General features: G+C 34.7%; 1 protein-coding gene across 6 annotated transcripts; it reads right to left on the bottom strand.

Moving 5' to 3' along the window:
- Nucleotides 1-206: 206 nt before the first annotated feature.
- On the bottom strand, nucleotides 207-52856 carry HLTF (helicase like transcription factor). Of its 6 annotated transcripts, none has more exons than XM_059163820.1 (26): nucleotides 52628-52856; nucleotides 51283-51490; nucleotides 41813-41979; nucleotides 40204-40337; nucleotides 39324-39421; nucleotides 37599-37673; nucleotides 36833-37024; nucleotides 34309-34404; nucleotides 30598-30673; nucleotides 29479-29569; nucleotides 27851-27930; nucleotides 27723-27764; nucleotides 26800-26889; nucleotides 24502-24599; nucleotides 19897-20040; nucleotides 19392-19530; nucleotides 18585-18720; nucleotides 16928-17107; nucleotides 11834-11958; nucleotides 11189-11379; nucleotides 9318-9443; nucleotides 8471-8583; nucleotides 7966-8146; nucleotides 4717-4797; nucleotides 2218-2389; nucleotides 207-1386 (listed from the first exon to the last, which is right to left on the bottom strand). In XM_059163820.1, the coding sequence occupies exons 1-25, from the start codon at nucleotides 52645-52647 to the stop codon at nucleotides 2237-2239; spliced, it is 3036 nt and encodes a 1011-aa protein (XP_059019803.1). In that variant the 5' UTR covers nucleotides 52648-52856; the 3' UTR covers nucleotides 207-1386; nucleotides 2218-2236. The 6 variants fall into 6 exon arrangements, with proteins under 6 accessions (XP_059019803.1, XP_059019804.1, XP_059019802.1 ...); XM_059163821.1 differs by having other exon boundaries at nucleotides 2223-2389; XM_059163819.1 differs by having other exon boundaries at nucleotides 207-2389.
- Between the last annotated feature and the right edge of the window lie 885 nt (nucleotides 52857-53741).

Genomic DNA, 53741 nt, shown 5'->3' with positions numbered 1-53741 from the left:
AAGGCACTTAACTTCAAAATATACACACTCTGTTTTCTAAGCAAATTCAAATTGAGCAAAATAAAGGGCTAAGAATAAACTTGTTACAGTACTTTTTAGGTACTATCAGTAAAAAACAATTGTGTAAAGTAGGTATCTTCACAGAAGTATGAGATTTATAAAAATTTTCTTCAAGGAAAAAGGCACAAAAATTACGGCATAGAAGCTGATTTTTAAAACTTTATTGATTTTAAAACAAAATCCAGTTTGAACCACAAAATTCAGTTTGAACCACAAGTGGGAATACAATATCTTCAAGATAACTTCTAAAACTATTACTCTACATAATGATGAAACAGAATTAACAGTAGAGCAGAATACGAACTTTTCATTTTGGTGGTTTATATATATTCTTAGGATGAATTTTAACACCATTTAAGAGGACTGTACAAAAACAGGTATTTTTTTAAATGACTTGCCAAATTTATCATTATGAATGCTTAAAAATGCAAGTCTGTAAATGGGTAAAGAAGCAAGCAAACTTACAGTGAGTTTGCAAGGCTTTGCTTTTGTAAGCAAGAGAAGTGTGTATATTTTTGCTGAAAATTCTTTTTGTACTTAATCTCATGGGAGTATTGGTATATAGAAATCCACATACTGTATTTCATGAGATTTTCATCAACCTGATTTTTTTTGTGTGTAAAATGCTAGTTCTACAAGGTAAAGAAATACCCTATTGCTCCTAATGCTAATGGACCAACCCCAATTTCTGTTCCACTCTTACCCATACAGAAAGGTCTGTTGATCTTTTAACCAGCCCTCTGCCTTACCTGCTACCAAAGAGAAAAAGGGCTGGAAAGATTCTTGCTGTCTAATCCACTGTTCCCTTGGGAGCACAAGACCAAGCACAGGGAGGGGAGAATTTAGCTGTTAACAGATTTAGCACATATCTAGATGTATGCTCTAGAACACAACACTGCCTCCAAGCTCACCTTTAAGTCCTTTCTTAACACTATAAGTAAAATGAAAAGTGTTCTTAAGTCTCCATGGTCAAACAGGAAGCTTCTCCTATACAGTAATCTTTCTTTGGATTAAAAAATTCCCCTTAAGGAAAAACATCACTAACGTGATTGCCAATGTAGAGCTTGTTTAAATGTGACTCAAAGGGTCATCTAGAATGCCATAACAACTACTGTGTCTGATTATTAACAAGAAAAAGAGGACTAATTTTATAGATAAATATAGGGTGAAATTACTGAAGTTCCAAAATCAATGTCTGATTCTAAACACCGTAACAAAGAAATTTTTCCATTCAGGATTAAGATGTCTTTAAGAGTTGAAACGATTTTGGAGGTCATCCAGCCCAACTTCCATCCAGATATCACGCCTCTCACATATAGTAGTCTTCTGAATTATAAAAATTTATAAAGTTATTTTTTTAAAAAAAGCTACATAAATAAAAATTATCTCTATATATAGAAATATCTATTCAGCACTTCCATAATTTAAATATTCAAATTAAACTGGGTAGAATTGGTTCCTTCTCACCCCTACAGACTGTATTTACACACTAACACATTGAATTACATTTAAACAATAATAGTACTACTTCACTAAAAATGGAGAAAAATAGTATTCTAACACAGTCCCTAATATTTTCATAAACATAAAAACTGCAAATTACATATGTGAATTAGATCTCAAACTGTTAAAAAAAATATATAATTTGCTAACCTGGACTTCAGTCTCATTTAAGGTTTGATTCTGGAATGCAAATATGGTTTTTTAAAGTAATAAAATCTCTTGCATATAGTCTACGTATTAACCATTTACAAGGACTGTGAATCCATCACATCACAAATGGAAGGCTCTAGTGATTAATCAGATGTGTCCAACACAGAAAATAACTCTTTATTTGGTCAAAATTATAAAAGGTTTGACCTTATTTGAAATATGAAAAGGCTGAGTACTTGAAAGATATGAAAATACTCAGCAAAGACACTATGAAAAGCTGAATAACAAAGTAACTTTCTCAAAAAATTATTTTAGGCCACAGTATATAACAGAACTTATTGCTATTTGAAATATTAAAAATAGGTTCATATATAGAAGAGATTATCAGTAATACTTTACTAATATAAAATGATATACTTCTTTTAGAAGACATACTCTAGATCTCATTTCTAAAACACTATTTTCTCATTTCCAAAATTTCAGTATATATCTAATCAAACTGACCTTACCAAAATCCCACAAATTATAAATCAATTAAAGTTCTGATTTCATTAATTTTAGCTTGTTTCATTTCATTAGCATTTGTTTTCTTAGTTCCAAAGGCTCCCGCAGCAAGTTCTCTCTTTGTGTTTTGTATTTTCAGCATATTTTCTTCAACAGAATCCTTCACAATGAACTTAAAAAAAAAAAAACAAAAAACTTTTTAGGTCACAGTATTTAAAATCTTCAATAGGAAAAAATGAAAACTTAAGACAGGTTGAAATGTTAGTCCACTATAAAAAAAACTTGCTTTCTTACAGTATATTACATAGATTAACCAATTTTGAAAGCTATTAAGTTTTATAATACACATAATCTAATATCTAATAATTTTTTCTCAATATGCAGTAAGCATATTTAGAATACAGTAGAATAACCAGAGCTGAGCACTGCTTTCCCTCATCACTCATATGGTTTTCTTATATAAAGAATATGGCTGTAAGGCCTTAAGTTACATCTTAAGAACAGCACCAAACCAGCAAACTTTATAGGCAACTCTGTAACTGGAATACTTGCAAGATAAATTTATCATTATATTTAAATAGCCAAATGAGATTCTCCCAGAAATGCAAGAATGTGCCTTTATCTGGTTTAATTTAAAACATGGAGTAAAGAAAAAAAGACATCTTCTCAACTGATGCTTAAGAAGCATTTCTGATAAAAACCTTGATTAAAAAAAATCTTCATTAGCCTATAAATAAATGTCCCTTAATCTTAAGTGTATCCACTGGAAACTTACCAAGAACAATGGAGTCACAATGTAAAACAATAAAAGGAACAGTGCAAGAATTACTACTATGACTACTATTAGTCAACACTGCATAGAGGTCTAGTTACTGTAATAACAATACAACATTACTGAAATACATAAAAGACCAAAAAAAAAAATGACTAAATTCTTGTATGGGAACACTCCTTACTCATAAGGAGTATTTATATATATTTATAAAAATCATTCTCGAATTAATCATAACTTCAATAAATCCAAAATAAGATTTCTTAAATGAGATCTGGTAATCTAAATCCAAAGCTCAATTTAAGAGTAAGTAATTGTATTAACAAATTTCCAAAAAGAAGGGTAATGAGAGCGCACTGCTCTGCTAGATACAAAAGCATACTTTAGAAAACCATAGTAATTTTAATAGTAATGTCCCAGGAATAGGAAAAGAAATCAAAGAAATAGAAACACAAAGTCTGGAAAGAGATTCACATTAATATATACAAATTAGTTTATGATAAAAGTGACATTTCAAATAAGTAGAAAAAAAAGATATACTTAAAATTTTTGAAGCTTTTTCATGAAAAAACACATTCAGTTCAAAGAGTTTGAAATAAACCATTTCTAATGTAACAAATTTAAAATCAGTGTATAAAGGAGTCTTTTACATTATAAAACTGTATTTGTACTTTATGAAAACTGGGCAAAAAAACAATTTACTGAAAAAAATATTAACTGACAATAGATTAGTGAAAAATAAATATGCTCAAGGTCTTAGATGTACAGAAATTAAAGGAGCACTTTTCTGACTATTACATAAGCAAAAATTTACATCATTCTCATACATCTTTAAGTCTGTTTAGAAAGCAAAGTTTAAAGAATCCTAAATCCAGAATTTAGTTTTCTTTTTTTTAAAAAGATTTGAGAGAAAGCCCAAAAGGGGTAAGGGTTAGTTGGGCAGAGGGAGAAGTGGACTCCCCACTGAGCAGAGACCCAACACACGGCTGGATTCCAGGACCCGGAGATCATGAGCTGAGCCAAAGGCAGCCGTTTAACTGATTGAGCTACCCAGGTACCCCCAGAATTCTAGTTTTCTTAATCCTGAAGAAGTACTTGCATATAATATAATTCTCATTATGGAACTGTTTTTATTAGCAAAATATTAGACTGGCTAAATTATGATATATCTATATATGATATTAAAAAGAATGGGTTTGTAGAATCATTAAATTCACAAAGTATAAGGGTAGTTGCTGAGGGCTGAGTTTCAAATTGAGATGAAAAAGTTCTAGGGACAGATGATGTTGAAAAATTACACAACGGTGTGAAAGTATGTAATGCCTCTTAAGTGTACACTTTGGATAAAATGGTAAATATTCTGTATGTTTTACTATGTTTATATGTACTTTTATGGTAGTGTACTTACATGGGTGGTTCCCAATATAGACTGTTAAGGGAGCAAAGTATGCTGCAGAATAATAAAGGGCAATCTTACTTACCTTAAGAGATATTTTTAAAGGAGAGACATACACACAAATGAATCTATGTAAACACTGAGAAGGAGACTTTGAATAACATGTAAAATTACTGATAGTAGTTTCCCCTAGAGGAGATTAAAGGAGACCTTCATACTTTGTTCTGCCTAATTCTACTGCAGTCTTTCATAATAATACATTCATGCATTATTTGTATAATCTTAAAAACCTCATCAACCTAATTTTAAAACAGATGGCTTAAAAACTCACTTTTGTGATGATAACTTCTTGCTTCTGTCCAAGTCTATGGCATCTGTCAAAGCACTGATCTTCAGCAGCTGGATTCCAGGCCTAACAAGAATATGATTGCTTTATTACCACCCTGATCTGTGAGTGTTCTGCCCAATTCCTTTCATTTCAGTATTACTCATTCACCTTTTACTGACTCAAGATTTTTCTGATGGAATTCAGAAACTGACCTAAATGCTCTGGGGGGAAAAAATATACCCCACCCCCAACTATGACAGGCAGGTATTCCTCATTTCACTGCACTGCTTCTAGTATCTAATACAGTGCCTGATACATAGAAAGCAATCACCCAATACACAGCAATCACCCAATGCTTAAGTAATCAAATAGTACCTTTTCCACTTTAAAATTGATCTATGTCTGTTTAACAAAGAAAAAAAAAAGTTACACATCCTTAAATGACTTAATTTATGTCAGAAAAGATGTAATTTATTCCATTTATGAAAAAGTGTTCTCCCCTTTTGCTGATCTTTTTATTCTTTCACTTTCTTCCATTTGTTAAATAAAAGCACAAAAAAAGCTTTCAGGAGTAATCAAAAGTATTAAAAATTAAAGGCTTTGTTGATGTAATTTTCTGTATCTATATTTGAATCTGACTTTAAAATTGAACTAAAATAACATTAACTCATTAAATACAAGTATTATCATGGGGACTGTCTTAAAGTGAAGAATGAAACAAGCAAAGAAAAAAGCAAAACGATATAGAGTTCTTCTGTCTAGAAAGACAGGAGTCAAGTGGTTTGGAAATAACTATAATGAACTACCAAGGTTAGCGATCATTAAAATTTTAAACTATGGGATGATTCTTAAAGGATGTTTAGGACAAAGGAAACTTTATACAGCAAAATACCACCTGAAAATGTAACAAAATCGCAAATGCCTATGTTGATGACAAGTTTATAGTGTGATTCATACTTAGGCTGTTATTTTCTTCTGTTTAAAATTCCACTGATGGATACCTGGGTGGCTCAGTTGGATAGGCATCTGTTGATTTTGACTTGGGTCATATACTGGGGGTTGTGAGACTGGGCCCCACATCTGGCTCTGTGCTGAGTGTAGAGTCTCCCTCCCATCCCTAGCTCTTAAAAAATAAAGTTCCCATGAGCTCTAGAGAAAAGGAGATTTTACTATTATTGTAATTTAAGTATTGGGTGATTTTTCATATTTCATAGTCAGATTTTAAGAATATACTTAGCTTACGATTTTCTAAAAGTATCATATTTTATGTATATTCTGTATTTCATGATTTAATACATATTGAAATTGTTATTACCAAGAGCCCAGGTACACGTTCCTTTCTGTTGTCTTCTATTTTATCAAGGAACGTTCTAGTGAGCGGCAATATATATCTAGTATGACTACCAAGAGTCAAAATTTTTTTTTAAGTAGGCTCATGCCCAGCATGGACCCCAATACAGGGCTTGAACTCAAAACCCTGAGATCAAGAGTAAAATGCTTAGCCAACTGAGCTACCTAGGTACCCCTACCAGGGATCAAATTTATCTCATGATAATATAAAACTGATAGCTTCCATTTTCAGCAGTACTGATGAAGGAAGGTAATTAACTTTATCAAAAGACCAAAACTAAATATTTAAAATACATCTTAACTCTAATGCAACATCCCATGAAAAGGTAAAATATTTTCATGAATAAAGTTTTTTTGATTTAATCTTATTTTCCTGGGACCTGGCTTTCATTTTAAAGGTAGAAACATTTGAAGTGTTCAATGAAAATTTACTATGAACTGCTAAAACATTCTAGCAGTTTTTTTAAACTACTAAAGAGTACAGTCTGTGATTGGCTTTATAATACTATATTTGGTATTGACAACCTTTTCTGTATCAGATACTAAGATTATAACAAAAGAAGCAAGTAATTTGGGAATTTGTCCAAAAATCATATAAGATTATCATCAGGTTAGTTAATATAACTTAATATGTAATTACAATGACTTTTTTTTTATAATAACCATAAAATATTAAAACTCTAGCAAAGATTTAAAACTTCATCCACAGAACTAAGGCAAGAAAATACAATAGATCACTGCCATCCATAACATCAGTATGAAATCTGTGAATGTTAAAATGTGGTTCTGTTCGGTATTTCACTTGGGGAGGTTAACCCAGCTGAGCAAAAAGGCCTTGGTAATGGGTGCATGCATGAACTAGCTAGACTAATCAGAATAACTCAAATTTGTATCTCAGTGAACTATGTTAACGAAATTTTCTGAATTTCAGGTAACAAGCTAAAACTACAAATCTTAAATCTGTGAATCACGGAAATAGCAAATAGGGTTGCCTCTGGCCCTGACACAGTAACCCAGTGCGAATTAGAAACTGAATTGAATTATTCCAGAGTGCCTACAGCACTATGTGCTGTTAGAAGAAGGTGCTGCTCTTTATATGCTTCTCTTAGGTCAGTTCGGTGAATAAAGTTCAGAATGAATTTTAGCTCCCACTCTACAGCTAGATCTGTATTGTACAACTACAAGTGATCTGTATTAGATGCTAAAATTTATCCAAAATGTTCATTAATGGCATTAGTTTCTAAAACTGTGATGCTGGACCAACTCCACCTGAATCACCTATGATCTTTATAAAAATGCAGCTTCCTGGGTCTCATGCAAGAACTCCTTAATCTCTGAGCACAGAGGTGAGAAATTGTATTTTACCTAATTTTTTGCACATTAAAACAGACCATTAAAATCACGACAGTAACTACGTCTACCTTGTTTATAGCCAGATTCCTGGTGCCTGTAAGACTCCCTGACACAATGCAGGATTCACATTATTTGTTGGCCAAATGAATGAAACCACTACACTTTCTATTAGTTAATAGAAACTAATTTTATATATGGAAGCAGAAAACCATAGAAATTAAGAACATGGAATCCTGGTTTGCATATTACTGCATGAGGTTGGGCAAGTTATTTTATTTCTCTCTGCTTCAGAGAAGTAAAAATAAGGACAATAATAAAATAAGGACAATAATAAAATCTCATAAGGATCCATTCTAGAAATATCCTAGGGATATTGTGCGAATTTCAGTTGGTGTACGTAAAGCACTTAAAGCCCTCATTACACATTTACTAAGTTACTGTTTTTACCAAGAATTTTCACAATCAGTTACAACTATGATGGTATTTACCAAATAGTTTATTTTTTTTTAAAGTTTAATAACATACCAAAAAGTCTACAGAATTACTTACTGGATCCATTAAAAACACTCGAGAAGCTGCAGAAAGATTCAGACCAACTCCACCTGCTTTTAAGGATAGAAGCATTATGGTTGGAGATCCTGCTTCAGTGTTTTGAAAACACTGAATTGATTCAACTCTTTTCTTCTGTGCCATGGAACCATCCAAACGAGTAAACACAAATCCAGAGGCTCTGTGGAGGGACAAAAAAGACAAGTAACACTTTCCATTTGATTAAAAAAAATGTAAGTAATTACAAATCTGTTCATTCAACCAATTCTTCTACTCATTTGACAAATATATACTAACCCATCTACTAACATGTCATGCTCTGCTCTTTTTTCTGATAAAGTCAGGACTAAATCTTTAAAATCCTATGCTCCCAGGCAATATTCTTTATTGTGATTCTGTCATTTTCGATAGATGAAATGAATATAACTGGTAAAACAATTTTTGCTAACCAAATCAAAACACACAAAATCCTTTCACTCAAAGTGAGAATCAATATTGAATTTACCTGAGTGGTGTTTCAATTAAAGACAGGAATGTTGTAAACTGAGAAACAACTAAACTTTTTATGTTGGGATTCTTCTTTCTTAAGTCAATCAGTGCATGCATTAGAGCATTAATCTGAAAAAAAAAAAAAAAATGAGGACATCCATTAGATTCTATTTTGAATAGGCAAAATACATACAACTTTTTTTAAATTAGGAAAAGAACGTTCCTGCCCCATTATTTCTCTAAAATGCCAAAGTCAAAGAAAACTAATGTTTTTAAAATCTAAGATTGAAAGAATGCACTCAAACTGAAGCTCCTTTCCTCTCAAACTCACCACTAGATATAAAAATGTTAACACCCACATAGTATATTCTTTTTTTTTTTTTAAATATTTTATTTATTTGACAGACATAGATCACAAGCAGGCAGAGAGGCAGGCAGAGAGAGAGGAGAAAGCAGGCTCCCTGCTGAGCAGAAAGCCCGATATGGGGCTCGATCCCAGGACCCTGGGATCATGACCTGAGCCGAAGGCAGAAGCTTTAACCCACTGAGCCACCCAGGCGCCCCCAGAGTATAATATTCTAATGATAGGGTTAAAAGCAGAATTATTTTAAGATATGGTACCCTTTTAAAAAGAAAAAAAAAGATTATATTAATTAGAGGGGGAGAAAGAGCACAGTGAAGACAGGCAGAAGGAGAGAGAGAAGGAGCCTCCCCACTGAGCAGGGAGCCTGACATAGGGCTCGATCCCAGGACCTGAGCTGAAGGCAGAGGCCCAACTGACGGAGCTACCCAGGTGCCCAAGACATGGTATCCTTTTATAAGTGTAAAACAAATACTCAAATATATGCCCATGTGCATTTTACCTTTGAACTAGATGTCCATTCCATATTAGACTTTTTCTCAGTGTCACATGCCAATTCTTCTGGAGGGCATTCTAATAAATTGTCTCCATGTATATCATTTCTGCACAAAGGACATTTAGCATGTGGCTGTATAAAAGTGAGATATAAGTAAAGTTTATCAGAGGAAGAAATATAAATTTCCCTAAAATTTTCAAAAAGATGATAAATTCTATATCCTTAATAGCTAACACTTTCTTAGACTTTTTATTAGATTCATCCATTTAAGATAAATTTGTACATGCTGAACTCCAGGCAGATTCCTATGTGTTAAGTGGGACTGGGTAAAATAGGGAGCTAAAGTATGGTATGTGATCTTGACTAACAGCAGGAACTTCAAACAAGTATTATAATACAATTTGCTCTGGAAATGGTCTGAACTCCAGAGGTCCACTTATAGTGGGATTTTTTTCAATAAATATAGCATAGTACTTATATATGATAATATATATTATGTATAGTATATACATATATATATAGTACAATATAAATGGATATTCTCTTATCATTTTAGTATTTTCTCTAGCTTACTTTAAGAATACCACATATAGGGGCATCAAGCTGGCTTAGTTGGGAGAAGCATGCAATTCTTGATCTTGGGGTCATGAGTGTTAGCCTTACATTGGCTGTAGAGATTACTTAAATAAAAACTTCAAAAAGTAAATAAAATATGTGTTAACTGTTATTGGTAAAGCTTCTAGTCAACAGTAGACAGAAGTTTTATAGGAGTCAAAAGTGATATGCAGATTTTCAACTGCACAGGGGGTTGGCACCCCTAACTCCTACATTGTTCATGGTGAACTGTACTATTTGCAGACAAATAAAGAAATCATGAGTAACAGTATCTTGAACCTAACTACAATACAGCACACTATTTGGAATGGTTTTTTCGAAGAAAAAAATATCCTTCTTAATGGCTTATAAAGCTGGTGTAGACCTGTTAAATCCTATCAGACTCATTCAAAGCAGTATTTGTTGTGTCCATTTGTACCAAGACATGCTAATATGTCCTACATTACTATATACCAAATACCTTTACCAAAAAAAAAAAAATCTGAAACTGAAACAATGTTAAAAGATTAGTGCCGTTACCTTTAGGGAGCAGGGAGAAGGTAACTGATTAGAAGGGGACACAAGGAGACCAGGATAGTAGTCACATGGATGTATCTACTTCATGATTCACTCAACTGTACAATCATGACTTGTGCATTTTTTTCTATACGTATGCCAATGAAAATATTTAAAAACAAACAAATACACCTCTACCTCTGCTGAAGAACTGCTTAAAGAATTATTCCACTTCAAAAAATTATACCATACATAAGAATCCAGGCCTACCTTATCCAATAAACAAATGAGACAATTAAGCCCTTGAATATGGTGAAGCCAAACTGAGATATTTTCTATGTGTACGATATCACCAGACTTTGAACACTTAAGTTAAAAAACCATGCATATTATCTCAGTAATTTTTATGTTTTAGATAAATTAGATAAAAATGTCATTAACTTCATCTCTTTCTACTAGAAAATTTAAAATTACCTTTGTGTCTCACATTATTGATCTATTTATTAGACAGCAATGATCTTACCAACAGAACTAGGATACTAACTGATCATGCCTCTAAAAGTGTACTGTCTTTTCATGTTTAAAAGAGCTTAATTATAAGAAATATATCAATATGAAATACTGACATACATAATTAACCATAAAACATGCACTGGTAAATCCAAGTGCAAAACTCTTTAGTTGTTGGACTTAGGTTTCATTACACTCAAGAATAACTAGTGTACCACTCTGTCAAACACTGAATATGTACCTAGTACAAAACTAACCTGCTCATTCTGAATGACTTGGCAAATACAGGGTTTACAAAAGACATGCGCACAATGTGTTATGACAGGAACTGTTAAAGAATCCAAGCAAATTGCACATTCTTCATCAGAACCTGAGCTCAGAATTAACTTCATCTTCCTTATTAACTTTTTCCGTAGTTCCTCAGGTGTATCATTTCCTAGAGAAAAGGCTGAAAAATTAATATCACAGCAAGATTTGTAATATGATTAGACAAGTTCATTTTATATAGAGAAAAGTTTTACTTGGGTAGTCTTTATTTAGGCTTCCTTTATCACAGGAGACAAACATGATTTAAATTTAAAGAAAATTCAGAAGCTGAAATAGAGCTAACCCACGTAATGCATCTTACACAAAAGCATCATTACAATCTGCACATACTACCACAGAAAAAAAGGCAGATCCAATTTGAAACAATCACCTAAGAGTATAACTGGAAGACACCTGGAAGACATCACTATTATTTCATTTCATTGGTAAGAATTTGTGAGTATATTCCACTTATGTCCTATCCTAAAAACAATGTCCATTTGACAAATAAGACACAATAGGCCATACAAAAAATTTCATTCTGATTTAAATATTCTTGACAAATATAATAGTGTAAACAAATCACATCTACTTACCTGAGGGACCACTGGAAGACACTGCATTTGTAAGAAGGTGAGTATGACAACAAATCTGCCGCAATCTAAGCAAAAGACCCAGGACATCTGCATAGTGCGCAAGGACAGTGCCTTCATTAAAATACCTAGGGGTAAAAAATGTTAAATATTATGAAGGCCTCTAAATATCATTCCCTAATCTAAAACGGTAGAATAAAAATGGCATTGTTCTTTTCTCTGGAAATCACGTCAAAACTATCTTTAATGAAACCACAAGAGACTGTAACCATAAAGCAATATATATCAGAAATGGCTGCCAATTGCAAAAGAAGTTGGATAGGAAGATGCTGAGAGACAGGACTCCAGATCTCAAACAGCTGCCAGAGAACAATTCTTCAAAATAGATGGCAAGCCCTGAAGGTAAAATCAATATCCTTCATGTGCAAAAACAAAACCAGGGTGCATGGCTGTGGTCTGAACTTTCATGGACAAGTTTTACATCAAGGCGAGAAGGCAAGCTAAATAAGGAAACATAGCAAACCTACTGTGTTTTCAGAAAAGATTATAGGCACTAGAGTCCACATTAAAAAGAACCCTACAGCTTCTGATCTTTGTTGTGTAAGCACGAATAAAACCTGAAACAACTCAGCTATAACCCTGAGACATAATTAACAAGGATACTTCCTATTAGTCTGGGACACGCTATGCCTTCTCACCCCATTCATATTAACCTCTTGCAAATAACTAAGCCAGAACTCAAGATACTCAAATATAAGTAATAATCAGCAAAGAGCAATGGAGAACAAATGGCAGTGAAAGAATATTCATCAAAAAATGCTGCCATAAAGCAAATAAAAATTATGAGCAAGGATACTGCCATGATTTACCATCACAGCGAAATAACAGAGATGAAAAATGAGGTGGTACAGCTCAGTAGTGTAAAAGAGAAAAATGAACCATCAGAAAAATGAAAGCCACACTGAAACCAGCATAAAAGAGACAAACCACTGTGAAAAAAAAAAAAAACGTGGGAAACATAAGAGATAAAAAGAAAAACAAAAACATAAGAATAAAATTTTACCTATGGAACAAAGAACATCCTACACACATGAAGATAAAATAATGGAAAAGAAAACATTTAAAGAAAACCTGATAGGAAAGGGAGTGGGGTGGGGCGGGGGAATCCAGATTTAAATGGTATATGTTTCCAGAAAAATAAAATCAAATCAGGGTTTTCTTGGGGCGCCTGGGTGGCTCAGTGGGTTAAAGCCTCTGCCTTCGGCTCAGGTCATGGTCCCAGGGTCCTGAGATCAAGCCCCGCATCAAGCTCTCTGCTTGGCAGGGAGCCTGCTTCCCCACTCTCTCTCTCTCTGCCTACTTATGATCTGTTAAATAAATAAATTTTTAAAAAATAAATAAATAAAAATCAGGTTTTTCAATAGAAGTAAACCAGAACAATGACAGTACAGGCTTCTGAAGGAAGAATGGATGATTCAAATACTATATACTAAGTCTATCACATACTTAAATATATTAAAGCAATTGAAAAAGTACAGCTTAATGATTAGGAGCACAGACTCTAGAGCTAGGCTAAGTTCAAAACCTGGCTTTGCCAATTTAACTGTGAAGCTTTGGGTAGGTTTCTTAACCTTTCTTAACTTCAGCTGCTTCATCTTTAATGGTGGCATGGTAATAATACATACCTCACAGGACTGTTGTATTAAAAGAAGCTAATACATGGAAAATACTTAGAATAGTGTCTGGATTATGGTAAGTAATATATCTGTATGTGTGTGTGTGTGTGTATATATATGTATATACACATACTAGTAATATTAGTATATTATTAGAATATGTATCCTATACATATTAGTAATACTATGTCAACAATTCCAAATATTCAACAGTATAAAGGGGCAATATAATATAAAGGTTGAACTTATAAGCTCTAGAACCAAACTGCCTGAATTTAAATACCAGCTGTCATTCACCAGCTGTGCAACACAGTACAAGTTTCTTAACTACTCTGTGCTTCAGATTCATCTTTAAAATGTGGGTAATCCTTGTGCTGACTTTTTAAGATTACTGTTAACTAATACGTATAAAAGCACTTACGGGGCTCGTGGATGGCTCAGTCTGTTAAGTGTCCAACTCTTGGCTTAAGCTCAGGTCTAGGCTCAGGTCATGATCTCAGGGTCCTGAGATCCACCCTGTGTTGGGTTCTGTTCCCAGAGGATTACTTGAGATTCTTTCTCCCTTGTCCTCTGCCCACCCCCCAACTAGCACTTGCATTAAATTAAAAAAAAAATTTTTTTTTAAGATTTTATTCATTTATTTGAGAGAGAGCACAAGCAGGAGTGGCAGGGAGAGGGAGAGGGAAAAGCAGGCTCCCGGATGAGCAAGGAGCCCAACGCAGGGCTCAATTCCAGGACCCCAGGGATCACTACCACAGCTGAAGGCAGACACCTAACTGAGCCGCCACCCAGGTGCCCCTAAATAAATAAAATCTTTAAAAAACACATATAAAGCACTTAAATAAATGCATTAACACCTACAAAGTGCTCAGTAAATGTTACTAAATGTACTACATATTTAAAAGAATAAAAATAACCTATTTTCTAAGGTTTCAATAAAGTTATTCTTCTCAAACTTTTCAAACAGAATAACCTTTACAGTCTATTCCCTGGCATGGTCACTTATTACACTAATAGTCAGCACTTCAGTTTAACAAATCCCTTTTGAGTACCAGATTAGAGCAGAAGCCTCCTCCAACCTCACTAGCCATTCCTGTCTTCTTTGTTAGACCTGTTCTCCAACTTCACTCATTCTTGGTGATCTCATCCAGTTTCATGCTTTAACTAACCATCAGGTGACTAACCACAGGTGACTTTCAAATTTACATCAAGAACATTCCATGAATCTAACCTTGTATCTAACTCCACTCAGATTTCTAAGACATCTCCACTTAGAAATCTCAGAGGACATCATGCAATCAATGGGTCCAAAACTGAACTGATCTTCCCTGAAAAAAACCTCTGTTCCTCCCATAGACCTAGTTCTACAAATGGTAATTCCAACCTTCCAGTCACACTTATGTGAAAAATCATGCTGTTACCTTTGACTCCTCTCTCTCACTCCCCCATACCACATCAGTCAGGAAGTTCTGCTGGCTTTATAACAGAACCCAACTGTTTTTCACCCCCTTCATCACTACTACTACTGTAGTGAACACGTGATCTCTTTCTTTATTGCCATTCATCCCTATTTATGCCCTTACTGCTAGAATATCAATCTTAACACAGCAGCCAGTGATCCTTTTAAAATATAAATAAGATTATGTCACTCTCCTGGGTTAAAACCCTTCAAAGTTTTCTAATCTAATAAAAAGTAAAATCCAAAGTCCTTGAAATATGTGCAATGCCTTATGAAACTGTCATGTACTCCCACTCCAATCTCTGACATCATGAGATCCTGCTCATTATTACCCAGCAATACTTCCCTCTTTGCTGTTCTTCAAGCTCACTGAATATTCTTTCAACTCAGAGGCTTTACACTTGTGGCTCCCTCTGCCTGAAATGTCTCCTAACTCCACTCTCTTTTTAGATCTTTTCCCACATAGACTCTTCTCAGTAAGGTCTTCACCATTTTCCATTCCTTTTCTCTGCTTTAATTTTTTTCCATCAAATTTTATTTTTTAAAATTGTCTGTTCCCCTCCGTTAAAATATAAACTCCTTGAGGGCAGAGATTCTTGTCTGTTTTTTTAATGCTATATCCCAGTATGTGTTACACAGGCACATATTACATTTTGGTTGACAGAATGAATATGAAAATTTCAAACACCACTGAGATTTTGAACTCTGAAATCACTTGCTTAGTTAGAACAATCTTTTTCAATCTAATTCCTGTTAAACCTGCTTTGTATTCTAGTGAAGTTTTTAAATTTGAAGATTCCCCTATTTTCTCTGCCCTCTTCTGCTTTCACTTCTACTCATTCTGGTGCATGGGCACTCACATCGAACATGTTCTTGCCTCAACTAGAATTTCTTACCTTCTACCAATCCCCAATCCCTTTATTATCTACTTCATAATTCCTATTCCCAAGATTTCATGTGCTGTTTGGAAAGTCGTATTGACTTCTACATATATCCAATACTACAGAAAGCCTATTAAGCCCACATTAAGAACCTTACAACTTTTTAGAATGGCTGTAATCCTGTGATCTTCCTCAACTTCCCATCACCTTTCCCTGTAGATACCCTTGTCTTATATTTCACTGACTGTACTCTTTACAACCCACTAGGCTTCATTTTTCTCCACCAATTTGCTTTATTCTCTTCTCTATCTATAGTCTCTTCCATGGTCTCTCCTCAAAGCAGTTTACCCAAATAAAATGCAAAAAAATTGATAGAGCAACCAACTATCAGTCCTATGTACCAGTCTTACTTTCTTCTTCCTTCTGCAAACGTCATGAAAAATGGTCTCACCCTACCTACTGCTGCTACTTCTTTGTGATCCACACCTCAGTATTCTGGTGAAACTATGCTAAGAGTTTATACCGGTAACTTCTGAATCACCAAATTAAACAGCTTTTCTAAGTCTCTAATAGTATCATGTGATACTATTAACCATTCCCTCTTTCTTGACTATGCTTTCATGGGATTCTCCCAACAGTTGACTTTTCTTACTAATTCTGTTCTTCACAGAATCTTCTACGGTAATTTCTCTTTGTTTTCCTATTTCTTAAATATGGGCATTCCCCAAGGTTTTGTTCCTTAAATAGGTTTATTATCTCTCGCTCTATGTACTTTTCTCAATGTTTTTATCTACTCCCCTGATAGCCAGGAATAGAAGCAAGCAAGGTCTTCTCACTAGCCATTCAGAACTTGCCACTTCATGTAAACTTTTAATTTTTTCCTAACTTAAGGAATTACTCACCTGTAAATTAGAATACTATTTCATTTACTTCAACTAATTTGTAAAAAGAAATTTAAATCAAGAGGCAAGTTATCTTTCTGTATACTTCAGACTTTCCTAACATTTCTAAGAAATACTATTCAGTTAAATTGGAAAGAAAATAAAAATTATTTTCTAAAATAGCTTTCTTTTTTCCATACCTTCCAATAGTAGCTCTGCCCTCATTTTTCACAGACTGATAAATTTTTCTTTCTTCATCTGAAAGTGTAATGTGCTGAATAAATACTTTACGTTCTGGTAACTCCAAAACAGGTTTTCCTTTGATTTTGCTTGTCTTTGTTCTTCTTAGGGTAATATTTTTAATTAGGGATTGTAAGCGCCTAAGTCAAAATAAAATAAATAATTACATAGCCTTTTATTTCTATATAAATTGATTCAACAAGAACAAGAAAGAATAATATATCACTATTTAAGAAGCAAAGTCAAGTTTTTTTTTAAAAAGATCCTTTTGTTTTGAGTCTTATCCAATCTGATAATCAGATAAATATTCTACCAATAGAAAAATATAACAATAATGCATTCATTGCCTGTCACAATTCAGTACCTGTCACAATTTAATCTTCTTTTATCCTGTCTTTATTTTTCTTAGCTTCTCCTTCTTTTTGTTCTATTCATGAACATATTTCTCACTTCTGTCAACTATATCACCTAATATTCAACATTCACATTCTTAAGTACCTACACAAAGTACAAGGCATTATACTAAATATCATAAAACAAATATGTGGAAAGATAAGAATCTTCAAAAAAAATTTTCAGTAATATAAAAACCAAAGTACAAAAATAATTTTTACAAAGATGCCAAAAAAAATTCAAACATGATGTGACAGTTCAGAAGAGGGAGAAATGCCTTCTGGGTTCTACAATCTTTACACTGCCTTCTCAACATCAGAAAAAAAGGAGGCACATCAATTCTTTACAGAAAGAAAGGTTTTTAAGGAAAGGTTTCTCCTAACACTGAAATATAAATACAATTTCCTAAATTAGAATTTACACAGTTGATTCTGAGAATCAAGCAGACAGTTCTGTAAACTAGGTTGGTGGCTGTTGAACCTTTTTCGCTATAACCACAAAAAGAAACACATTTTATTCCATCCAGCAAGTATATATATATAAACACATACACATGTAACAGAAACCTTTCACAAAATAATGTGTGACGATTTAAATTTCTTTAAATCTTCTACTATTTCATTTTCTTTTATAATGTTTGATGCCATCTTTATAATGATTTTACGACCTTCTAATGGATCCCAAACTCTAAAAATCACTGCTCTAGGCAAAAACCTTAAGCCACATATTAGCCAGTACCCTGTGAAATAGCTACCATACCAAGCTAAATTTCATTTATCTGTCTCCATGAGAAACAACTTTCTTTCTTAAACTCTTATGGATGCCAGTGTATGTCATACCATTCAATTACCACTATATAAAAGCTACATAAGTTGTGAAAATTTAATGCACATTAGATCCTCAGAGCATACAGTTTTTCCTGTCATTGTTTAATTAATTAATGGTGATTTCAAGGGCAACAGCAACACACAAAGACTACAAAGCTCTGCCTTTCCTTTCTGTTTGGCTAAAATCAAAGAAAGGGAAGGCTTATGTTTTAGTGGTAGTTAGAAATCCTTGTATCCCCAAACAAGAATCACTAGGCTCTGAGAGCCAAAGACATTAAGCTATAAATGCTCTTGGAAGAAAGCCAGCAGTGGAGTTAAAATAATAAAGTGACAATTGGTTCAAGCTGCTTACAGTTATTTGTTGCCAATATTAATCAGTTTACATGAGATTACTTACCTAAGTCCTCCTTCATCTCCCATTGTGACAGGACGTTGTATTGTTCTATGCCACCATTCTCTATCAAGAAACGGTTTAAGTTTTAAAAAGGAAAGAAGAGACCACAAGTCCTTTAAAGAATTTTGAATCGGAGTACCTAAAAATAACAGAAAACTGTTGTAACTCTATAGTGTATCCATTCAGAATATTCATCTCACCCAATCAGAGGAAACAAGAGTTGAAAATGGGCATTCTGCACCAGGAACACCCACTAACTATCAATATAACTATAATCCATTGTTAAACATATATGTAATCTCAAAATGAAGTTTTGCTATAATTTTTGCTCTCACCTGCCATACTAACAAAGAAAAAGACCATAGGTCCAGTAAATTCAACTTTCTCCTTATCCAAGAACATTTGTTTATTTGATTTTAAATCAGCAGTACTAGCAAGAAGGAAAAATGAATCTGAGTTTACACTGTCTTTCCCATGTCCTAGTAGAGGTGCACAAGTAGCAAACAGGCCCGGCTTCAAGATAAGAAACAGAGAAATCAAAATTCTGATTGGAGAATTTAAGTGTTTAATTAATTTCCAAAGTTCAAAAAAAAAGTCTAGTGATTTGTTCCATAAACTGACTATAATTCAAATGTTGCCACAGCATAGGCAACTGTGAAAAACAAGTCAAAATACTTTATTAAAAGACTTTCATGATTAATTTTGGACAAACTTTATATACATGTGAAGTTTACAAAGTTACCTCACTAAAACTTACTTAATGATACATATTTGAGAATTAATTTTTTTAAAAAAACATAACATTTTTACCTGTTAATACCCATCTTCTTTCTGCTTCTAAATCAAGTACAGCTTTTGTCTGCTGAGCATTCGGATTTCGGATGGCATGTCCTTCATCCAGGATCACTCTTAGCCACCTTATGCTATGTAATGGACTATCACCTTTAGTCTGAAATAAATGTTTCATGTGAATTAAAAAACACAGGAAAGTAAAATGGTACACTTCATGTAATTTGGTAAACACAAATTATTATTCTTTAATATCAACACCCACTAGGTGGGAGATAGTGCTTTGAGCACTATATACATACATCATTAAATGCCCAAAAGCTTATGAAGTATTATTTACTCCTATTTTACAGATGAGAAAACTGAAGCACCAAGGCTGGGAAGTATGTTGCTCAAAGGACCACAGCTAGGAAACAGCAGGGCTACCATTTAAACCTAGAATTTAAAGTCTGAATTTTAGAACACTTTTGAAACCTGAAGCTTACTTCTTATATTCAACTTCTGAAATGAGTCTCGGTATACTTACTCCATAGTCATGAGTTAAAATGTTGTATGTAGTCAAAACAATATCCTGTTTTGAAAGCAAGGCTGGGTCTCTTATACGATCAGGACCATAATAAACATAAAAATTCAAGTGCACATCTGCTTTTATATGTTGTCCAAACTGGTCCTAGAAGAAAATTAGAAATATTTAGAATAAACAGATAAATAAAAAATAATTTAAAAAGTTTGATAAACTACTGTCCTGTACACAAATCACTACTAAAATTACATAAAATCAAGTTTCCTACAATCTCAGCTAAAATAACAATAGTAACAATACTAATTATTATCTTGTCAGGAAAATGGATATATATGCAGAAATAATGCATTACATACATTTTGCTTAACCCTACCAATGAGCAGCCACTTCACTTTTAGGAGGAAAAATAACCAAATTTCTTTAAAACTGTAATTATTTTTTTTAATTTAGTATTTTAACAGATCGGATCTTTAATGCTTCACGTTAGTAGGTTTGTAAAATCAAAATTAAACTGTAAAAGAACAAGCAATATTTTCAAGAATGTAGGCAGAGATTCAAGATAGTATCCACTTTCATTCATTTATCACAGACTTACTATTTACCAGGTTATCAACAGAAAGGTAGTAAAGCTAAAAAGAAAAATAAGACCTGGGGGCGCCTGGGTGGCTCAGTGGTTTAAAGCCTCTGCCTTTGGCTCAGGTCACGATCCCAGAGTCCTGGGATCGAGACCCGCATCGTGCTCTCTGCTCAGCAGGGAGCCTGCTTCCCTTCCTCTCTCTGCCTGCCTCTCTGCCTACTTGTGATCTATCTGTCAAATAAATAAATAAATAAATCTTAAAAAAAAAAAAAAAAAAAGACCTGGTCCCAGCCCTCTCTGAGGACATGATCTGTTTAAAACACTTGCCTTTTTCTCTCATATCTGAGAGATTCTGGGCGGGGGGGGGGGGGGGGGGAGAATCATGGTTAGATTGGAAAAAAATAAAAAGGATACCAGAGAGGGGCGCCTAGGTGGCTCAGTCAGTTATGTGTCTGCTGTCAGCCTAAGTCATGATCCTGGAGTCCTGGGATTGAACCCTGCATCAGGCTCCCTGCTCAGCGAGGAATCTGCTTCTCCCTCTGCCCCTCCCCTCCCACTGCTTCTGTGCTTGTTCTCTCTCTCAAATAAATAAAATCTTTACTTAAAAAAAAAAAAATATCAGAAAAATAAAACAGAGAACCCATCATATGAAAGATGATAAATAAAGCCCTAATGTACCAGAAGTAAGAAAAGAATGGGTAAAAGATAACCAAGAAAAAGGGACTAATGGGACTTGAGGACTAATTAAATATGGGATATTAAAAAAAGGGGGGGGGGAGACAAAGAAGACTCTCATACTTTAAGTGAGTGCCTAGAAGCTATATGATAAAGATATAAAGAAGTTTAAAAAAAGAAGGGGAAAGTGGGTATAAAAATGAGAAAGAAATGGGGCACCTGGGTGGCTCGGTCAGTTAAATGTTTGACTTTGGTTGGCTTAGGTCATGATCTTGGGGCCTAGAACCAAGCCCCATGTTGGGGGTTTGTGCTCAACAGGGAATCTGCTTGAGATTCTCTCTCTCCCTCTCCATCTGCCCCTCCCCTAGCTCATGCTTTCATGTTCTCAAATAAAATCTTAAAATGAGAAAGAAATAGTATTATTATTTTAGACATTTAAAATTTTTGAATACTATACAATGACTGGATATGTAAATTAGAAATATTTATTTATTTACTTATAAAGATGTATTTATTTGAGAGAGAGAGAATGTGCAAGTGGGAGGATAGGCAGAGCGGGAGAGAGGGAGGGGGAAAGAGGAAAAGAGAAAATAAATCCCAAGGAGGCTCTCTGCCAAGTGCGGAGCTGATATGGCTCAATCCCAGGACCCCCAAAGATCATGACCTGATCAAAATCAAGAACTGGACAAAACAGACTAGGTCACCCAGGTGCCCCTACTAGGAAAAGTAAAATACTGGTCTGTAATACAATGGAGAGATGGACTTAACAAAGTTATCAGCAGATAGTACATGAAGCTACAGGAATGAGTAAGATTTTCTAAGAACATACATAATGAGAAAAGGAAGTTAGGGCAGAACCTACCGGAGCAGTATTTAAACTGTGGGCCTGTTTTTATTGGGGTAATTTAAAATATTGCAGCAAATAAAAAAATAAAAATAAAGCAAATGTGGCAGACTTTTGAAATTTTTGAATCTTGTTAAGTAAAATTTTCCTGTTTCAAAAACCATACCACGCTTTAAGGTGGGGGTGGGCAGAAGAAGGCAGACTAAATAGAAACCATGGAAGAAAAAGAGTGGTCAGAAAATTGGGGAAGCAACAAAATTGGGTAGGGGAGGGGGAAAATAGCAAAGCTTCAGGATGGAATACGGTGTTGATTTTTTAACTTGTAATTTATGTTCATTCCCTTCTTTACACAAAGGTTTAAAGATGGCTTATAAAAATAAGACATAACAAAATGCTACAAAAAGAAAAATAAAAGAGCCCAGGAAAAGAAAAAGGGAGCTCACTAGACATGGTAACAATGAGGTCCCTGAAGGCCTTCACAGTTTCTACCGAGGGTGGGAGCAAAAACTCAGACTATTAGGGTGGGCTGAAGAGAGAATAATAACTGAAACAGTAAAGGCAAAAATACTAAGAAAGAGGATAAAAGATGAAAGAGTAAAGGTGAAAACTTACAGAATTTTATTAAGAAATCTGGTGAAAAAGAGAAATAATTCAATATGAGAAAACTGAGTCAATGGGCTGCCTTGAAATGAAATAGAACAAATCTGTAGCAGGATTAGACCTAAAATAGAAAAAAATTAACTTTCTAGAGAAAAAGAACGATAGTATTGAGTTTCTAGTCACTGTGCTTCAGTTTGTGTGTGTGTGTGTATGTGAATAAAATATGTGTTATTTCATTTTCTCTTGGGAAGATAAAATGTCCAAATATCTAGAACAAGTATGTGCTAGAAGTGGGATTGGTATCTTACACCTTTAAATGGACTCTCCCCTATCTAAGGACAAAAAAAAAAAATGAAGTACTACCAGCTCACTAGGGTGCTATGACATTTATTTGGGGGCTAGAAAGAGAGTAGCTTATTGAAAGATTGCAAAATTCTAATTTTTTAAAAAGATTTTATTTATTTACTTACAAATAAATAAAAGAAAGAGACAGTGTATGTATGCGCACATGAGCAGGGGGAGGGACAGAAGGAGAAGCAGACTCCCTGGCTTAGCAGGGAGCCTGACTCAGGGCCTGGTTTGGGACTCCAGGATCATGACCTGAGCCCAAGGCAGACGCTCAACCAACTGAGCCACCCAGGCACGCCACAAAATTCTAATTCTTGACCAGGAATCCAAACAAGCCCAACCATTCCTCATCCTTAAAAATCAGTTTTTTCTATAATCTCATTTAGGCAAGACTTTGCCAAGGAGTTTCCTTTTGAAGCTTCTATTATCTAAAATTTTGTTTTCCACATACAAAATTATAATGAAATACTGATGACCCATTTTTTTTTAAAGATTATATTTATTTATTTGAGAGAGAGACAGTGAGAGAGAACATGAGTGAGGAGAAGGTCAGAGAGAGAAGCAGACTCCCCGTGGAGCTGGGAGCCCAATGCGGGACTTGATCACGGGATTCGATCCCGGGACTCCGGGATCATGACCTGAGCCGAAGGCAGTCGTCCAACCAACTGAGCCACCCAGGCGTCCCCTGATGACCCATTCTTAAAATACATATCCCCAAACCAAGCTCACAGTTCTACTGTTTATATCTCCATTAATACTTGCAAACCTCACCTTCAAACTGTCATTCTAGTACCTAAGTATTGGCCTTCCCAAAATGCAATACATTTCTTAAGAGAATACTTCTGTTGGAATTAAAAAAAAAAGACCAAAAAGACCAAGAAAGAACTAAACCTCACTCTTGTCCTAAGAGGAAAAATGACACACTAATTAGAGGTTAATTAAAAAAAAAAATACACCAAAAACTTAAAAAGAACAAGACAAGAGTATCTAAGAGTCAAGAAGAAAGAAGCATAGAATCTGACAATTAGACAATAACTACTAATCTTTTCCAAAGCAATTTAGAGAAAAAGTGGCAGAAGCCAGATTACAAGTTAAATAGTAAATAAAAGCACAAAGTGGAAATTAAACCCCAAAAGATAGGACAGCAAAGGAAAGGATAAGAGCAGCAACTTAAAAGTGAGATATAATCAAGAGGAAGTATTCAAAATTAAAAAAGATTCTAGAGCGCCTGGGTGGCTCAGTCGTTAAGCATCTGCTTCTGGTTCTGGTCTGCTTCCTCCCCTTTCTCTCTGCCTGCCTCTCTGCCTACCTGTGATCTCTGCCTGTCAAATAAATAAATAAAATCTTTAAAAAAAAAAAAAAAAGATGTTTCCTTCTCTACTATAAATCTTCAAATAATTACTTTTATTCAGCAAATAAAACCCTAATTCACTTAACAATTATTTTAACTTAACGTGCTGACCAAGCTTATCTTTCCCAATGAATGACTCTAACAGAACACTTTTTACTATACATGACTAAAATATAAATTATGTCATATTTTTAAAAGGCTGTCAAGACTTACAATCCAGTTGCTTAACACCGAAAGTGGGCAGATGATCAGTGTTGTTCTTGATCTCTCTTCAACATCAGTTTTCTTTGAACCCTCCACTGCAGATGCTCCTGAAAAGAATGAATCAGTTGAAACAGTCTTTAGTTTTATTCTCATATATATGAAGTCAATAAAGAGATGACAATATATGCCTTCATGAAAAGAGAAAATAGGAAGAATTAAAATGAAGTAGATAGACTACTGTTTCCAGCCATGATGACATAATAGGAACTAGATTTTACCTTGTCAATTTATTATTTTTTACCTTGTCCCTTTAAACAACTAAAATCCAGACAGTGCTTACTTATAAGGAGAGGTAGAGAATTATGATTGAGAGTAAATACAAGGAAAAAGTTTGGAGTATCTCCTGATATGTATTTAAGTTATTCATTAAGATAGCATTTGTTTAATGCAGTTTTTGGAATCTGTACAGTCACAACCTCATGTAATTTCCTCCCACACTCTACTAGTGACAAACAGGATACAGCAAAAGTGGTGGTATACCACTTCTGAGATTAAGTTATAAAGGATGCAGTTTCTGTCTTGGGTGCTCTCTTCCTCTCTCTCTCTGCCCACTCCCTTTGGAGGAAACCAGTTGCCATGTTGCAAGAATACTCAGGCAGCCTATGAAAGAACACACTATAATTTTATTTTCCATTCCCCTACTGGACAGTATTACATTACTTCCAATATTTTTCTAAAGTAACACAGCAGTGAAAACTGCTTTTTCATGTGTCCTTCTACATATCTAGATGATATATCTATCTTCATTATATCTTGCCTAACTGCTCTCCATAGTAATTTACTCCCATCCACAGTGCATAAGAGTTCCTGTTGCTGTCCAATCTTGCCTATACACGGCACTGTGAGGTTTTTAAATGTTTGTAAATATAACGGGTGAAATGGTATCTCTGTTCCTTTAGTTTGATTTTTACAGTGACTGACTCTATCTGCACAGCTTTCCCTACGTTTACTGGTTCTTTACATTTACTTTCCTTAGAATGTGCATTTTTATTCTTAGTGGCTATTCCCCTACTGGACTGTCTTTTTCCAACTGATTTGCAGAGGTTTCTTTTACACATTCTAGATACGAATCCTCTGTTTAAGTTACACTTAACCAGAAATATCTTCTTCAGTCTTATCATTTTTTCACCTTGTTTATGTTACACTTTGATGCATGATAATTTAAAATGTAGGAGAATTTTATCAATTTTTTATGACTTTTTGTGTCTTATTTAAGAAAGCACAATCATTTCTGTCTCCACTCACTGATTTTTGTTTCTATTCTGTTTTTCTTTCAGAAATGTGGTTACTTTTTTTTTTTTCACAGCTATGACTTTAAAGTTTTTCTCTTCTATTATAGTAGAAGTTATGTTATGAGCCTGCAAGAAAGAACTTTTTGATTATATCTGAATTCTAATTTTACCTCAAAAAAAGAATTCCATGTTTCTTAAAATTTCTAAAATTAGGGTTAAGAGTATTCTATCTGAAATGCCTATATTTTCAATTCAATTAATTAATTCTCAGACCAAAAGTTAGCTCTTTTTTCATCATTCTGTGTTGGGCCAAATATCATCTCCTTAAACAGGACCCTTTCATCAATCATTATTTCACTATCCCCCTTTATTTTATTCACAATTCCCATTATTTAAAATTGTATGTTCCCTTGTTTATGTTTTCCCATCATTAGTCATAAACTTCATGAAAATAGACTTCTGCATGGTATATCCCCAACATGTAAGACATAGGAGACTAAGTTACAGAGATAAAATAACTAGACCCAGATTTCCTTAACCTTAGGGTTCAAACTCTTTCCTTCTCAAATATTTAGATTCTTATGCAATGTTTTCCTCTGAACTACAAAATATAAAATTATAATAAAGATGACTAACATTCATAAATGAAAAACAAATTCTACTCACACCAAGAACTGAGTCTTTATTATAATTTAAATAAATTCAAATAATTTAGCTTTTAAAGAGCCATCAATTGCTCTGGGCCTTCAGTAGAAGAAAACATTTCTGTTACTCAGATGATTTAAGGACCTCTTTTCCATCTATTTTTTACCTAACTAAAATAAGTAGAATTAGAAAAGGTACTAGGAGAACATATAAACATGCACTTCCAGGAAAAATGGAATTATCTTTTTTTTTTCTCTACTTTCTAAACTTGTACATGTTCTCTTAACTGCTGTCATTAAAACATTTTAAAATTGAAAAACAAAGTTTTAAGTTGAAAAACAGAAGCTAAAAAACCATGAAATTTACTGACCCTTTTTCAACATTCTCCTTTTTGTTGTAGGGGTAGATGAAGTAAGTGCACATACAAACTCTGTATCTTCTTTAACCTTAGAAGATCCTGCTGAAATAAAACCACAGAATCATTAAGATATTTGGAAACTTATTCTCTCCTATGCTGAGGCACAGGTACCTCCTGAGGATAGAAAATAAAAATAACACTTTCATACTCCAAATCTTAAGAGTGTATATTATCCAAAAAAACCCAAAATATCTGGTGACCAAAATTGTTGACATAGCATATCATTCCTGCTCAACAAAGAAATGTAGTCACTTGTCATAAAGTGTTACTTCTCTTGAGGAAGAGATGTGAAAGCAGGAGCAACCATATACAAAGTGATTCAGCTTCCAGGTGGAAGAATATTTTCAAGGAAATGGATGTTTGACTTCTAATGATGAGGCTGCCAAATTTTCATATTATCAGCTGGTGGTAATGAGTAATTTTCCAAATATAATATAATTTCTCAACTAATTAGTAATACAGTATGATCTAGTTTACAAGAAAAGAAAGAGTTATGTTTAAAAGGCATAGGAAAAAGTAATGATAATCACTGGTTATTTTTACATCTATATGACAAAGTGAACAGTATTAACACTAAGAAGGAGCTCCCACCCAACTTTTATAATTAAAATTTATTCACATAAGGTTTTAGAGGAGTCATTTAATAAGTAGTAAAAATTACTTTGTTTAAAGTTAGTTTAAATATTTCTGCTAGATTTTAATTTGAAATTAATATTTCAATTTGCCTCATTTACCACCCTTGGTAAATGTAAATGGCAATCAAGTGTAAGACCTATTACCAAAGAATCCAAGATAGATAAATATAAACCTATGGAGTTTTACTTTAAGTAATCCTTAAGTGTAGATTATGGATACTGAGATTTATATATATATACCTTTTACTCTTTTAGTCTCAGACTGTGGATTTTTCAGTTTCCCTACAACAAAATAAAACACAAAAAGAGTCACACTAGGAAATTAGAATGTAAGACACATTATCAAAATCAAATCCATTTCATACTACCTTTCATCTTCTGTGGCAATTCACTTATTTCATTTTCCTCTGAATCACTGCTTTCAGTGTGCTGGATAGCAGTTTTTCTTCTAAAATAGAAGTATACACAAATATTTTCAAACCAAAACAAAATGGGATATGAAAACATCGATTGAATACATGCAGTATAAATGCTTCTGTGTTGCCTGTTTATCTTCTGAAAAAATTTCAAGGAAAATTTGACAAGTGTATGCAAAATCTGCTAAAAGCATTTTGCTTTTATATGCAGATGCATTTACTACACAAAATACAGTACCACTATTATTAAATTTGAAAAAGTCAACCATCCTAAAAATAATACTCATTTTTAATACTGAGCTTAATATTTGGCAATTCAAACAAAACAAAATATCTATATAAAAGTAGAACTAAAAAGTAACTCTTGTCAAAGGAAATACTTCTAATATAATGAGCAGCTAAGATGCAAAAATGCAATTCTCTTACAATGAAAAATTTTATGTATTTTGTGTAGAAACACTACATTACAGTGATTAAGTACCTAAAAATAATGGACTTTGGAGTCAGACTGTCTAGATACAAATTTCTATTCCCCTACTTATTTGCTATGTGACTTTAGGGAAGTCACTTAATATTCTTCTATGCCTGTTTCCTCATTTGCAAAACAGAAATAAAAATACAATTCACTTCATAGATGTGTTAGTATATGCAATGTCCCTAAAACAATGCCTGTTGCACAGTAAATGTACATGTATTAACTATCCTATGTGTGTTAGTTATTACTTTTTCCTCCACGGCCTCATTACTATTTCCATGTCCTTTATATCTTATTTGGTGAATCTAACAGTGCTGTTCTCATGATAGTGGTCAGTTCAGAGTTGTAAGATTTTAGATCTATATGAGAAACTGAGGAGTCCTGGATTTGTGCTCAGTTTAGACAGGTATTAATGACAGAAAACAATTAACAAAGCCCCAGTTTTGAGATCCTTACTGGACTAGCTAATACAGACTCAGTTTTGTGGTCCCACCTACAGATATTATGGCAGACAATATATAAAAAGCCAAGTATGTAGACCTACTTCTGAGGGTAAATGAAATTTATAAAGTTAACAGATTCAAGTTAAGATCAGAGGAGCATTATGTATTTTATTCAAATTCTCCCTCTAGTTTACATTAATATAATACTCTCCATAAAAAACCTCATCACGTCTTATTTCTAAAGGTGAAATGACAACTGCGATGAGCAAAGAGCACTTCTATCAAATCATCTAATAGCAGTCTGTTTTCATCCCCTCAAAATATAAAGAAAACTCTTCTAAAATCAACAACAACAACAACAAAAAAGCCTTAGGAGCTAGATCTTAGTTCCTATGTGAAAGAAATAGAAAAAAGGTAGTAGAAAGATAAGTAATTATTAACTACCAATTCACTTATTTCATAGATTAGTATTACTTTTCTTCACCTATAAAATGAGAACACCTACCTGCCTAAGTTAGTGATTTTGGAAGTTTCAAGTAACAGAATGAATTTGAAAGAACTATATAACTGAGATAAATGGTTATATTTCTCTCCTATATCTAAGAAAATGGAGAAAGAGTTTAAACAAACATTACATACAATCAAACCATAGCAAAGTTTACCTTTTAGGGCGGGAGCTAGACAATTCTGACTTGGGATATTTATTCTTTCCCTTGACATCTGAAATACTGGGTTCTCCACTACATCTAGATCCTTTCATTTCAAAGAAAAGGACAAATATACAGAGTATTAGTAAATTGTCTTGACCACTAGCAGTATCCTTAAAACCTTGGTTTTCCAAATCAGTAGTTCAACTTTTTAAACATCTTCACTCTTGTTCTTTCAATCAGCCAGCTCCTCTCTCCACCCACTCACCACAAAGGTCTACACCATACTGGAACCTGTGCTTAGACTCTTAACTCCTCTGACTCCCAGATGCTGATCTACTTCACTTTACAAAGAAAATTGAATGCTATCTTCTATAAACTGCTAATTTTCTTACATTTTATTCCCTCAATTATCTGTATTTTCCATCAACCTTACTTCCTCCTTTCCTTCTAACGTTAACTCACCTATCTATTCTCTTGATCCCTCTGCCCCCACAGAGGCCTACAAATTCTCTACATAGTACCCAAAACCTCTTCCTATCCATGGATTTCTTTCAACTGTGCCTTCATCTCCAACTATTTCTCCATTTCTATTTCAAACTTAGCAAAATACATAATAAATAACAACTGTTATTTCCAAGTCTTCACCTACTGATCTTAAAATGTTTTTGGTTTTGCTCCACTCTAACCAATCTTCAAAGATTAATTTTGTGAATTTATTGCTAAATCAGCTATGTAACTGCTAAATCCAGAGATCTCTTTTCAGTTCTCCTCTACTTCACAATTTGGCTCTTACCTATCTTTCTACCCTTATCTGCTATTGTCCGTGTACATTACAATTACCATAAATTTCTCTGAGGTCTCAGAACAAAATATGCCTTATGTTCCTATTGTTTTGTTTTTACTGTCCTTTCATGTAATTTCTTCTCAACCAAAATGTTCTCCTCAGCTTCTCTAACTGGTGTACAACCACCCAATTGCATTGTGACCTCCTTGATGAAATTTTTCCTACCAGTTCCCATGAGATTTTTAGAAGAGATCTTAAAATTTTTACATATTACAAAGCCAGAGCGCAATTACATCATCAGACTGGAAAAATGTAAATACAGGATCATGTTCAAAAGTAAACTTTACCTTTGATTAGTCCATCTGCCTTTTCACTGGTATTGCTTCCTCCAAGTTTCATAGATTGATCGTTAACATTACACTCCTGGATGAAAAGGCATATTTCTTACATAGCACTGCTGTCAGTTTTAAATAAACTTAAAATGCATCCTTTATATTGCTTTACTTTACATATTAAAGATTACTTAGATTGGTACTCCATTCTGGAGCAATGCGGGGAGGTGCATTAAGCGAAGAGGAAAAAATAAACAAATAGATTAAAAATGTTTTCACAGGTATCTCAAAAGAGAACTAGTTGGTCTTTACCTGTTCAAAAGGAATACAAATAGCAAAACTCAATTACAAATTCATGTATATGCCTTTGTTTCAAAATCTATCAGTGTACATATAGAATACATGAATACCAAAACTTCTGTAGAAGTAAAAATTTACAGTTCTTTGTAAAAATATTTTTACATGAGTCTGAAAGGGTAGAGTTCCTCTAATCTTTCTTTCATTCTATAGGTACAAATGACAAAGGCCAATTGGGGTGAATTTAATTCTTCCCATTAAAAAAAAAAGGCAGGTGATTAAGTCATATCAAGTAGAGACTAGGACTGGGGGGCAGCAGGAGTACAAAGTAATTTTTGCTGAGATTGGGATAAGAAAGGATAATTTTAGTATTAAAAAAATATAATTTGAAACATCTTCTAAAATCCTACAAGTTTTACTAAAAATGTAGATGAAAAGATCCATCCCCTTCTAATGGTATGAGTCTAAATAAGCTGAAAATTTTAAATATAACATATCTAGAAATCATGTTAAATAGTTATTTTAAGTAATTTTTATTTGTATTTTTTCAGAGCTGAGGATATTTTATTTTAATCAATGTCAAATATTTACATTAAGACTGCATAGGCATTATAAAATTAACACACTGCAGTCCAAAATTGCCATTTTTATCATAACAGTATTACACCTTTCTTTACTTTTTTTCACAAGCTCGATAAATGATCTGATTTTTTTCTCCAAGTTTTCATTTAAATTCCAGTTAGCTAACAGTATATTAGTTTCAGGTATAGAACTGAAGTGATTCGTCACTTAATATACAATACCCAATATAAGAAACTGATACTAAAATTACTTTTCATCAAATGTTCTATGTACTCCTCTTTAATAATTAGTTCAACCATTTATTAAACAAATGCAAAAAAGAACCTAACAGTTTATCCAGAAATAAAGGATGCTCATTACTCTTTTTTTTTTTTTTTTTAAAGATTGTATTTATTTAGGGGCGCCTGGGTGGCTCAGTCATTAAGTTGTCTGCCTTCGGCCCAGGTCATGATCCCAGGGTCTTGTAATCGAGCCCCACAGCAGGCTCCCCGCTCAGCTGGAAGCCTGATTCTCCCTCTGCTTGTGTTCCCTCTTTCGCTGCATCTCTCTCTGTCAAATAAATAAATCAAATCTTCAAAAAAAAAAAAAAGATTTGATTTATTTATTTGAGAGAGAGAGCAATAGATCACAAGTAGGCAGAGAGGCAGGCAGAAAGAGGGGGGAAGCAGGCTCCCTGCTCAGCAGAGAGCCTGACAAGAGGCTCGATCCCAGGACCCTGAGATCTTGACCTGGGTTGAAGGCAGAAGCTAAACCCACTGAGCCACCCAGGAGCCCCTCATTATTCTTTTATATGAAATGATTTTGCTCAGCAAGTTTTTTCTACACGGAGTTCAAAATTAAGCCTTCTACAACATCCAAATCTATCAAGTCATATTACACTCCAAATTAATGGAACTTAAATCAATGACATTTCACTCTATAAGCTTGGACTAGCTAAATCTATTTAAAACTGTAATATTTTTGTTGCAATAAATTCTTAGTTGGAAATCACACTTTCAGCCTCAATTTCAATAAATTTGACAAAGCAGAAACACTAACACCTTCCTGCTACATAACACCTTAAATGCATGGCTGATTTTCGGGGTTGGGCGGGGGAGGCCTTATTGGTAATAGGTAATTTTTTAAGCTAATAATTGCTACTGAAGCTGAAAGTTGTCTTGCTTGGTAGTGTTCTGTTTTAATAACAAAATGTAAGAAAAACAGGATATAAAGTATCAAAACTACTCATGGTAAGGAACTGAATCCCAGATATTTGACAATAGAGTTAAACTCCAACAAAAGTACAAAGTAGGAAATGCAACCAAGGTGCAGAAATTAATAATACAGACTCTGAGTAAACAGTGGCAGGAAACTGATACACAGCCTCTTTGAAAACTAAAAAATTATGGGACGCCTGGGTGGCTCAGTTGGTTAAGCAGCTGCCTTCGGCTCAGGTCATGATCCCAGCATCCTGGGATCGAGTCCCACATCGGGCTCCTTGCTCCGCAGGGAGCCTGCTTCTCCCTCTGACTCTGCCTTCCACTCTGCCTGCCTGTGCTTGCTCTCGCTCGCGCTCTCTCTCTGACAAATAAATAAATAAAATCTTTAAAAAAAAAAAAAAAAAAAAAAAAGAAAACTAAAAAATTAGAAGAGCAGTAGTTTAAAAAAAAAGTCAAAAATTAAGTCAAAACACGTAAAAAAAATTTTAAAAAGAGGTATTTTATATATGCTTTTTGCTGTTATTCCCTACTTTAAGTTCTTTGAATTTTAAGCTGAAAATGGAAAATAACTGTTTCATTCTAATAAAATTAATTTTTTCCATAAAACTAATTCATTTTTATTCTTAGAAACTAAGTGAAGTATGTTTATATGCGATATGTAAAAAAATATATAAAAATTAAGTATCAAGAAAGTCACCCATGTTATCATCACTAGGACATGATTGTCACTATGTATGACTACATTCAGACTCAATACATACATAAATACACCTTTCTAAAATGAGACCTAGGGGACCTGGGGAGGTCAGTCAGTTAAGTGTCCGCCTTTGGCTCAGATCATGACCCCAGAATCCTGGGACTGAGTCCTGCATCGGGTTCCCTGCTCAGCCAAGAGTCTGCTCCTGCCTCTCCCTCTGCTCCTTCCCTAATTCGTGCATGCTGTCTCGCTCTCTCTCGAATAAATAAATGAAATATTAAAAATAAATAAAAATAAATAAATGAGACTCAACTCTATTCACAAATTTGTCCCTGGCCTCTTTTTTTCTTTTAACTAAGAAATATAAAAATAAGTGCTTTTCAAAAATAGGATTTTATAGTTACAAAATATTAAATTTTAAGGCTATATAATAATAGAACTTATTGGGAGGAGTTCCTTTTCTGCCTTAAATAATGCATAGAGGAAAAAGTCTGTACTTTTATCTCTGGAAAAAAATTGATTTCTGATGATTTACTTACTTCTTTATTTTTTAAACAAATTTACTTTTTTAAGTAGGCTCCATGCCCAGTGTGGAGCCCAACACAGGGCTTGTACTCACAACCCTGATGTCAAGATGTGGGCTAAAATCAAGAGTCAGATGCTTAACTGACAAAGCCACCCAAGCACCCCTCTGATAACTCCTTTACATAATTTCTCTGAAATGGCACTACTGAGTCACAGATTATAAACGCTTTCAAGATTCTTGATATATATTACCCAATTACCCCCAAGAACACAGTACCCAACTTTCATTCTTACAGCAACACATAAGAGAGGCCATTCATCATTTCTCTAAAAACACTGGATATTATCAATTTTTTGGCAAATTATTTTTTAATGACAAAATTAAAATGAACCAGGGACTTCGGGAGAAAACACACTCAACTTTACCTTCTTCAGCTGACTTTTTTTAATTCTTTCAATAGGAAGAGGTTTGCCATCATGGAAGTTGGTAAGAATAACTGCAATGGCTGTCAGGGTTTTGCCCTTTAAAAATGTTTTTAAAAGACAAATGGTCAGATTCTGAAACCTAGTTAACCAGAGAACATTCCAAAACCAATTTTAAAATCAAATGGGCAAAATCATATAGCATTCAAGGTCACAGAAGCATACTATTGTATTAAATAATCTACGTATTAATAAAAAGTACTTTATTGATTAAGAAATGCTTTCCCACACTGTATTACTAAGAATTATTAAATGGTTTAGTCTATAAAATACTATAAGCATCCCTGAGAAATGTCATTCTACTGAAAGACTGCTATTATAAGATGTTTAACCCTGAACTAATAACTTTATCATGAAACTAAAACTTTGCTTGCCAGGTAGTTCAGAGCTAATTAAATGATTATTAATTCCAGTATGCACATAAGATAATTTTATTAAGTTTCATTTAAAGATCACTGTTAAGACTCAAAAGCTTTAACTTATCAACAAAGCATAAACGACATATTTCTTGTGCATTTTTCTTAAATAGAAGCATGTAACTTTTCATTACTTTCCATAGCTCAGTTTATAATTAGCAATACAGAAATAACTCTTTGGCAATTTGAAAATAGTTAAAGCAACAGTTTTCTAAAGTGTAGCCCACAGGTCCTAGAGTTTCCCAGGACCCTCTCGGCAGCATGTACAAATCTGTTTTCAAAATACTGCTAAGACCTTATTTGTGTTTTTATCTATAGTAATACCACAAAAAGGAATTATGGACAAAACCACCGGTGCCTTAGCATGAAAACAAAGCAGCTGGCACTACATCATACTAGTGGTCATTGTATTCTTGGCTGCCACATACTCACATATCACACAAAAAAAATCTACTTATAAGAATATTCTCTGAGAATATTCTTGATGAAGCAGTACACATGACTTTTATTAAATTTTACCTTAAGTATATATGTAAATATTCTTAAATATAACAAGATGGGAAGAGCACATCAAAATACTCTTGTTCCACACCAAAATATGAGGGCTATCTAGAGAAAAATGACTTGTGAGACTGAGGTTATAAGCTCAACTAGCACCATGCATCACTATTTTTACTTAAAAGAATGACCAACAGTTATTCATGACTGAGTGGGAGACGTTTTTAAAAAATTAACAAAGTACAGCTATTTCAAGGGAAAATAATTGACAGATTTGTTGTAAGTGATAAAATCTGAACCTTCAAGCAAAAATTAAAATGTTGGAAAACTTGTATCTGGGGGTGCCTGGGTGGCTCAGTGGGTTAAAACTTGTATGTGACACCATGAGCACAGCAGCTTCCCAAAATGTAAATGCCTTTCTAATAAGATTAGCAGTACTATCAAAGAATATAAACTTTTGATACTACATAATGAAATATTATCAACATCTGGCAGATCTGTGTAACTCAATGAACCAGTATTTTCCAAATAAGCAATGACTTATGTTATAAAATTATGCATAAGCGCAATATTCATTCAATGTGCAAGCTACACCAATGGATTTTAATGCAAGAGAGTACGAAAAGCTCACTCATACCATTTTTAAGTTCCATGTTGTAACTGTTATCCTTTAATAAACTAATCCTTGCTTAATTCTGTTGTACCAAAGAATTACACACAGTTATCTAAAAAGACTATTAAGATATTCCTTAGGTTTCCCAACTACATATCTGTGTGAGAACTAATCCTTATGTACCTATATCAAAGCACCTTATCAACAGAATGAATGAAAAAGCAGTTATGAGGACTCAGAATTCATCTCTTGGGCCAAACATTAAAGAAATTTGCAAAAATGTAAAACAATGCCAGTCTTATCTAAATTATTTTTGTTTTGGAATAGTCCCTTTTCATTTAAAAATATGCTATGTATGTTAATAAGTAATGAGTTTATTGTTTTTAAATTACTAACTTCAAAATTTTTACTTTAATAATTAATACTATTAATATTGATATAACCCGCAAATATAAAAAGCCCTTTGGGACTGTCAAAAATTTTTTTAAGAAGGTAATGGTTATTGAGACCAAAAAGTATTAAAACTGCTCGTGTAAGGAATCACAAATATATATTTAATACTCTATATATCATAATACTGTGACAGAATACAAACAATTCCATATAACATTGTTGTCTTTCCCTCCCTTTTGTAAAGATCCATGAAAGATAAGCTACCTCGAATTTCCAAAGAAAACTGAAAGTACATTCATACATTATTGTATGAATATTGTATTGTAATACAATATTATATTAATTGTACCTTAACAAAATAAACCAAAACAAACAAATATGTATAACCTCATTTTAAGTTAAAGACATAGAGAAAATTATTCTATACTGAAAGTGAAATCTAGTCCCATACTGGCACCAACATATTCCTAACTACTTCAAAATTACCTTCTATAAAATCTTAATTACAAAATAAAATTTTATGAACTTAAGAAAAAAAAATAATTACCAAACCCATATCATCAGCTAAAATTCCTCCATGAACATTTTCTGGTCGGTCCTTCTCAGAAAAATTTGTTATTGTGTTATAGTATAAGTCATTTCGTTGTTCCCAAAATGGCGGAAGGTCTTTACTGTTTTCCCGTGAAACCATCCAAGCTAGAGCTTGTTTTTGATGTGGAAGCAATGGTGTTTCAACAGCCTATAAATAAAAGGAAGGTCTTAAATAGAAATAAAACCAGTCTTTTTCTCCATGCAGATTCTGGAAAACACTTGATCTTGTACTAAAAACTACACAGATTAAGATAGTATTTTAAAATTCCAAATAGTTCTAAATAAAAAATATTGGGGGGTGCCTGAGTGGCCCAGAAGAAATCAGGCCAAATCAAAAAAGAGAGGTAACCTGGGGTCTACACACCATACAAAGGCTCAAGCCCTACGAGCAGGTAAAATATGGTAACTACAATTACAAGACAAAAAGGTTAACAGAGATAGGTAGAGACAAAAAAAAAAACAAAACCCTGATGTATTTGTAGACTGATTTGAAAGGGTTAAGTGTCTGACTCTTGATTTCGACTCAGGTCAGGATCTTGGTGTCATGGGATTGAATCCCACTTCAGGCTCCACACTCAAGAGTCTTCTTGAGATTCTCTGTCTCCCTCTGCCTCTTCTATCTCACATAAGCATGCTCTCTCCCTTTCTAAATAAAGTATTTTTAGAAGTTAAATAAATACATACATATATACATAAATAAGTAGAAAATATTGGTTCAGTACCTCAGCTGGTTCCATTTCATGAGTTTTATCATCTTCTTTTAAATCTTCAAACAATTTGTCAAATTCTGTTTTAAGCTACAACAAATAGGAACAAGAAACATCATGAAACAAACCAATTAAAATAATTTCACTTAATTCAGGGCTTTCAAATCATTTAATTAACTAAAAGATTTGAATAACAAAAGGTACCTAACACATTTTTTGAGTTGCTACATTGCTCACTGAAGGCAGAATGAATAGATGCTTTAGGTTTATGAGGAACTGTGTTACAATCAAAAGAATATACATGAGAGGCACCTGGGTGACTCAGTGGGTTAAGCCTCCACCTTCAGCTCAGGTCATGATCTCAGGGTGTTGGGATCGAGTCCCGCATCCGGCTCTCTGCTCAGCGGGGAGCCTGTTTCTCCCTCCCTCTCTCTGACTGCCTCTGCCTACTTGTGATTTCTATCTGTCAAATAAGTAAATAAAATCTTTAAAAAAAAAAAAAATACGAATGAGATAAATCTAAGGTTTGTCACAGCTCTGTCACAAATCTGTACATAACACTGGGCAAGAGATTTAACCCTTATTGCCTATATCTCACTCTTATAAAATGAAAGGGATAATGTAGATTTAGAGTGTCTCTAAGGTTCCTTCTGCCATTGCAATTCTGTGATTCTATTAATTGTATTCAAAACATTCTGTCGGATCCTACCAGGTACATTTATTTGACTTTTTTCCTAAGTTAATGTCACTTCATTTACTATTACTACAAACAACTTGCTATGTGCTGCAAAATATTAATAGATGATTTTTATCTTATGCTAATTTAGTTGGTTCTTTAAACTGATCTAATCTAATTCTGTAACAACATGTGTTATAATTACTTTTATAAATAAGCACATGACTACAAAGCAGTAGCCCAGAAGAAATCAGGCCAAGTCAAAAAAGTTAGAGGTAACCTGGGGTTTACCCACCAGACACAGGCTCAAGCCCTACCAACAACAAGCAGGTAAACTATGATAACTACAATTACAAGACAAAAAGGCTAACAGAGATAGGTAGAGACAAAACAAAACAAAACAAAAACTGATGTATTTATAGACTGATCTCCATTAATTTATTATATATTCTTTTTTCCCAAATTAACTTAACCTAATAGTATCTTACAAATTAGACAAAGTAAGTACTACACTAATGTCTACGATTTAGAATTTTTTTTGCATCCCATTTGCAAACTTACTGAAACAAGTTTCAAGCTTAAAATTTTTAAAATATTTGAACATTTAAAAAAATCCAAATAATATAAAAACATCAAAACATACTAAAACATCCCATGCATATACAACAATGCATGTGTTTTAATATATGTACGAATGTGTATGCATTCCTTATCACTGCTTTCTTTTCACATAAAAGTTTTTAACATAGGCAGGCCTGGGTGGCTTAGTTGGTTAAGCATCTGCCTTTAGCTCAGGTCATTATCTCAGGGTCCTGGGATCCTGCTCAACAGGGAGTCTGCTTCTCTCTCCCTTCTGCCCTTCCCACCTGCTTATGCTTGCCCTCACTTGCTCTCTCAAATAAAGTCTTAAAATAGTTTTTAATATATATTCTATAACATGTTTCATAACTTAACATACCCGAAGATCACATATACTAGCACATACATATTTATCTTATTTTTTAAAACACTATCTTCAACATTTAAAATTCACTTTTAGATTATAAAATAAAAAAGCAGCATACCTGCTCAGTTGTCATCTGTACTGCAGCATGAACTGGCATACTATAGCTTGGTCCAGCTCTTCCAGAGCCCCAACTACTTTCTAAACTGAATCCTAAAGCTGTAATTTACAAAATGAAAAGAATAAAATCATCAAATGAATTATCTTTTAGTGACTTTTAGAACTTATGTTTGAAATATATTTAAAAGATTTTTTAAAAAACTAAAAGTCGGGGCGCCTGGGTAGCTCAGTGGGTTAAAGCCTCTGCCTTCCACTCAGGTCGTGATCCCGGGGTCCTGAGACCAAGCCCCGTGTTGGGCTCTCTGTTTGGCGGGGAGCCTGCTTCCCTTCCTTTCTCTGCCTGCCTCTCTGCCTACTTGTGATCTCTCTCTCTGTCAAATAAATGAATAAAATCTTAAAAAAAAAAAAAAAAAAAACCTAAAAGTTATTAAAAAATACATTGTTAAAATAATTTCACATTTTTGAACAAACTCTTGCCAAATAAATATTAGTTCTTCATTTCCTATTGGGAGATTCTTTTTGTCTTTTTCAAAGATGAAGTTTAAAATCAGTGATTTCCAGATGTTATCATTGAGGAAACCTAGGGAAAGGAATACAGAACCTCTTTGTACATAGTCTGTGTTGTGTGTGCATGTTCACACACACACACACACATGCGCGCGCGTGCGCCCCTTCCTATGAAGCTATAATAATTTCAAAATAAAGAGGAAAAAAAATCAGGTATTTCCTTAAAACAATTTCTGAGTTACAACTCAGAGCCTTCAACACACAAATCAGTTTAGCCAAACAAACTCAAATTATTTCTCAAGAGAAGAAATGTTTTACAATTCCTACATCTTACAATAGCAAAAAAAAATAGGAGCTTAAACTCTAAAACCTACTTTTTGGTGCAGGACCCAATTTAAATCCATGCTTCTTCAACTGATCTAAAACCGCTTTTCTATGTTCTTCTTTTCCCCAAAAAGTCATATGGAGAGGCATGGTAAAGGCATTGTTTGCACCAAAAGGAACGACCCTATTATATTTAAGAGAAAAAAAAAAAAGAAGAGAGAAAATTAGAAATGTTTTATTTTTTACTTCCATTAAGAATGTGACTATTAAATACTGTAAGCACCTCATTCAAATTTTGCAAGGAAGTGAAATAAGAAGGAACTATATGGGCAAACTAGAAAGACAGAAGTAGTACAGGGACAGTATCAACAACCATCACTTTCTGTTCCTCTGTTTTTGAAACAGAAAGAAGAAACTGAAAGAATAAAGCAGGGTAACCTATAATTGAGATTGTAAGATAGGTACAATAGTAAGTTTAATTGGGGTAGAGCTTTCACTAACAGAACCACTGATGGTAGCAACCAATTCTGGGAGAATGGGAAATAATTTGCAAGAACTACATCTGACCCTTAACAACATGGGGACACTGATCCCCTATGCAGTCAAAAATCCACATATAACGTTTGACACCCTAAAATCTTAACTACTAATAGCCTATTGTAAGCCTTACCAATACCATAGTTAACATATATTTTGTAGGTTATATGCATGAGAGACTGTTTTCTTAAAGTAAGCTAAAGAAAACATTCACAAAATCATAAAGAAGACAGAATACGTTCACAGTATTATACTGCATTTATTTTTTAAAAATCTGCATTTAAGTGGACCCATACGGGTCAAACCCATGTTGTACAAGGGTCAACTGCATTTTTGACCCAGAATTCACTAAAAATTTATTCTCAATATCCAAAAAATTTAATGAACTGAGAATGGAGAAAACAAGTGAGAAGACATTACTCAGTATTTATCATCCAACATCACCTTTTCATATTCTAAACATTCCATACTTAAAGTTGAGCTCACAGACTAAATGCCTAGAAGAGAAAAAAAGGTAACCAAGGACACTGGGAGTTTTAAAAAAGGAAGGGGTGGTAGAACTGGGAGCGTATAGGCCTTGCCTAAAGTAGCAGCTGCTACCCTGTTCCAGTCAACTGATATCCTGTGAAAATGAAGGTCAGATCTTCCATTTGTCAAGATAAATCTATATAAATAATTTTTACATTAGGTAAAAAATAAACTTGTATAAAATGCAGAATATCCAGATATTTGAATATTAGAAATGAATGAAAAATTATAAAACACTATGTAGGCAAAATGAAACTCACTTACATATGATCACAGGCTACTAGTTTACAACCTCTGATTTAAACACTTTTAAACTCCCAAATCGATGCACTAAAAAGTTTGGACACATGGTGTGGACCTCCTAATATTTGAGCCAAAGTCTACTATTCTCCGTGGTAATAATTTAGTAGAAAAGTAAGGGAATAGTTGTTTCATGGATGGGGTAGTAGAGGCAGATGGGAAAAGAATTAACACATTTATTAACACACAATAAAGGCATAGTGATAAAAGTTGTAAGGGCAACTATACAGCCTCTTAACAAATTCAAATATCACAACTTCTAATTATTAAAACTAAACTCTGAAAATACATTACCCTTCAATCTGTGCCAATTTGTTGTCCATGATATAGGCCAATGCAGCTGCAAGATCTTTCTTTAAATGGCCAACCTGATTTCCATTTACATTGTTTACTTTAATTGCATTCTTATCATAGGGATTATTGGGCTCTCGTTGTAATGCAACCATTTCATTATTATTAACCTAATAATAAACAGATAATATTATAAATAATAAACGCAATAGGAACTTTCTTCAATAAACTTTTCTGGGCTTCCCATTTACTTTTTAATACTTAATAATAGCATATAAAAATGTATATTTTATTAGGCTTATATTGTATATTAACATAAAAATATATTTTATAATATTTTTATAGTATTTTTTAAACTTACATTCACTGGAAAGTTAAAAGATCCTTGATATCTGCATGATACATTCAAAACTAAATAAAAGAGTCACACTAACATTTTTCAACATCATAACTTCCGAAAACAGGTGATCTTTATTGAATGCTTATCATATGCTATTGTTCTAAGAATATTACATAGAATTAGAATTTACATCCAAGCAAGCTGGTTCCTAAGTGTGATTTCTCCAGACTCTAAAAAGGGAAAAAGTTATTAATTCTAAGCCAGAATGGAACAAAATTAAGAAAATATATCCAACCTTCAACTCATGCCATTCTGATTCTACCAGATTAGAAATTGCCTGAAGGTGACATCACTGAAAACAGAAGAGTTAAGGACTTTTGAAAATTCTCTCTTCCATAATGGCAATGAAAAAAATGACAGAAATTTTCAGAATCAACTTTTCCAGATATCTAGAAAACCAACCAAAGGACTGCAGAAACCTGAAGGGTGTTAATTGGAGAAAAACAGCTAAACATCAGTGCTCTAGTCCCTCTCCATCTCTCAGCTGCATGATAGCCTTTAAAAATAACTTGCTAAAAGTCTTAGTGCAGTCTAGCAGTCACCAAAGGGAGTGCAATGGAACAGAATCTTTCACAGATTCATTCCCAAAGAATTGTTATTATTTGACCTGTATGATGGTTCTCCAGAAGATCTCCACGTGCAAAGTGATCTCTATTTGATCTCTGAGCGCATCCAATACAAAAAAACCTTCTTCCTTGGGGGGGGTATTTATCAGAAACAATTTTAAAGGCAGTGGGTAATAGATGGGGCAAACAATACAATAACCGAGAAGATTAAAAGGAAAGCTGGGGACTAAGATGTCCATCTTTGAATGGCTTTGAAAAGCTCCAATGGCTTTGAAAAGCTCCAATACATTTCTGGGAATGTACAAGGCCATATTCAAGCAGAGGGCTGTATGCAAGCCTGAGGCTGTGCATATGATCAGGGATAGACTTCAGAAGACCCTAAGCTCACACCTCTGACTACACTTGCGGCTCTGAACAAGCAGGACATGAATGTTAAGGAAGCAATGTCAACTGAAGAGTGCCCCAAATGCATATAGATCCCCTCATTTAGTAAAGACTGAAAGACTGGTATAATTATAAGCTGACTACTAAGTTAACCAAATGCAGACATCGGTACATTTTACAGGGTTAATTCAGGAAAATCATTAAACAAGCAACAATTAGCAAAATCAGCAACAACAAACAACCCTGGAGACAGAGAAGAATATCTAATTTTTACTGTTGCCACATTATTTAAAATGTCTCCTTTTCAACAACAACAACAACAAAAGACATGCAAAGAAATGAGAAGGTATAGTTCACTCATAAGAAAAAAGCTATCAGGGGCGCCTGGGTGGCTCAGTGGGTTAAAGCCTCTGCCTTTGGCTCAAGTCATGACCCCAGGGTCCTGGGATCGAGCCTCATGTCGGGCTCTCTGCTCTGCAGGGAGCCTGCTTCCTCCTCCTCTCTCTCTCTCTCTGCCTGCCTCTCTGCCTACTTGTGATCTCTGTCAAATAAATAAATAAAATCTTAAAAAAAAAAAAAAAAAAAAAAAGCTATCAACTGCCCGTGAGGAAGCAAAGATGTTTGACCTACTAGGAAAAAAATTTAAAGTTATGTTCAAAAACCTAAAGCAAACCATGTCTAAAAATACTAAAGGAACGCACAAAAACTATGTCTCACCAAATACAAAGTCTATTGTCAAAAAGTGAAGTAAAAAAAAAAAAAATTTTCACTAGAAAGGCTCAATAGCGGATATGCGGAGGCAGAAATATTAATGAAGTTGAAGACAGGTCAATTAGATTAGTCTAAGAATGGTTAAAGAGTCTGAGAAATAGAAAGACAAAAGATGGAGAAACATGAACAGGCCTTAGAGATCTGTGGGACAATAGCAACCATATCTAAGATACACACCAGTCTCAGAAGGAGAGGAGAAAAGGGGTAGAGAGGATATTTGAAGAAATAATACCTGAAAACTCCCCAAATTTGATGAAAAACGTTAATCTACATATCTTAGAAAGTCAACAAACTCCAAATAAACTAAAAGAGATCTAAACCCAGACACAGCATAATTAAGCTGTGGTAAAAAATGCTGAAAGCAACAAGAGGAGAAACGCCTTAGTTATAGGGGGATCCTCAATAAGGTTAAATATCTGATTTCTCATTAGAAAGCATAGAGGCCAGAAGACAGTGCAATAACTTTTCAAAGTGCTTCCAAAAAAACTAAAGCCAAGAACTGTATATCCAGTAAAACCACCCTTCAAAAGTATAGGAGAAATTAAAGACATACCAGTTAAACAAAAACTGAGAAATCACCACCAGCAGACCTGTCCTATAAGAAATATTAGAGACCTACATCTGAAATCAAAGGACTAGACAATAACTTGAATCTACACAAAGAAGTAAGGACTAAAGATAAGGGTAATTAGGTAAATATAAACAGTATAATTTCTTTTGGTTATTAACTTTTTTCTCCTACCTGATTTAAAAGTACATAAAACAATCATAAATACATGTTGATGAGCATTCACTGTATATAATCTGTATGTTAACAGCACAAAGGAATGGGGGATGAGGGAAATGGAGCTATCTATAAGCAAAATTTTTGTATGCTATTAAAATTAAATTGGCACTAATCCAAACTAAATTTTTTATGAATTAAGATATTAACTGTAATTTCCCAGAGCAACAAATAAGGAAACAACTCAAAATATATAGCCAAAGAAACAAGGAACTTAAAATGGCACACAGAGAATGTTAACACAAAAGATGGCAGTAATGCAGGCCAGACAGAAAGGTCACATATTGTATGGCTCAATTTATATGCATTGCATACAGTAGGCACATCCATATAAGTAGAAAATAAATTAGTAGATACCAGAGACTGAGGAGAGAGAATAATGGCGAGTGATTTCTAATGCATACAGGGTTCTTTCTGGAGTGATGAAACATTCTGGAACCAGACAGCGGGGACAGTTACATAACCTTGTGTATAAAAACCACTCAAATCTATGTACACTTAAAAAATGGTGAATATTGGTAGGGGTGCCTGGGTAGCTCAGTGGGTTAAGCCTCTGCCTTCAGCATAGGTCATGATCTCAGGGTCCTAGGATTGAGCCCCGCATCGGGTTCTCCGCTCAGCGGGGAGCCTGCTTCCCCCTCTCCCTCTTCCTGCCTCTCTGCCTACTTGTAATCTCTCTGTCTCTGTCAAATAAATAAATAATTTTTTTTTTAAAAATGGTGAATATTGAGACACCTGGATCACTCAGTTGGTTAAGCGTCTGCCCTCAGGTCAGGTCACTATCCCAGCATCCTGGGATCAAATCCTGCATCATGCTCCTTGCTGAACAAGGAGCCTGCTTCTCCCTCTGACTGCCCTTCTCTCTGACAAATAAATCTTTAAAAAAATAAAAATGGTGAATTTTATGGTAGTGTTTATCACTTTTTTAATTGTCTGAAAAAGACAAGGGAATGCTGCTTCAAACCACCACCAAGATCTGTCTACTGATTTTTCACTATAGCCTGACCAATCAGATTATCAGATACTCCTTCTCTAGTCCTTTGGAGATATTCATAAGGCATAGCTCTATCCTCTCCCAGTCCCATCCTCTCTGCCAATGCCTGCAAGCCTGATATTTTTTTACACAAAATTATGCAAATCCCAGGAAATATACAACCTCAAAAAGGCAAAAAGAAAACAACCAATATATTTTAGATTTTATCTCAAACAAGAAAATTAGGTAAGTTTCTTTTATTGTAATAAATTATCACTTATTAAAATTAGGTAACTGTCACTTACTACAGACGTAAGTAATTACTGATAGTAGACAGTAGATAGATAGTAGAAAGTAATTAATGATAGTAGAATTTAATATAGAATACATATAGGCCAAAATGCTAGAGACAACAAAAACAAAGAAAACAAGACCTGAGCACCAAGACAAAAAAGGACATATTAAAAAAAAAGATTAAAAACAATAAAAAGAGAATTATGACTACTTATAACAATATTTTTAGAATAGGAAAAAAATAATCTATTTTATTATAAAATACTTTGATGTGTCAAGAAATAAATTTAACCATAAACTTTAAAAAGCACGTTAAAAAAAAAAATTAGCAATTCCTGGGGCACCTGGATTGCTGAGTCAGTTAAGCCTCAGACACTGACTCTTCAGCTTAGGTCATGATCTCAGGGAGATCCAGCACCACACAGGGCTCCACACTCAGCAGGGAGTCTGCTTCTGTCCCTAGCTCTCCCCCTGTGCAAGTGCAGTTGGAGGCACTTGCACGCATGTGCGTGCTTTCTCTCTAAAACAAATAAATAGGCTAAATCGGTTAACCATCTGCCCTCAGCTCAGATCATAATCCAGGGGTCCTGGGATTGAGCCCACATCAGGCCCCCAGGATTCTTACTCAGCGGAGAGTCTGCATTTCCTTTTCCCTCTGTCCTTCTCCACCCCTCCCCAACTGAAGCTCTTTCTCTCTCAACTAAATACAATAATAAAATCTTTAAAAATAAAATAAATAATCTTTAAAAAATAGCAATGCCAACTTTTTGTATCAAAACTTAGGAGATACAACTAATATAGTACTTTGAAGAATGTTTAAAAGATTAAAAGCTATTTTTTTTTAAGATTTTAATTTGACAGATAGAGATCACAAGTAGGCAGCGAGGCAGGCAGACAGAGAGGAGGAGGCAGGCTCCCAGCTGAGCAGAGAGCCCGATGTGGGCTTGACTCCAGGATCCTGAGATCATGACCTGAGCCGGAAGCAGAGGCTTTAACCCACTGAGCCACCCAGGCGCCCCAAAAAGCTATCATTATTTTTTTAAAATATTTTATTTATTTATTTGACAGAGACACAGCAAGAGAGGAAACACAAACAGGGGGAGTGGGAGAGGAATAAGCAGGCTTCTCACTGAGCAGGGAGCCCCATGCAGGGCTCCATCCCAGAACCCTGGGATTAGGACCTGAGCTGAAGGCAGATGCTTAATGACTGAGCCACCCAGACGACCCTAAAAGCTATTATTAGTAAGGTTAAAATGAAGCATTCAAATCGAAAACCTAAAAATAAAATAAAATAAACTTCAGGAAAATAAGATAACAGATACAAAACAGAAGGAATGAAGAAAAATAACAACCATTAAGAAAAATCCAAGAAAGGTTGTTTGAAAAGATGAAACTTAAATCTCTACCAAAACTAACTGATAAAAACTAGACACAAATGTATAGCACAAAGAATGAACACAGTCAAAATGTTACTAAGCACAACTCTGCAACAATAAGTATGAAAATTTAGATAATTTTCTTTAAAAATATAAATTGCCAAAATTGACTATTTGAATTATGCTGAGTTTGAATGAAATGAGAATTAAAAAGTACATAATGTATGATTTAATGCATATAAATCTCTAGAACAGCCTAAATTAACTATGAGCAACAGAAATTAGGTTGTAGTTGTAGGGCAGGTAGAGCAGAAATGAACAAGAAAATACAACCAAACTTTTAGGGGTGATAGAAATAATCTACATCTTGCCTAAAGTGGTGATTATCATATATTTATCTTTCTCAAAACTCATGGAATCATTTACTTGAAAATATGCATATATTCTCATGTAAATCCCATCTCAATAAAACTGCAAAAAGTTGAAAATAATAACTATGCAAAGTTAAATACCTCAATTTTTATTATATTCTCACAGTAGTGATCAATCCCAAAATGACCATCAATAAGGAAACTAAAAATATGATATAGATTTGTACTGACATGAAAAGATAGTCCTAATATTCTACCAGGAGAAAAAAGGGTGATCACTATAACATACTAATAACGATCATATTTTTTAACACATAATATAATTTCAATTTACATGCATATGTTCATAGAGTGAAGTGTGAAAAAATAAAATGAATAAGTTATGGTCCAGAATGATAAACTACAGGGAGATTTAGTGTTTTTTCTTTTAGCCATTTAAAAATAATGAATATGTATTACTTATAAAATAAATAATACATATTTTAAAAAATAAAAAAACTTAAGTGATGATTACTTTAATGGGTTCAATATTTTTATTAGCTTATTAATATCATGGAAATTATTCTAACTCAACAAATAGTAAATCTTCTAAAATCAGAAACCATAATCCAGTATTTCACAATGGCTTAAAATAATTTAGAAAACAATCAAAGTTTTGAAAAAATAGCACAAATCAGAAATAGGCAAGCTCAGAGATTGATATGAGAACTAAAGAAGAGATGAACAGGGATGCCTGGGTTCCTCAGTCAGTTGAGCATCTGCCTTTGGCTCACGTTATGATCCCAGGGTCCTGGGATTGAGTCCCACATCAGGCTCCCTGCTCTGTGAGAAGTCTGCTTCTCCCACTGCCTGCAGCTTCCCTTACTTATGCAGGCGCGCTCTCTCTGACAAATAAATAAAATATTTAAAAAGAAAAAAAGAGATGGATAGGACATTGGAACTGATAGATTTCAGGAAAAAATTAGAAATGAAAAACTATTTCAGAATTAAAAACTAGAAGGAACACAAAGTGCACAGACCTTGCAGATAACTATATGGTAAGGGAAATAAATGATGAAAAATTAAAAAGTGAAGAAGTTTAACAGAAAGGAATTCAGAGGGCAAAAGATATGAACAGACACTTCTCCAAAGAAGACATAAAATGGCTAAGAGACACATGAAAAAATGTTCATCATCATTAGCCATCGGGGAGATTCAAATAAAAACCACATTGAGATACCATCTTACACTAGTCAGAATGGCCAAAATTAACAAGACAAGAAAGGACAATTGTTGCAGAGGATGTGGAGAAAGGGGAACCCTCTTACACTGGTGGTGGGAATGCAAGTTGGTGCAGCCACTTTGGAAAACAGTGTGGAGATTCCTTAAGAAATTAAAAATACAGCTACCCTATGACCCTGCAATTGCACTACTGGGTATTTACCCCAAAGTACAGATGTAGTGAAAAGAAGGGCCCCAATATTCATAGCAGCAATGGCCACAATCACCAAACTGCCAAAAGAGCCAAGATGCCCTTCAACAGACGAATGGATAAAGAAGATATGGTCCATATGTATAATGGAATATTATGCCTCCATCAGAAAGAATACCCAACTTTTGTATCAACATGGATGGGACTGGAGGAGATTATACTGAATGAAGTAAGACAAGCAGTGAGAGTCAATTATCATATAGCTTCACTTAGTTGTGGAGCATAAGAAATAACATGGAGGACAGTAGGAGAAGGAAAGGAAAAGTGAATTGGAAGAAATCAGAAGGGGAGACGAACCACGAGAAACCGTGGACTCTGAGAAACAAGCTAAGGGTTTTGGAGGGGAGGGAAGTGGGGGATTAGATGAGCCTAGTGGTGAGTATTAAGGAGGGTACCTGTTGCATGGAGCACTGGGTGTGGTGCATAAACAATGAATCTTGGAACACTGAAAACACAAAATTAAATTTTAAAAATGTTAATATAATTTAAATTTTTTAAAAAAAGGATTTCAGAGACAGCAATAGACATATACACGGGCACAGATATATGCAGAGGAGATCTAATACATAGATGGTAGAATGGAGTCCCTGAAAAACAAAACAAACACTTAAAGCTATAATTAAAGAAAAAATAACTGGAACAGAAAAAAATGAAGTTACAGGGCAATCATAAGACCTTTCAAGATAAGGAAAAATACCCTTTAGTTATGGAGGCAAAAATACCCAATTCACTTATATGGGAGAGAAATCATATTGTCATCAGAATTCTAACCAACATTTTATGCAACATCAAAATATCACATAGCAAAAAATGGGTCAAGGACTTTGTATTTAGCCAAACTGCCCGTTAATATAAATATCACAATTAGAAACATAGAAAAACTTAGGAAATCGTGTTCTTTCCTAAGAAATTTCCTAGCAACACATTTCAAACAATTACAAAATATTCTAAGAAGCTCCAATGTAAAGAAAATATAGGAGGTGTGCCAGGTGAGGTGGCTCAGTCACTTGTCTCTAAGGGTCATGAGATCCAGCCCCTTGTGGGGCTCCACACTTGAGCCTGCATAAGATTCTGTCTCTTCCTCTCCTGACCCTCCCCGCACATGCTCTAGCTTGTTCTCTCTCAAAAAAAAAACTATAAAAAGACATTTTTAAACAATCAAGAAAACTGATTATGAATTAGTTATTAGATGTAATAAGGAATTACTAATTTTAAGTATGAAAATAACAAAGTTTGAATTTTTTTACAGAGACATACTGAATTATATGAATGTGAACTGATACAGTAGAGATTTTTTGTCCTAAAGGACAAAAGAAAAAGTGATGAAAGAAATGTGAGAAAAATTTGTTATATTTGGGTATATGGATTTGGGTATATGGGAGTTTGTTATACTATTCTACTCTTATGCATGCTTAAAATACTTCGTAATAAAAAAGAAAACTAGTGACACATCATCCAAATAACGCAAAAACATCCTACATAACCATAACAAAGACAACTTCTCACCAGCTATGAAATCATGTACTATCTCTATCTCTCACACATACACACAATGCAAAAAGAGAAACAGTAAGACAGACATAGGGAGAAAAATTAGGAGACAGGTAGTCTTACTACAGAAAGGGGAAAAAAGGACCTAAAAATAGACAATTCCCTTATCTAGCAGGAATTAATCTTCCTAAATTAAAAACACTGAAGTAGAGAAATGCGGTAAGGGACAGAAGGGGAGAAAGCAAAGAACTGACTTGGAAGTTACTCTACAAATGTACCCCAAATATCTGCTTTTTGGGCCAGTCATCTAACCCTCCTAAGTTTTAGTTCTTCAGTTATAAAAACGGGATAACAGATGTTCTATCTACCTTTGAGTCATTACAGCTATCAAATGAAACCATACTGGAAAAAGTGCCCTGTGTATTACAAGCAGAATATAAATGCAAAAGAAAATTAGTCATTAAATATTTGTTATCTCTTAACTAGATACATTCTAATTAAAGTAAAATAAGTAGTAATTGTACATATCACCTTCAAATTCTTTTCTAGGTTAATAAGATAAATATATTTCAACTTAATATGTAATACTCACTACTCCTGTGTAATAGCGTAGTCCAACTACATGACCTCTCAAAGTTCCAAATAAAACTGAATCTAGCTCTTCATCACTAGTTAGGAAGTCATCTGGAGGTATAATATCTTGGAATTCAAAACGGGGAAAGAAAGTTGGATATGAGAGGCGTGGAAAATTTCCATGGGTTCCGTATTGGACAGTCTGCAAGTACTTCCAAACAGGATCTCTATTAAAAAAGAAAAAGCACAAGAAAATGATACACCATTTAACCAAAGACCATGTTATATACACAGGCCAAATGTTTTCTCATTTTATTTCGACATGTTAAATCTTTAGAGGGAACTGTTATATAAAAAGATCGACAGAGTGCTACTATGGGTAAAGCAGGTATTGGAGTGAGTGGGGAAGGTCTCCAGGAACCCTACCTGCTCCGTAATGCCTCTTCTACCCACTGAGTACTCAAAATGAAAACTCCAACAAGGGCTCACAAATCTTTTTCCTAGTGATGATAACCTATTTAAACTAAAATGTATATGATGTCTGTAATTCTAATCACACACCATATTTCAATAAAAATCGAACTAGAAAGGACTTGCAAATATGGAACTATTATTATATGTGAAGCCATCTATACGGTTACAGATAATACGTCCAGCATCCACTATTTTAATTCTCTCCAAACAGAACCCTTATTCAGGCATCCAAATCATACCATCATGGGAAGATGACCTCAAGCCTTCCATTCCCATTGGTTTAAGGGTACCCTCAATCCTTTCATGGATAACTGTTCCAGGAAGAGGCGTGTGCACCAATTTGGAAAATGAAAAATAAGGGGAAGTCCATTGAGGGGCTTCCTGAAACTTTCCTAAAAACAGACGGAAGCTATTTCCCCGCGTTTTCCTTGTACGCTCCGCATACCTCTGGCTCCATTGCAAATACATATTTCCAGGTATGTACATGCACATAAATTCTAAGCTACCTGGGGACAAGGGCTCTCTTAATTGGTCCTTTATTCTGAGCACACCGTCTAGCGCACATTGAGCATCTAACGGGTGCTGACTGAATAAAGCTCAGATCAGGACCCATGTTAAAGAGCGGAGCTTTGAATCCCGGGCCCCCCAGAATCCCCCCATAACCCCTGATATGCCCAAGCCCTGGCATGAGGCTCGCCTGAGGAGCCTCCCCTCGCCAGCTAAGGCAATGCATTTATTTCTCCGGCGGTGATATGAACCACCAGCAAGACGAATATAAGCTGCACCGGGAACGCGAGGAGAACTCGAAGGGAACGCAGGGAAGGTCAGGTTCATTTGGGGACGCCAACAGGCCGTTACCCCCTGCGCCCCACCCCCTTCGCCCCCTTCACCTCTTGAACATCCAGGACATGGCGCTGAGCGGGTAACGAACGGAACGCTTGGGCGCCCCAGATAGCTCTCGAGCCGCCTCAATACGCCTCCCTCCAGGCCCCACAGCCGAGAAGCTGAGGATAGGTTCCGAGCGCCGAAGGAAAAGCGCTCTGGTGGAAGTGAGACGCCGCGAATCTAGTCAGACGTCGACGCCGTCGCCTTCTAGCAACAATCTAAGAGACCAGTGACGCTTTGTGACTGACACTGGCAAAGTCCAATCGCGAGGAGAGGGCCTACAGAAATAAACCAATCAGAGCATGGAAGGGAGGGCAACTCCGCCCCACGCAGGGATTCAAAGACTGTAGGGGGTCCCGGCTGCAGGGGCGGTTCCATCCGGGTTCTTCCCCGCCCCCGAGGCGAGCGCGCGGGAAAGCCACGCGGCCCTAGGAGTCAGAGTGGCGTGCGGGCGGTGTCTGCGTTTTCGATTTGATTCCCAGCTTCAAACGCAGCAGAATGACCCTCCTTTTCCATTGTTTGTCTCAGACCCATTCTTCAGGCCTGACCTCATCCTGCCTCATCCTTACCTCATCTCATGTGACCTGTACCAGGATTTTACACTGAATAAACCCTGGAGCGACCAGCGAGATACTTTATTTCATTTCCTGGGGTGAACCTCGGGTGATTGCCCTCAAACTATTCATTTTAAGTGTCACTAGCGAATCTATGAGACACAACGAATTCAGGAGACTTTAATTGGAATTTAGATTTACAGGGTCCCCCCCCTCCCGCTTCCATTTTCTTTTTTAAGGAAAAATTGATTTCTAGCAGTTGTTGATAGCTGGGAGTGATGAGCAGGGCCGGGTACACCTGAGGCACGTGGCTGCCCGTGTGAATAGGTGGAAAGAAGCTTGTTTTCCTTCAGGAACCATAGGAGGAACGGAGCTACACAGTTGGCTTTTGAGTCAGAGGAGAATCAGAAAATGTACTTTGGGGGGGTTGGCTAGCGGGCTGACTGCAACCAAGAGGCTGGCAAGGCTGAGCTCTGCAGCTTGGGAGCCCAGAACAAGCTAATTCGGCTGACCTTTAAAATGGTGCAGCAGCAGCACCACAGTAAGAAGCTGGTGCTGGTTTTGA

The sequence above is a fragment of the Mustela lutreola genome, chromosome 2 (assembly GCF_030435805.1).
Source record: "Mustela lutreola isolate mMusLut2 chromosome 2, mMusLut2.pri, whole genome shotgun sequence".
NCBI classification, from domain to species: domain Eukaryota; kingdom Metazoa; phylum Chordata; class Mammalia; order Carnivora; family Mustelidae; genus Mustela; species Mustela lutreola.
This window is presented reverse-complemented; position numbering and strand designations above follow the sequence as displayed.

Coding starts and splice junctions, on each gene's coding strand:
- HLTF (XM_059163819.1), bottom strand. CDS start 52,647: ATGTCCTGGATGTTCAAGAG. Junction 51,491..52,627: donor ATGTCCTGGATGTTCAAGAG/GTGAAGGGGGCG, acceptor CTTTTTTAATAG/AGATCCTGTTTGGAAGTACT. Junction 24,600..26,799: donor AAGGAGAATGTTGAAAAAGG/GTCAGTAAATTT, acceptor CATTCTTTTCAG/GAGCATCTGCAGTGGAGGGT.